We start from the raw sequence: 72,089 nt of genomic DNA, 5'->3' as shown, positions 1-72,089 counted from the left end.
TGCTGCTCACCACATGGCCATGCATTACTCTACATTAAATAATTAGTTGTCGTCATAGTACACAGTTATTTCTATAGCACCGCAAATGCATTCTCATTTACTGTCAAAGAGCCTCAAAAAATAGGCACGTCAAAAATGGCAGTTATGGTGCATACCTTATCTATATGAATACTAATTCGTACAGAACCAGTGACTTTCGGTGGCACATGACGGAGAAAGTAAAAATAATACAATTTTATATTGTGCGACTTTACTCACAGTGCATTTTTAATGATAGTGCAGCGTAATTCTCTTGAAGGTAAATGTGCACTCCTCTTCTACCAACCTGAAAAAAATTCCCACTCCTGCCTACTCCCTGGCAGCATCCAATCTGGCGAGAGAACTTCGAGCCTATTTTCGAGCTTTGCTCTTTGTGGGATAGAACAATAGAAGGAGACCTACGAAAAGGTTACGTGAACAACGACCATTGAGGGCAACTCGCGCCGCTAGTGAGGCAAGCACAGGTGGCCCCGCAGCACAACCCTATGAAAATTAATTTTTTTCTCCGCTGCTGAGTATACGTTCTCCAATTTTCTGTTTGCTCAGGAAAAGAGGTCTTCGAAGTCTTCACTTAATGTCAAATGGGAGAGGCCTGGGGCCGCTTTGATCCAAACTGGGTTCTGGGGCTTTACGCTGCCTGAATAGGCAAATGCTGTGCGTTTTGCATTAGTTGAAAAACAATCGCAAATATTTCGACTGTAACGCACAAAACATTGATGGAATAATGAGCAAAACTCGTTGAGAAGTTATGGCGACCGATGAGGTGACCCACCTCGTTAGAGTAACTACAATTTTGACACCTTTGATATTGCTTTTTGCAATGAGCAGCAAATCAAATTTTTCAAGTGCGCATATAGGTCTACTGCGTCAAGATAATTGTTGATACTATCGAAATATTAGTGTAAGCTCTCAACTCGCCATGAACATCAAGACGTGCAGCAAAGAGTACGGTCGCCTGCAAAGAATACATTTTTAAGAATCGGGATAGGCGCTAGTATTAGAGATAGGGGAGCATTTCTGAGTTCAAAGGGTGAGGATGGAATAGCGCACTGTGGAGAAATACGGGTCAGGGTAAAAGAATCGGAGAGGAAATCGACGAGACGAAATTGGCCCTCCAGTAGCGCAGAAATATGTTATATTCTGAAATTTCCACTCAGACGGTGTGGTTTTAAATACCTAATATAAAAAATGAGCGTTTCAAAGATCGTGTTAGACTAAAAACAGTCCAAAAAAGGAGATCAAAGAAGGCAGGACAAGACCTGACTATCAACTAGTTTTTATTGGAAATAACACAAAGATATACTCCAATTACAACCAAGAAGACACATGAGCAGTACTAACTGCACCGACACCTGATAACTTGAACCTTAACGATCAAGATACCGCAGTTCAGCCATGAACGAGAACAGATGGGGTGCCAACGCATGTGTCGCGGTTTTTATGAATGTAAAATGCATCGCAGTGCTTGTGCAAGATCTTAAAGAGCGGACTACATGGTTCTGCATTAGAATTAGGAAGGTTACGGCGACATTCTGCTTAGTGCAAGGCCAAATTCGATGAAGAGGCCCCATTCAAAGAAGCATTGTGCTCACGTATGCGGGTATCACGCATCTTCCCGTCTGGCATATATATCTTTTTCCACGCGAGAAGAGAACATCATACGCCGCACCCTTGGCACAAGGGACAAAAAGAGATGGGATAGGAACGTCTTTATGAATTTCAACTAACGTGAAACGTAAGCAACGACTTTCAAGTGGGTGCTTTTAACCTGTGTTATTTCGAACCACACGGCTGTAGTTCAAACGTGGTGATGAACAAATTTCGTTTGTTAGCCTTCTAATAGTGGAAATAATATTACCCTTTAAAAGAAAAACATAACCAGCTTTATTGCAAGGCTAACTCGTTTTTAGGGCTGGGTCGATGCTTGCAGGTAGGCGCTTGCAAGGTAGGCGCTGGCTCGAACAACTGGCGCTCGTGTCTCGTGCCGGCGCACTGGCACCAGGTTATCTTCTTTTCAATCACCCGCAGGAGAAGAGGGAGCCATCCTGGCGACTTAAGGGGACAACAATACGTCTGGGTCGTAAAAGGGTTTTAGCCGAGAAACGTGGATGGTCTCACGCCCACGTCATCGAAGGTCTGGCAAAGATATGACGGGCTCAACGATGTAATTGACGGGTGAGGTGCACTCAAAGACATGATAGGGTCCTTGGTATTTCGGCAGTAACTTGGAGGAGAGGCCAGGTAACGCACAAGGCACACGTAGCCAAACACGGGCTTGCAGAAGAAAGCTATCGGCGGCTTCAGCTGAGTCAAAACGATGTTTCTGTCGGCCCTGGTCGGAAGATGTGAGTAAGCGGGCGAGCTTCCTGCACTCCTCAGCGTACTTTGAGGCTTCAGACGCGGTAGTGGCTTCAGAGGAATCGCGCCGGTAAGGAAGTATTGTATCCTGTGGTGAAAATGGCTCACGTCCATATAATAGGAAAAATGGCGAGAATCCAGTAGTGGTCTACGTGGCGGTGTTGTATGCATACGTGACGAAGGGTAGCAATGCGTCCCAGTTGGAATGGTCGGTAGCTACGTACGTACATCGAAAACATGTCGCCTAGGTTGGTTGGTTGGTTTGTGGGGTTTAACGTCCCAAAGCAACTCAGGCTATGAGAGACGCCGTAGTGGAGGACTCCGGAAATTTCGACCACCTGGCGTTCTTTAACGTGCACTGACATCGCACAGCACACGGGCGCCTTTCTTTTTGCCTCCGTCGAAAAGCTGCCGCCGAGGCCGGTATTCGATCCCGCGTCCTTGGGAACAGTAGTCGAGCGCCGTAACCACTGCGCCACCCCGGCGGGGTACATGTCGCCTAGGGTTTGATTCAATCTTCCAGTCAGACAATTAGTCGGCGGGTGGTACGCAGTAGTAGTGCGATGGGTAATGTTACATTGCTGCAGGAGGAATGAAACCACTTCAGATAAGAATACACTACCACCGTCGCTCAACAGTTCCCGTGGCGCTCAGTGACGAAGTATGAAGTGGTGTAAGATGAAGGTAGCAACATCACGGGCTGTAGCAGCAGGTAGATCGCTGGTTTTGGCATAGCGGGTGAGATGATCTACCGCTGCAATGAACAAGTGGTTTCCAGTTGCAGTGTAAGGAAGCGGGCCTACTCGGTCGAAAGGTCTTGATGGGCAAGTAAGAGGATGCATGGGGCCTGTGGAAGGGCGATGGGCGACCATCCGGCAATCAAGGCAGGAGCGAACCAACTTGCAGACGTAGATGCACATTCCGCGCCAGTAGAAACGCAAGCGAAGCCGAGCATAAGTCTTGAATGCGCCAGCGTGAGCGGCTTGCGGGTCAGTGTGAAAATGAAGTACAGATTTCCGAACGCAAGTGTCGAGGAATGAGGAGCAGCCATTTGCAGCCGGAAGATAGATTATTACGGCAGTATAACAGGCAATCGTGAATTGTAGCAGCTTGGCGGCGAATTGCACGATGCGTCGAAGAGGCCGAAGAGGCCGAAACGAAGGTGAAAAGGGAGGCGATCCATAGATCTCTGGGCTGCTCCACTACCATGTTGATCAAAGACAAGGAACTGTAGTCGATGGGGGAATCGGAAACACTTTGAGTGGTTAGCGGAGAGCGAGAATGTATGTAATTATGCTTCCTTCCAGATCGATACACAACACGAATATTGTTGAAACCGTAATTCCCAGCGAGCGAGGCGGCCAGTGGGGTTCTTAAGGGAGGACAGCCAACACAGAGAATGGTGTAACGTCCTCGAAGGGTCGGCCGCACACATAAGGGCGGAATTTCACTATCACCCAAATTATGGCTCGCCTTCTGTGTAGTTTAGCTCCGGCTTGCGTAGGCGACAACATAGTCAGCACCCCCGGGTTTACGTTGCGCTAGAAAAGCACCGATACCTGTGCCGCTTGCATCAGCGTGGACAGGAGCATCAGGGTGAAATTGCCGCAATATGACCGGCTAGGTAAGCAATCATTGACAATAAAATCCGACAATTAATTCATTACAATATTATTTCATGACAACCGCAGAGATGAGAGGAAGGCAATCACCTATTCTTCCCTTGGCTTTGCTGACTATTGGCTGCTTTCAGTTGGTTATCCATAAGGGTCTCTGAGTTTCCTTCGCTCCTTCTGCGGAAGTAACAGCTAGCATATTGTGACCATCACCTTACCGGTATCGAACAAGAGGAAAATTTAAAGCAGTTGCATCTTATCGGTACTCATCTATGGGGCTGACACCTGGATGGGAAAACAATTTTAGTTTAGTTTATAGTGGTAATGTCCCCAAGCAACAGACTATGAACGGCGGCGTATCGAAAGGCTCCCGAAATTTAGTGTTTCTGGGATTTTTTAACGTGCACTGACGTCGTATAGCACATGAACGCGTTGCTTTTCGCCTCCATCAAAAAACAACCGCAGCAACCGGGAATCAATTTCGCCGCCTTGGGCACAGTAGTCGAGCACCCTAACCATTGCACCACCGCCGTGGGGCTAAACAAAAGGGTTGTGCTTAGGTTGAGGCGTTTGCGTTACCGCGGCTGGGCTAAAGAAAAGGGTTTTTCTTATGTAGAGGGCATTGCAGACAGCAATGCAACAAAAATGATGTATGCTACGTTATGAAAAACGAAACGAGCAGAGTCAGAAAAACAAGTGGGTCAGAGAAGGAACTCGAGTTGGTTCAATTCTCTCAGAAATTAGCAAGAAAAAACGGGCATATGCATGACATATAGGTTCAAAGAGAAGGCAACGTATGGTTGCTAAGGGTAACAAATTGGATTTCAATGGCAGGATTTGACGGTTCCGGAACCACAGCAGACGCTACCACTAACTTCTTCAACAGAAGGGGGACAATAGGAACTTGAAAAATTAGAGATCAAATAGCTTACTATCTTTTTTTGTATAAACTATTACTAAAGTAATCGCTAACAGAATCACGACAACCTGAAACTTCAATCAAGAAAACGATCAAGCCGGGTTTTGGAAAGGGTCCTCTACTATTGATTACGGCCATACCATCAACCAGGTGGCAGAAAAAATCTTGGAATATAAGCACCTCTTATACATAGCATTCATTGGTTACGAAGAAGCATTTGACTCAGTAGAGACCTCGGCAGTATGCAGGCATTAAGAAATTAGGGTGTAGACAAGCTATACCTGAAAGTACTGGAAGATATCTATAGTGGCTGCGCATCAACAATAGTTCTGCATGAAGAAAGTAACAAAACTCCCCTAAGAAGGTGTAAGGCAAAGTGACACAATCCTCCGGGATTATTCACAGCTTGCTTACAGCAATATTTCAGACACTTGGAATAGCAGTTTGGGAAGACATTGCCTTGCTATGTAACTCGGGGGATAAACCGCGAACTTTGAAGACCTATGGTGGAAAAGCAGAAAGCTATGCTTGAAAATCAATATGAACCGGACTAAGGTAATATTCATCGTCTCTGGAAAGAGTGGCGGTTTTACCTTAGATAGCGAAGCACTGGAAGTGATAGGCGAATGTGTCGGCCTAGGATAGGTAGGAACCGAATATACGGACCCTGTAAGGGAAATAACTAAGAGAATAGATTGGGGTGGAGCGCATTTGGCAAGTACTCTCATATTAAAACCAGTATCATGTCGGTATTTCTCAAGAGGAAAGTGTACAACTGTTGCATCTTACCTATAGTCACATATGGGGCTTAAACCTGCAGGCTAACGAAAAGCGTTCTGCTCAAGTTGAAGGCAACGCTGAGGGCCATGGAATGCAAAATGGTACGTGCAATGTTAAGAGATAGGAAGCAGGCAGAGTGGGTTAGAGAAATAACTTGAGCTGCTTAAATCCTAGTGGAAATTAGGAGAAATGGTTATGGGCAGCGTATGTATTGCAAAGAGAGGATTTTCTATGGTGGCTTAAGGGAACAAATTGTATTCCAAGGCAAGAAAATCGTAGAAGGGGCTGCAGAGAGGTAGGTGGGCGAATGAAGCTAAGACGTTCACAGGGATCAGGTAGATGCAGCTAGCACATAACTGTATTCACTGGCGGTGAATGCGAGAGGCCTTTCTCCAGCATTGGGTACAGCCCTGATGATAATAATTATTGACTTGCCTGAAGTTACACTTCTTATCTATCTCATCTTTTGCGTGGGAATCGCTGTGTAGCCCTGTTGGAGCATCTTGATAAGTCGTAGCTTTCAATCCTCTTTCCTCTGCATGCTTAGTGAACGAAGTATACAGGGAATGAGGCTAAGGATGTTTTGCGAGTAGTGTAAAAAAGTAAAGAGTAAAATAGAGGCTATTGTTTAATATGGTACATAGGCTTGGCTGGTGTGTGAATGCACGAAGGTTGAGGTTGGGTGCAATGTTAGCGTGATTGATGCACCTCAGCGTGAGTTTAGCTTGACATTATACTTTGTAACAGTTACAGTTATTAAAAGGATGCACTGGCGGCCACCACGTACAGCGTATCTACGCTTTTTATTTTTAGATTCGCTTGCTTTTGGCTATGGCGCCCATATACCTCCGCATTATACAATGGGTGCATGTTGTTTGGAATTCAGTAAGAAACATATTTTGGCTAATCATTAATCGGAGTTCACGTCTTCTGTCCATCGTTCAAATGCTTCTCTTGACACATAGGTCCCAGTGTTTTTTTGTAGTAGGGAAGAGGTTTTCTTGCCAGGTCGTCGGTATTTTCCTGATTTGACTAAACGTACTGTGCATGCCAGAGGCAAGAGGAGTGCTGTATATTTGTTTACGCAAGCCTAACTGCGTCTTGTCCTCCTGTCACGCTGCCAATGAGTTCTGCGGGTTCGGCGATCTGGGCTTTCTTGAATCAGAGGCATAGGAAAACGCCGATTTTACGGATATTTGACAAAAAGATTGCCTATAGTGGGGAATTGCATATTTCTTCCCGAACTCATCGTATCTGGTTGCAATGTGGCGTAGCATCCTAGTGATCTGAATATTGGTAGCGATGTGTAATGAAGTTGTCTCCCATTTAGGGGACAATTACAGGAGAAATCAAATACAACACTTCTACTAAACTTTATTTAGGGTTCCCAGGCTCCCGCTTTTCGCATGGCTCGGATTTGCCGGTTGGTTGACATATGCAATCCCGGCACTTGCCTACCGGGCACGTGCTCTTAGCTGATGGTTTCATTTGAAGGAAGAATTCATCTGAAATTGCCTGCAAAAAGCGATATGCGCGATTTTAGGTCCGTTTTCCTGAGCTTATCATGACTAACTGGAGCGCAATATAGAATATAAAATTATGTGATGGGTTTGCATTTTGAAAACAAATTTGGGGATCTACAATACATACACAATAAAATCTATAGCCTCTCCAGAGCAATCGTAATGTGAGTGTGCCGCCCTAGGCGCTAGACATTAGAGTACAATATGTACAAGAGCTCTATATTTATCGCCCTCCAGAAAAAAAAAGGTGCCCTGAACCTCAAATGAAAGAGGTGCTCCTGATTCGACTCGAACGGCACGAATAAACAGGGAGCCTATGAATTCATAATTGTTATATTATGCCAATGAGAGTCATAGCTAGGGTGGGAGGGTTTTTTTTTATTGTCAGAACACGCGACAAAATTATATAATCACTGCATCTACCATTTCCTTTGATATTTTACGTCCATTTTTCCAACTGGTGTATAACATCCAGCGAAAAATATTCCTGGCTGCGCTAGTGAAGCCTACCCTGTATTATCCACTGCTTTGGTAGCTAGCGAATAGCCGATTTCATTCTTCCCCATGTATCATAATCAAAATTTCAGTGTCTTTCGATTGCATTGTGGAGCCAAATAAAAGAATTTTCTTTGACCAATCTTTTGCACGAGAAAGCCTCACTGCTGCAAATGTTTCATGGGCTACCTTGTTGAAATCACAAAGTTTAAGACAGATCCGAAATAACATAGCTAGTTTAGGTAAATCCAAGCAATCAAATGCAGTGTGCTCTGAACGGCCCTTCGTATAAGGAAGCCGAATTTATCTTTGTACGAACCCTTTTTACGATCTTGGTGGGATACATAGAGAGTGCGGTTTTTGCATAAAAGCTGCGCACTTAGCTGCTTCCCTATTAGTCCATTTGAAAACAATTGTATTCCTTTCAGCTGACGTGTGCAAAGGCGAACATATTAGGCACCTTGATGGGGCAAGAGTAAACCTAGCATCAAAGGCTCCACGAAACAAGCCACTAAGCTAAAAATTTGCAGGTAGAAAATGTGATCATTTCGGGGACAGGAAAAAAAGAACGTGTTTTTAAGTACCATTAGAACCTTAGGGTGTACGGCATGTTGCAACCTCCTTTTGCACGGTGACAGTGAAGTGCCCGGCAATTATAATTGCTGGCGTACAGATTACAGACAATATGTTATGATTGACGTACGGATGAAACGCCAGAAAACAGTTCTTTATCGCAGTGTTCTAATTACAAAGAGAAAATATGCAAATATAGACGCTCCCGTTGATAGATAAAATTTTAAAGAGATTCTTACTAATTCTGCTTAGAGGAATTTTATTTTTCCATTAAAAATTTCAACTGGGAGAAGTTTTTTGATAATTTGCAACTTCTGTTATAACTTCAAAGCTATCAAAACGCAATCTGAGCTTCAGGTTACAGCCGTACGCAGTGATTATTCAAAATGTGAAAATAAATAATCTAAAATACGATCAGAGGCAGGCATGTTCTTCATTCTAATGGCGGCCGTTGTACGGTATAATTAAAAATTGTTTTCGATATCTTTGCTACGCGAAGCTAGGAAAAAGCGCTTCACTCGGACCATCCCCGCCGATTTGACTGATGTTAATGGTCTTTGCCTTCGACACTTTGACACCCTTCAATTTTTCACAACATAACTCCTTCAAATAATATATATATATATATATATATATATATATATATATATATATATATATATATATATATATCAATTAAATTACAAGTTTAAAGACGAATACGCATTTCGATAACAGGCTCTATAATGTAGGTAGAACGGCAGGAAGAAGATGGTTTGCACGGTATGAAGAAGAACTGAACAAGGGTAAATGGGGTACGCCTCAGTTCGCAAATGCCCCAACGTTTCGACAAGGGGACTTATCTTCGTCTGGGCCCAGACGAAGACAAAGTCCACTTGTCGGAACGTTCACTCATCTGCGAACTGAGGTGTACCCCATTAACCCCTGTTCAGCTTTTCATCATACGGGCCTCTATAATGTGTATGATATATACTTAGCAGCATAACCCTCTTACAAGCATAGCCACGTCATGTATCTCTTAGATTTCGGAATACCAGCTTTTAAGATATAAAATATCGGTCAGTACAATAAGAGTTATGGGCTCCTAAAAACTAAATAGAAGGCATGGGAGGTCATACGTTGCCGTATCAAGAGTAGATATAGCCTTATATTTAATCAACAAAATGCAGTAACATAAACATAAAATACTACTGTTTTCCGTTTTTGTTCACTACCTCTGTTGAGCAAAACAGGTTGCAGCATCTGAAGAATAGCGCTGAAGCGCTATTGTTGTAGTTGTAGCACTGAAGAAATAAAGACGGAAACTTCTGGCATGAGTTCCCGAGAGCACATTATTCAGCAAACATGACTGAGTAGTTCGTTGTGGTGGTGGTTAAGCACTTATTACCAATAAATGGTTACAGGGAGGTGATTCAGTTGAGGTCGTTGTGGCAGGAGAAATTGAGTATTCCATAAAATGTTTTCAAAATGTCAACCGAAACTATTTTTCTAAACATTCCTCGAAAAAAAGAGATAACTGTTTTTTCTTTGATTATTATCGTAATCGCTTGATTAGATTTTCATTTATAATACACTGCTGATTGTAGCATAAGTGTGGCGGCTCGCAATGACGGAGTATCTTTCTCTAGGGGCTGCTGAGAAGCGGGTATTGGAAGAAACCGTTTAGTCACAGTAAAGCTGATTTAAAAGTGAACATGCATCATGAAACAGAATAAAAGTTCGCACTGAAAGAGATTCCGCGCCACCTGGACATTTAATAGATTGGCCTAAGGACTGTAACCCGAGCTGTATGTTTGTCTGCAGAATGTAGGAGACTCGCGGTCGGCAATGAATGATCTAATATTTCCTCTGCGCAAAACGTGTTCAAGAAGAGAAACTCGCCCAAATAAAAGCAAAATACTTAATACGATGGGGACGTCAAAATATCAAGTCGATACGCGTGCATAGAGGAACGTGCAAAAATTATCTTACGTAGCATTTGCTCCCATTGAATAGTCTAGTGGCCTTCAGCTTGCATCTCCACCGGCAAGCAGTGGGGCTCTGTGAGGGAAAAAAATTTAGACAATAAAATCAAACAATTTATGTTTCACACCACAGAAGTGCATAAAAAAGATTACAATTTATTTTATCATAAGGAAACTGAATCGCTGCATGCTATAAAGGAAATTACTAAAGTCGTGCGCTTTTAGGTAAGCACTTGTAGCAATCATAAGAAGTAAACATGCACATGCGGTAGTGAATGACAACACTACTTCATAAGGTTTCAACTGTTCGATATGGCTTTGTGAAGAATGTCGTTAATCAACTTCTGCCACCACTATTTGTGCGCCCATGCAGAAAGCAACAGCGGCGTTTACAAATTGAATGTTTGGCATATATTGTGATTTATTTGAACGAATGGCTGAATTTTCCTACCCAGTGTGAAAACAAAATGCGGTCGGCTGAGTTTCACTTAACTGAATTGAGAAGGATCATTCATCGCATGTGTGCAATTCAGGTGTACCAACGAGCACCAGCGTTGCACGTAAAACTAAAACAAAGAAGACGTTAGAAAATGGAAATAGAAACATATCTAGGCGGAATAAATTCCGAAATTGCCACCGTAAGACAACGGAAATAGTGTTCTAAAAACAATATTATACAACAAGAGACGGAAACAGTCGCCGCAATGAATCTTTATAGGCCAATTAGACAGGGATAGCAAAGTGGCAACACGTGGTAGTGGAAGCTCCAAAGTTGCAGGGGTAGTTGTCTTAATAGCACCCTATCAAAGCATCGGCCGTTAAACCGGACTCACTGAGGGTGACCATATTAGGCTGATTTATCCATTCCGCGGTTTCGCCATTGTCGCGAAATATTGAAGCATCCAACTATGTTAACAAAATACACGTAACAGACTGATTAGTGTGCTCTGTGATCAATATTGCTTGCATTGAGCTTTCCCGGAAAGATGTAAATTAATTTTAAGGTTCCTAAGCTTACATTAATATCTAAAGAACGAACTTGAAAATGAGTTTCCTTTATTAAATTATCAATGAGTTCCTATTATTCTTCTAGATTAAATATATTATCATTTGCAACATGTGGCGATGGAGCCGCGTTGTTTTTGGTGTATGCCTTTGTCGGTGTTATCGATCGAAAGACAGCTATATGAGCCACTAGAGAGTCACAAGCCGAACAGATTTTCTGAAACGAGAAAGACGACCTACGAGCCTTGCGCCTGTTGGTCGTGGCTGTTAGTTTCTACACAGATAGAGAGATAGATGTGTATATGTATATGAACGGCAGAGAGGCTGGCCTAAATGATTAAAATCTGGCCTGCTATTTTGCACTGCGGAAGAGGAAGAGGAGAAGAAACAGGATCATGATGAATGACAATGAATGACTGTGGGAGAATGTCGCCCCTGTGTCTTCGTTCAGCGACTACTATCTCCTGAGCACCACGAGCTTATCGGCGCAACTTCTTTTTAAAGTATTTCGAGCAACCTCACCGAGTCATTGCCATTGTGGAGATATTAAAATCCACAAAGGTCTTTTGCCTTCTCCGGCTCGCCAACTAAAAGGAAAAAGATTATTCCCCAAAATCAATCATCAGTATTATATTAGCGCATTAGAAGCACGCGTGTTTATAGCAAAGTAGAGAAGAATGGCTACATACACCTTTAAGGAGCACTCGTAGATAGCCGTGTAAATACCTGAAAACTTTTTTTAGTAGGAAAATGCTCACGTAATGGCAAGATTATATCGGGTTTTATTGCGCAAGAAAATGCACACTTCACTTCACTTTATTACCTTAAAGACCCCACATTGGGGGTATTACATAAGGGGTGGGAGTACAAGCATTTATTGAATATGATCGCCTACATGATATTTATGAAGTGCATATTTAAACTGTTTACAAAACTTGATGGGCAGGTGATGGCATCAACATCGTGGGGAAGGCCATTCCAGTCTTTTGCAGTGCGAAGAAAGAATGATGAAGAAAAAGTGACGGTGCGGGCGCACTGGCATGAAACTACTAGTGGACGGCCGGTGCGATGAGATATGCGAGCTGGCGGTGTGATGTAGGGTGGTTGGCCGAGGGAGCTGTAAAAAATCTTATGGATCAGATTAAGAGAAACAATGCGACGACGATGGGCAAGAGTTGATAAACCTGATTGCCGTTTAAGTGACGATACACTGATGTCATATGAATAGGAAGAATGAATGAACCTCGTGGCGCGATTTTGGACAGATTCTAGTGAACTGATGAGATATGCTTGTTGCGGGCTCCAGATAGCAGATGCGTATTCTAGTTTAGGTCGGATGAGCGATTGGTAGGCGAGAAGTTTAATACTTTGAGGGGTGTGCCGTAAATCGCGTTTCAAAGAACCCAATGATCGGTTAGCTCATGCGACGATGTTCGTTACATGTGAGCGCCAGGAGAGATCCTGGCACAAGGTGACGCCTAAGTACTTGTATGAGCATGCAGATTCTAGTGGAGTGTTAGCAACCGACTAAGTGAAAATGTGGGGGTTACGCCAGCGATGAAAAGATACGAGTTTACATTTATTAGGATTAAGCGACATTAGCCAGTCATCGCACCAGGCATGTATTGCGTTAATGTCGTTTTGGAGCTGTGATTGGTCAGAGGTGTTGGAAATTGTGCGGTAAATAACGCAATCATCTGCAAACAGACGAACAATGCAAACCAGGTTTGAGGGTAAGTCGTTTATGTAGATTAAGAATAGGAGGGGAGCTAATACAGAACCTTGGGGTACGCCTGATGTTACTGGCAGAGGATTAGAACTGTGTCCATTAACGAGAACAAACTGGGAGCGGTTAGAAATGAATTCTTCGATCCGTAATAAGACGTTAGGATGCAGATTTAGCATGGTTAGTTTCAGCAGTAAACACCTGTGGGGAACTTTGTCAAATGCTTTAGCGAAGTCTAGAAAAATAGCGTCAGTTTGTAAGTTTAGGTCGAGGCTGGAGTGAACGTCATGAAGAAAGATGGCCATTTGAGTTTCACATGACAGACCCTTGCAAAACCCGTGCTGTGAGGGATGAAAGAAGTTGTTACTGTCAAGAAAGTTCATGATTTGAGTATAGATGACGTGTTCCATGATTTTGCAATGTATACTGGTTAATGATATGGGACGGTAATTTAAAGGAGTATCTTTCTTGCCTGATTTTAGACGGGAATGACCTTCCCCACTTTCCAGTCATCCGGAATGCATCCTGTAGAAAGCGACTGAGAAAACAATAACAATAAGTATATTGCAGAAATGCTGTTAGTATTGCGAAGTATTTTGGAGTTAATTTCGCCGGCGCCGGCCGATGATGAAGTTTTAAGGTGTTCGATTAGCGAGGAAATGCCAGCTTCAGAAAACACGACAGCAGGCATGTTGGACTGTATATTGGCGGTGGAAGGCGCAGTTGGTGGATGAATTTCATTAGTGAATACAGATGAAAAGGCATTATTAAAAATATCAGCGCATTCTTTGTCATCTGCGTCTTCGCCAGACTCTTTAGTAAGAGTGATGGTATGTGCTGGGTGCTCACTTATTACCTGCCAGAACTTTCTGGGATTGGAAGTCAACAATTTCGGGAGGTCGTTGTGAAGGAAAGAGTATTTCGCGTTGCGGATTGCGGAGAGGTACGTGCGTTCGGCTGCATAGTATTTTTCCCACGCGAAAGCGTCGTATTTCTTTAATTTTGCCGCACGGAAAAGGCGTTTCTTTTTGTTGTCGAGCCTTTTTATTGTTTTGGTATACCATGGTTTTTGGCGGTCGGAGTGAAAGCTTATTTTAGGGATGTATCTGTCTGTTAGTTCGATAATCTTGCTCTTAAAGAGGGACCAGTTATCATTTACTGAGCGATCGTGAAAAGATACTTCAAATGTTGTGAGATATTGGCTTAATTCGAGATTAAAGGCTTCCTAGTTTCCATTGTCGTATAGCCGAATAGTTTTGTTTTGATTTTGGCGTCGTGATGGGTGGAACTCAAATGTGGCGTGAATAACTTTATGGTCTCTGATTTCGCGTAGATAAGTGATAGATGAGAGGGCTTCCGGGTGGGTAGTTAGGATTAAGTCGAGGATGTTTGCACACCCTTCTGCAACTCGGGTCGGTTCGGATATCACTTGTGTTAAGTTGAAGTTTAGGCAGACCTCAATGAAGTCATTCGCTTCCCTGTTGCCGACTGCTTTCTGTGTCTGCCAGTTGATTCCTGGAAAATTGAAGTCTCCAAAAAGGATGATATGTGCTTTTGCGTATTTCCTCGATAGCTGACTGATCACGTCGTTAAGTATTCGGGAAAAATCAGAGTTGGTATTTGGCGCTCTGTAACAAGCGCCTAGCAGTATGGTTTGGGGCGCGGCGCGACAATGTAGCCATACTATCTCGAGGTCTGATGGAATATTTATAACTGTGCACGAGAACTGATTGTGAACTGCGATGAGTACACCTCCGCCTCGACCGGATGTGCGATCTTTGCGAAAAAGGTTAAAGTTCGGTAAGTCAGCAAGAATTTCAGTATCAGTGACGTCATTAGGAAGCCATGTTTCGGTAAGAATCAGCAAGTTACTAGAAGATGAACGCACAAGATTGGAGATGATTTCGCGTTTCGGAAGAAAACTGCGTATGTTAGTGAAAATCACCGAAAGGGAGAGATTAGACTGGGGGGTGGTAGATACGTGAGCGGCTGGAAGCTTGCGGCGCCGCAACCGCTATGGTATCTCTTTTACAGATTGCGATGGTTCGTCCAAAATATATCGAAGGGCACCGATGAACAGGGTCTTGTACCGCAAAGAAAAACGGTTAGTCTTGCTTTTGGCAAAGATAACTAGGTGCTTGCGCGCATTACGAACGCGACGTGAAAAATCTTCGCCGACGGAGTAGTCTGTGTCCTTGAATTTGCGGCCATTAGCTAGGATTTCTTCTTTCGTTTTGAAGAGCGCGAATTTGGCAATTAGCGGATGGCAGCGGCCAGGTTCATGGCGCCCAAGACGGTGAGTGCGGTCTATTGTTTTAGGGTCGAGGGTGATGCCTAAAAATTCGGAGCAATGGCGAATTAGTAGTTTTTCAGAATCGGCCCACGTTTCAGATGGATCAGGGTCAGGAATATTGTAGAAAATCAGGTTATTTCGGCGTGACTGGTTTTCTGCTTCGTCCATACGATCCTCGAGATCACAGAGCTGTCGAGTCGCCTGAGCGGTGTGAGTGCTTATGCCTTCTATCTCTGTGCGTAGCGTCTGTATGGTTTTGTAGTGGCCTTCAAGTGCGCTAATGCGCCTGCTTAGATCAGAAATCAGGTTTCCTGTTGTTAGTAACTGGGCTTTGAGGTCTGAAACTTCCGTGATTAGTGTCGACTGGCCACCGGACAAATTTTGAAGTTCCGCAAGTACAGTCTCGAGTTGACATCAGCACACTCAGTGGCAATCGCAAAGCAACACTGTGGGCTCGACAGCTGTAACAGGAAATAATCACTAGAATTCTTAGCATAAAGACAATATGGCTTCCTTACCTGCATGGCGAGGCAGAACGGGTTGAGTGACTGCATCGTGGCACAGTCACCGAGCCCACAGAGCGACGCCGGCGGCCGCGGCTGCTTAAAAGCTGAGGCTGAGGCTGATGCGGCCATTCCCCTTTGTATCGGGGGATCACAAAGTTCTGGATCAGGCCAGGAGAAACGGGTAGAAAAATTGAGGAGTGAGAGAAAACTCTATGCTAAATGTTCAGTCAAATAGTCCGAAGAAGTAAGAAAGAGAGAGAAAGAAGAAATTTAACAGGCTTCTCCGTTGCGCCACCAGTCCTCGAGGCGGCGCTTTGTCGTCTCCACTGCCAGTTGACAGCCGTGTGGTGCGGACGCGTGTTCCATCGCTCCTCCGATTGCACGTGGCTACCGGAAACGGACGGACTGGCGACAGCGGGAGCTTCCGAAGCGTCAAATAGATGAGTTCTTTCTTTTATTACTTTATTTCGTTTTCAGCTAGTTAGGCTAGGTGCAGCTTAAAGAATAGATTTTAGCTCTTGGTCCTAGCGGCCTGGTTTTTAGTGCCGGCAGCTAGGTTTTCTTGGCGTTCAATATTTAGCTATCTTGTTTAGATAAATAATTTTTTTCTAGGCTATTGGCATTCGCAGAATTGGTTTTTAACGCGGGTTTGCTACTCGTTTCTTGTGTCTTCTTTTGGCAATTTCTATATTCTGAGAATTCGTAATAGATATAGTTCAGTCGATGAGCGCTTAAGATGTGATATCAAAAGAAGGTAAAGTGTACTCAATGTGAGGCGCAGGTTAATCTAAAGGAAACGCGTTTTGACTCTGTAGGTGAAGCGGAAGGCAGCGACTTTTTGTGTCGGTGTTGCGTACTGAGTGTGCGTCTGGATAGATTTGATCAAGAAAGGGGCAGTTTAGTATCTCGTGTGGATGATTTAGAAAATGAAGTACGTTTGTTAAGAGCGGAAAACCAGAAACTGCTTGGACAGCTTACTCAAATTGAAAAAAAGGGGCCGACTTTATCCTTGGAACCAATGAGGACGAACATTCCAATGCGGGCCACGTGGCTGGGGCCAGCGCTGGCATGGAAGGCATAAGCAAAGTAGGTCAGGCGGATCCGAACCGTCAGAGTTATTTAGAAGCAGCTAAGACGCCGGAAAAAAAGGAAGAAGTAAGGCAGAATGAAAATCCCAGAGATAAGGACACAGATAACCGAAAGTAGGAGCTAACAGTTGGGAAAGGGAGAGAGAAGGTCCAGGTGCATATCGCCGGAGATTCTAACATGGACAGGTGCAAGCGAGATATCTTGAAACGTGTAAGGGGTGATAATAGAGTGTTGGTTGTAGCATTCCCAGGGAGAACAATGAGGACAGTGCTAACAGAGAGTAAAAAGAGGCTGTTGAAGAATTCCGCAGAGCGCAGTGTGGTAATAGTAGCCGCGGGGCTAAACGATGTCCTAAGTTATGGCGCTGCAGGAGTGGTGGAAAGTTTGGCTAAGGGAGTCGACGAGATTAGGGAGATAGCACAGTAGGCGCAGATAGTTGTATGCACAGTACCAGAGGTGCTAGGATTGAACGGAAAGATGGAAAAGGACGTGGTGACAGTTAATCAGGACATAAGAAAGTTAAGCCTGGAGAAGCGTTTCGAAGTGGTTGAGGTAAACAGGGAGGTACATAAAGCAGGTTTTGGTAGGGCTTTTCAGCGAGATGGCATTCATTTTAACAGAAGGGTGGGAGCAGAGATCGGCTGGCGCCTGGCAGGCTGGGCTGTAGCCTTTTTAGGGGGTCCGCGAGGACTCCGTGCACAGAGGTAGCTGGAAGTGAAGCAGAAGAAAGTGTAATAATGGAGGCTGAGTCCCCAAAAATGGCGAAGAGTAGGTCGAGAAAGAAAAGTATAAAAAAGAAATTTAACACTAGGATCAGCTACATAAACATGCAAGGAGGTAGAAAAAGACCGAAATGGCTAGAGATAGAACAGCAGTTGAAGGATGACAAAATAGGTGTGTACGCTCTTTGCGAGACTCATCTCAGGGATCTAGAAGATCCGTCGTTTATAGAAGGCTACGTCTGGAAAGGGTGCAACAGAACGAGAACGGAAAAAAAGGGTGGAGGGGTAGGTATGTTGATACACCAGGGAACAAATTGGCAAAGAATTAAATCATCTTGTAAAGAACATATCTGGGTTTCAGGAAAAATTGCCGGCATAAGGACATGGCTAGGGGTAGTTTATTTAGGAACAGGACATCAATGCAGGCAAGAAAACAGGGATCTTGTTGAATGTCTCAGTTACGATATAAGCCAGTTTGGAAACGGGGCCAGTATTATTCTACTGGGGGACATGAACGGCCACATCGACGATCTGGATGGATACACGGATTGTAACGGCAAGCTAATGCTAGATTTCTGTGAGCGACACGATCTAGTCATAGTAAATAGAGAAACAAAATGTGAAGGCCAAATCACGTGGGAATTCCGCAACAGGCAGACGACCATTGACTATTGTCTAATGTCACAGGAAATTTATAGCAAGGTAAAAAAAATGGAAATAGACGAAGAAGGGGAGTGTAGTCTGGGAAGTGATCATAAAAGTATTAGTCTGCAGATGGGGCCCTTGATGAAAAGAGAAATGGAACTTAGACAAAACGTAAACACAAAATTAAACGACGATCAAATAGCGCAGATAGCAGCAGACATAGAGGAAGCAATAGAGAAAAGCCCCATGGAAGACTGGAATTATGAACAGGTAGAACTACTCATAAGAAGGAAAATTCAGGAGGTTAAAGTAGCAAACCGCTGGAATGGAAAGAGGAAGCCACAGAGCTGGTGGAATAAGGAAATTAGGGAAGCTATTGAACAACGACGGGCTGTTTCAAGGGAACACCGAATGGCAAAGAAGGCACAGGTATCTCAGGAGGAAATCGACCAAAAATGGGAATCATATCGACAAAAGAAATTTCAAGTGCAGGCCCTCGTCCAAAGTAAAATAAGACAGTCCACCGATCGCTGGATGGCTGATATACACGATGCCTCTAGAGGCGGAGCAAGAAAATTCTGGAATCATATAAGCTGGCTAGGGAAGAAGAATCAAAGAAAGCAGGATCGGATTCAAGATAACGAGGGAAATTGTTTAAAGGAAGATAACGCAGTGAACTACATTACATCAGTTATAGCCGAGTCATTTAAGAGCGATGATAGGGTAATCTCCGCAAATCAGGAAGCAACACAAGGTAGCAGAATACAAAGCAGCTTAGAACTGACCAATCTAAACTGGAAAATGGGCGAAAAAAATATTCCTAAAAACACATCTACAGGAATAGATGAAATTTCGATCAAGCTGATTAATGAACTCGGTCCAAAAAGTAAGGAAACGTTGTTAAAAGCTCTGGAAACAGTCATCACGAATAAGCAAATTCCGGACAGCTGGCGGCAGAGTAAAATGAATTTGATTTATAAAGGGAAAGGAGACAGGATGCACATAAAATCCTACAGGTCGATTACCACAACATCTGTTATGTACAGGTTAGCCATGCAGGCGGTGAAATTAAAGGTGCAAGCATGGGTAGAAAGTAACAAGATACTCGGAGAACTTTAGAACGGCTTTATAAATGGTAGGCGCTTAGATGATAGCCTGTTCGTGCTTACCCAATGCATCGAAATATCTAGAGTGGAAAATAGACCTTTGTATTTGGCCTTCCTGGACATAAACGGGGCGTACGACAACGTAAGCAGGGAACTCCTGTGGAACATATTAAAAGAAGAAGGTATCGGTTATGAGATAATAGAGTTCCTACAGGAAATATACCGGGATAACAAAGTAGAAATTACGTGGGAAGGGATAAGAAGTACGGAGGATGTCAAAGTATGCAAAGGATTAAGACAAGGCTGTCCTTTATCACCGGTGCTGTTCATGCTTTATACGATAAACCTACAAGACAGTAACCTAGGTTTTAACCTGTCATATAGATTAGGTGGAAAGGCGGTAGAGCAGCGCCTCCCCGGTTTGATGTATGCAGACGATATTGTGCTGCTAGCTGAGAGTCTGGAAGAATTGCAAACTCTCGTTAAGTATTGCGGAGACGAATGGGACGCTCTAGGCTTCAGTTTCAGCCCAGTTAAGTCGGGTCTGATGATTTTCAACGGCTCAACTGATCAGGGTCCCAAAATACAAGGCCTTGAAATACCTAGAGTAGCAGAATATAAATATCTGGGGATATGGGTAAACGAAGGATTGGCATACATTGGAAAGCATGAGCAATCACTTAAGGCCAAAGGGCGGAGGAATGCCGGGATAATGAAGCATAAGGCATTGTGGGGATAGAATAGGTATGAGGTTTTGAGGGGTATTTGGAAAGGAATTATGGTGCCCGGACTCACTTTCGGAAATGCTGTTTTGTGCCTAAAATCAGAGGTACAGTCTACATTAGAAACAAATCAGAGATCCGTTGGACGATTAGCACTAGGTGCCCACGGCAAAACTACAAATGAGGCGGTACAGTGAGATATGGTCCGGGCATCTTTCGAAGTACGGGAAGCTCAGAGTATAATATTATATAAGGAACGCCTGAGGAAATTGGACAGTAACAGATGGGCAGATAAAGTATTTAAATACATGTACCTAAAAAGCGTTGACTCACAATGGAGGGAAAGAACTAGGAAACTAACTAGTAAGTATGCTAGTAACAAGGACGGAGAAATAAAGAGCATTAAGCAACAGGTTAAAAACACAGAAGGTAAAAATTGGATAAATTCGATGGAAAAGAAACAGTGTGGAATTATACCGAAAGTGGAAAATGCAGATCAGGAAGGAAGATTTCTTTGATAACTCAAGAGGCAGTGCCCTACTTTTTGAAGCTAGATCAGGGTGCCTTAGAACACGCAGCTACAAAAAGAAATTTAACAATGGAGATGACGCATGTGCTGTATGTGGAGACTCCAGTGAAACAATTGAACATATAATACTCGAATGTAATGGTATCCATCCGGAAGTTGGTGCAGGCGTAATCACTGTTCCTGAAGCTCTAGGCTTTAGAGATAACAGTGGCCGGGTGAATAAACCGGCGGTGGAAACTAGCAAAAAACGACTACGAGATTGGTGGCTTAAAAGCAGAGAAGTGACATAATGTTAGTAATCTAGGAACAAAATTTAATAAATAGAATGGTGGTTTAGTTAACCATTCTAAATCAATAATTAAGATATAGGGAGAAAAATGAGCATGATAGCTACTGCTACCACCCCGTTTCAAAGGGGACGCTCCTATATTCCATCCATCCATCCATCCATGCCCTCATGATCACCCTAGTCTGTTCGGGTAGTGACGTCGACTGTAGACCGAGTGCTGTCAAAAGCGCCTCCGTTGGTGTTGTCGCTGTTGTAGTGGGGGCGGGTCGCAGTTCTGGGCACTCGATCACTAGATGTTGGATGGTCTCGTGTTGTAGCTGGGGCGGGAGACGATGTCGATGGCGATGGTGTTTCCAGTTGACTGTCGAGGGTCCAGTGCACTGGTGAGGTCAGCGCACGATAGGCGGAAGCGGTGACGAGGCAAGGATGGTTGTAAACGGGCGTCCTTTCCAGCCAGATGTCCGGTGGACAGGCAGCCAGAGAGGCGGGGGAAAGCACGGTGAACCAAAGGGGAGCAACCACCTGCATGGCGAGGCACAACGGGTTGAGTGACTCCATCGTGGCACAGCCACCGAGCCCACACAATCTTAAAGAGAAATAGTAGCTCATGAAATGTGGGGAGAACATTTCAATGTTTCTCAATTAGTGGTGGGACAAAAAACTTGAAACTTCGCCATATACTTTTCTATAAGCTGGCGTTAAGCCCACCGAGATTTATTAGGGACAATTGAGCAGATTTCAAGTAAGAATAAATATTGTAAAGCGACTCATTGTGAAATGTGCCTTAACAAAAGGAGTTGTTGCCCCCAAAACAGTAAGAATTCACAGAAATCTTCTATACTATTCTTATTATTCACTAGACTGAAATAATTCCGCAAGCTCGGCTCTTTCATGACAACATAAAATGCAATGTATATATATATATATATATATATATATATATATATATATATATATATATATATATATATTGTGAGCACTGTGTGGCGCTTCATCTTCCACACGGCTGAACGTGCTGCTTCATCTTCATCCTGCTCCCTCTTGTAGATACCCATCGTCATCGCGGAGTATGTTTGGCTGCAGTGTGCGACCAAGGCTTCAGGTCTACAATAAAGCCTGATCCCCCAAGTCCGACCTTCGCGTTACCTTAAAAAAATATATATATACATATATATATATATATATATATATATATATAAGGTAGAACGAAAGGAAGAAGGTGGTTTGCACGGTATAAAAAATTATATATATGTATATAATTTATATATACATATATACACATAAATATATATATATATATATATATATATATATTTATTCTCCATAACGTTCGATACAGTAGGTGCTCCGGTTGACGATATACCAATTATCCTTCGCGTCCGCCTTTTACAATCGACTTAAGACGTTCAAATTCAGTAAATTTCTTTCCGCATTATTATGCAATTAGGGTTAAAAAAAAGCTTTGGTAACATTGATATTTCTGACATAGTTGTAACTTTATAACCGCACAACACATCCTGTGCCATCGTAATAACTTGAACGTGACTAAAATTGGAGCTATTTGCGTGACATTCTAAGTTTTATCGGGAAAGAAATGCTACGCACATGTACGGCATTTCGCGTAGCGGCGGCCGGTAGCCACGTTTGACCTTTAGAATGACCTCTGACGTCATACCAAAAGTGAGAGATGGGCTACCAAGTCGAGTCGTCGCTTAGCGGCGGCCGGTAGCCACGTGTGAAGACGGCGTATTGCGTTCCTTCTGTTGGAGGCGCTGCGCTCGTTTTGATATCACAATAGAAAGGTAGGTGGCGGAGTCGGGGGTATATACTCGCGTTCACCATCTGCCATTGCTTTCACAACTTGCCGGACCTAACTAAAGCTAAGCCCCGGCCAATTTTCTTGATGAATTAACTTCATTAGGAGTGGCGAAAACAATTGAGGACCTTTCGCTTCCATATCTGACAAATATATCTGATCGGCAAAATTTTATTTTTATATTTTTAACGCATATATTTTTCATTAAGTATTAGACGCACTGAAATGTGTATAGCACAATTTACACTTTTACATTACTCTTCCTAATATGGTTGTTTTTCTGTTCGTATAGATTAATATGAATGTTCGGCTTGTTTGCTGGCTATATTCGCTATAATATGACACAAGATTGCGGTGCAAATTCTCTAAACAATTGCAAGCAATGCTTCCTGCTCGCTTACATTTTCCTTTATTTCAATTTTGGCATTGGATGATGGCATTTTGAAAATTACACATTTAAGCTCGCTGCAGTTTCATCTCTTTATCTTTCTCTCTTCCCATCTTACCAAAAGTGGCCTGAGGGGAATCATACACTAGAGAGCTTCTTACTGCGATGCGTTTACGCTTCCATGCCATATAGCGCAAGTATATAAAATCAGATCGGAATAAAACGAATTCGCCGCCAGATATCTGCGAGGAATTTTCCATTGTATATTCTGCACAGATTTCCAAAGTGTAGTTAAGGGCTCTTTAGGGACATTTCTCGCAGAAAATGATTACCAGGACGAATTCTGAAGAAAGTCAGTGTTTAACTCAGCAAAAATTTATCACTTAATGCTTATATTTGGCGGAGAAGCCAGTGTCAAGATATTATGGCAAATAAGCACTAGAAAAGGATTCGTTTATATGCTCAGTGCGCATGATGGACTTTCATACTGCGTATTTAACAACCAATACAAGGGGGCTTCTCACTACTTACGCTCTAAATTGAGGTCGAATGTAGGTACTGAAAAAAGAAAATGACGATACGATAAAGACATTGGAATATACGAATTTAGAAAAACGCTCGAGTTACTTTGCAGCAAATGTGTGCTCAATATTCCAGGTTAAAACCGCGTTTGAAGCAAGTAAGATTGCTTCCCTCGTTTTCATAATTGTAAATGCCCCGTAATTCTCCTCAGCAGAACAAGACTCAAGAGCTCCTTAACGTACACCTTTATAAACAAGTAATAAGGGCAGGAGCATTGCATATGACAGTAATTCAGTGTCCATTCAAAATGTGTCCTTGCTGAGGGGCCCAATATATACCGTTGGTTCAGCAAGGAAGCGGCAATATTCAGGCACAATATTAGAACACATTATCTCTTACAAATCTAAAACGTTATGGCCACAATTAATGGTACGAACATGTTGTGTTCATCTTGAAATACCGATGAAACATGATATCCCAAAGAGGTTATTGTAGGCATTGATCTCTCTTAAGTGAGGTAAGACGAAAGCCTTTCCTGCAACTCTGCACTAATTTGCCGCTTTTTCGCTCCTTTTTCTCTTGTTTTGTCCTTTTTGTTTCTTGTCTACGCTTTGTACATTTTTCTCTTTTAGATATTTTTCTCTACCATTTAATGTCTGTACTCTGTTTTCTTTTACTTCTCTCTTCCTCCTTTGCTCTTGACTGATTGGTTTCGATATTTTGTAAAGAAATGACGAGGCCTGTCAAAAGCTTTGCAAGGTTTAGCAAGAATTTGGCCAGTTTCCAAGTCCTAGGGTGTTTTTTGAAATCTGCGCGTTATATCGACGTCCTTCGCTTTTGACCTGGAATTGACTTTTCTGGCTCTGGTTAAGAAACTGAATAACGCACGACAAAAAATTTTGCAAGCAAACACATTTATTCATGTCTACCTTATATAATCACTTTTTTTGCGCATAAATCAACTGATTCCTAGACAATAATGTTAGCAGCCTTCGGTCAAATGCAAAATCCTGTCCACACTCGTGACATCATAAAGGCTTTCACATTAATACCGCTTGGTGCTTGTCGACGTTAAAACTTATTCATATAATTTTGTTAAGAAAGTAATCCGAGGCAGTACGAAGCTTTTTGGATGAAAAAGAAATATGAAAGAAGCAAAACTCTTTACAGGTGGAAGGAATCGGGGTACTTGAGATACTTTCGTATAGTTTTGGCAGTGGAATCGTGGGAGATGGCTTTTTAGTATAAAATATTCAGGTTTCTCATACATCGAAAATTCGCCGTGCTGTCCTTGTAAAGAATAAATCCCGGTCTCGGCGGCCGCCTTTTACTGTATGGCTGCAAAAAGGCAACCGTGCACTCTCCCACCTTAGGTCAAGTAAGAAGACTTCAGCTGGTCGAAATTGCCGAAGCTGTTCTTTACGGTGCCTCTCTCAGCCTGATAGGCTTTGGGACGTCATTTTAAAAATACATTCCCATGCTTACAAATGATTGCTCTTTAATGGAAAACCCTTTCAAAAAAACTACAAATGAATATTTGTTTTAATTGTACATAGATGTATAACTTATAAGCTGTCATCAAATCAGTACACATATAAAAAGAGGGCAAAATTGCATCAATAATTAGACTTACAAGTAGTCTTGGCGTTGATTACCGTGCAAGTCAGGAAAAGGTACATAACCCATCGCATAGCCACGGAAAGCTACGAGAAATATGTTCCCACAAGATACACTGCTAAACACCATCAATTTTAACGCTAAACAAAATGAGTCCTTAATTTATTATCAAACTAGGATCTAGCTCTGCAAAGCGGTCTTCTCCAACGCCTATTTAAACAGCACTCAAACAATGCTGACACACGGCAAGCTGCAGGCCATGTCTTCTGCATCTGTACAGTATGTTTCTGTGCGTTTAAAAAACTACAGATTTATTCTGGAGTGTCATGCACGCAGACTGGAATTGCCGAGATAGCTCTAGGCGCTTAAGTCGGAAATGAAAAACGTTTTCAATGAAACAAATTGATATTATATATGAATTTAAAATAAATGCTTGTCTTCAGATTTTGTTTTCGCTTGTAAAAAGCAAACTAATAAGGGAAGGATTATATAAAGAGCAGCTGGCACGCTCGAGGACGAAGATAACCACACTACACTATGTTCTATGAAAGAAGGTAAAGCAAAAATATTTGTACAGCTTGTGTTTCAGTGAAGTAAGAAGCTTATCTAATACTATTTCAGGGACTCTCAAAACTGAGTCTAAGCGTTTTGCAAAAAAAAAAAATATTATTTTGTGGCCTAGCTTCGCGCCATGGGCACAAATACTATTTATAAATTTGATCCAATTGATACCTTCTATTGTTACGAAAGAAAGTAAATTATCTGCACACGTAAATATTCCGCAAAGTAAAACAAACTAAACACAGGAATACAGCGTAAAAACAAGGCAATGTGCTCAGGAGATTCACACTGATGAAGAAACTGTTTACCTTTGTGGTCTTTCTCTAAAGAATATGCTGCAGTCTGCGGGAGGTTTTTCTAATATAGAATGTCTATATTACGAATTATTGCTCCTTTAAGACGGCGTATGTATATATTAGGTTTCAATGGAAGTTTCTTTGAAAACATAACAAGCATTTTTATCCAACAGAATAATTTGCGTCACTAGGACTGCGACTACTCTAACGCAATCACACCTGGGCCGGCTTGCACGATAAAGTTGGAGCTAAGTCCAGACTTAAACGGTCCAGACTTAAACGAGCCGAAAGCTTCGGTTCGGCTCGTGTTTACCAGAGTGACTTCCCTGGACGCCCTCAGCAACCACTTGGGGCATTTTTGCTAGTAACACAATCTTAAGCCGCAAAACGCAATGGCACGGATTTTGCACAGTGCAAGATTGACCGAATGTTTACATCTTACCGCGAGGACAGGTCCAGCGCATCCCTGTATTTTCCTAATTTCTCGACTTAGATACCGGGCGTCCTTGCGTTTTAACTAAGCCGGCCTACAGTCGTAATCGTACAAGCGACTTATTCAAGTCAGGACTGAAGCCCAGTCTTGACTTCAGTCTTAAGCGGTCATGCTAGCGGCCTATCCTTTAGACTCCAGTTAAGTCTGGACTTAGCTAAGACAGTCTTAAGATCGTTTCGTGCAAGCGGGCCCTGGTCTCCTCGAGAACCGGTCCAACTGGAGCGTTTCTCGACAAGTCCTTTCTGTAACAGCACGCGTCTGTGTAAAATTCGGGGATATATATTGCAGGCAGTTCGAACATAAGTCCTCTGTAAAAACTGCGCCACACCTCAAGACAGCGTGTACGTATAAAAATATTTCGGGTTTGGGAGTACGTACATTCATTCTCATCCTTTCAAAGCACGGGCGCTAGAATTCTATGACGGCTTGCTTTTATGCATAAGCATGGCTTCAAGAAAGAACAGCATCTTTTTTGCAGAAGAACTGTCTTCTCAATGGAAAGCACATTCAAAATTGTTTATTACCCAAGCTTTATGTAAGTCCTCTCTGTGCATCAAGCCTTTATTTATTGCTCGATTTATAGTGTTCGCTGCTACTATCATTGTCCAAAGTGAGAATAACGTGTGCTATTTGTGCAATTAAAAAAATGCTATTCGAGCAGTCCAACCTCTTGTGTCCCCGCAGTAAATACTTGAATGTTAATTTCTAGTTAGCTTCCTGGTATTTAAACCGTGTGAAAAAGCCACGACATCCTCAGTTTTGTTTTATTCCCAGCCTGTTTTCAGCTGCACATTCTTAAACGCAGTTGCGCTGATTCAGCTGTCTGTTATCGGCCTCCTGTACGTGACACTCAGGTCGCAGTGCGCTACTGCTTCACATAATAATTATGTTTCCGTTTTTCCATATTAGAACGTTGGACAGGCATATTCTTGAAACAATAATAAAATTTTGATTGGCGTAAACAAAACAGCGACACGTCCGCGACAGTTGTCATCATACGCTGTGGCATACCGCCCCTTAGCGTCTGGACGTTAACAGTTGTAGTCAAGAGGAGCTGTTTTCCTAAAGTGAAATGCTATATATGCATTTAGCCCCCCCCCCCCCCCCCCTGCCAGTGGGCTGCAGGCCATAACATACCACCGGAGGGGAGAAGAACTAGTAGGCGAACCGAACAAACAACAAGACCGTGAAACAATTTTTCACGAGCCACCCTTCGTATTCAGATGATGCGATAAATCTTCAACAAAGCATTTGACAAAAAGCACCTCCTTTCCAACCATGCCATTTTCGTGGCCCTAAGCCATATTTTATGTGGCAGTATACCTTAATCGGTTCTGGTTCCTACCCTGCAGCAAGGCATGCGCCAACAAATCATACCCTACAATCAGCACAGTTTATGCTGCGCAAAACTAAAGAAGAGCTACAATATCTCACTTGTAAAAGCGTCGAAAGCACCTTCTGTTGATAAACGGGCCGAATTAGAAATGGGTGGACCTTATGTGCGGTGCCTTTTTCCTACATTTCATTGCATGCTAGCATCTGATTTCGACATCGAGTTTGAGTGTTTATTGTGCAGCGCCTCTACATATTCCATACTAATGTTATGTTTTTAATAGGGATTAGAGCATTTTCTAAATATTTAAACATTCATTATTCGAAGGCTGGGTAGAAGTGACATGTTTACAAATATACTTTTTTCTTAATTTTTGTTGACCACAGTGAAAGGAAGATTCCTTAATTCCTCTTAATTTATTCTCCTAAAAAGGTTTCCTTCTGGGTGAAACCCTTTGGGTACCCTGTAGTGTATCCTTGAACTATTACAATTGACGAAAAATAAGAAGCAAGATGTTTTGTATTACCCCGAAAGAAAGGGTGACCAGACATTTATAGTCAAAATTATGTTTTCGTTTTTCTTCAATTGCTGACTGTTCTGAACGTTTCTTACTAATAAAATATGAAATCTATGTACTAGATAATTTCCTAGATAATGTAATTGTAAAACTCGCTGAAAAACAAGAAATAGCTGAGACGCAAGCCACCAGAATACTGAATTACGAAAGAACTATGATTGCGAAATCTTTCGCGAATTTTATTTTTTCTCTTTTTTTTATTAATGATCACAAGGCCCCCTGAATGTCTTCGCAGTGTTTTTTTACAAGAAATATTGGGGCGTAATGTTGCAAAGATTACAGAAGTTTGGATGCAAAATAAAAGGTTTAGGCAGATATTCTGAGACGCTCCATACTCCAACATCTGCCTTGGCACTTTTACACTTTATTTAATATGAGGGACACAAACTTCAATCAATAAAGTCAGTTCATTCACAGAAGTTTAGACATACACGCAAACCATCTGGGCTCTTAGCCTTCTCGGCTAGACACGGGTCATGCAGGGGGTGCAAGAAACAATGGCAGAAAAAGATTACTTTTGTAAATCAATTTCGTTTTTTGTGAAATTATAAACCTAACAATAATTAGCCTTACACAATCCACGGGTTATATTCCGGCTTCATTTTAATCTAGCCACCAAATTTGCTTGCGGAGAAATAAAAATTACATTCCATTAACAAGGTTCGCATTCCTCATAATTCAGAAAACTTGAAGCTGAATTTAAAACAGCTCTTAGAGTGCTCCAAAAATACTGGGTACGACCGGTTAAAAGAAAGTTCTGAAAGCGTTTTGCATCCCTAGGATTTTGTTTCATTCTTGTGAGTTGAGCAGATTAGAAATAATCGCTAGTAGGATTAGCTGGGGTTCACCATAAACAATATCATAATTTTCCAGGTAGGTAGCCCTCTCTTGCTAGAACGATTCCATTCCCGAATCCTACTGAAAACAACAGAGGCTACCCACTGCACGAATAAAGCTCAAAATTTACAAATACGACAAAGAAAGGTAGTATTCCTAATGATTTCTGGCAGATATTGGTGAACCGATTACTGTGGTTAAAAAATTGTAAGCTGCTCAACTGAGGTGTAAGAGAGGTTGGTATCAACCTCTGTCACAGGGCTCCAACTTTTACACACAAAGACCCGAACATAATGGTTCGGTTTGTTCATAGGTCCAAGATTGATTGATTAATTTACAGGAAGGGAAAGGCGCGGTAATTGCCTCACTTGTTTAGTGTGGACACCTCAACCGCGCCGTAAGGGAAGGGAGGAAGGTCCAAGAGGAATGCCTTATTCTGCAAAGTAAGAAATGTTAGAATGCTAAAGAGCTAGGCTATCGTAAATCAGATGACATATACGTTTGTGAACATCTGAGTAGACATGCAAAACAGCTGCTGATTGCAGCGAAAGCAAAGAAACGGGAAGTACAGTGGAAATTTGTATAGACAAATGGTGACAAGGTCTTCGCAAGGATAGACGCGCAGTCGACTGTCCTCAAGATCACTTGCAAAGATGATCTAAACGAAATGGCTGCCGAAGGAGCCTAATATTTCAGGTAACCAGTGATCGAAATCCAGATAACAGAACATTAAATATGTTTGAGCACAATGTATGTGATGATCGTGACTCTTCCGGTTTTAGTAAGTTATCTGATGATGCACACAAGGAATCAGACGTTTTCCTCCTTATCACTCGAATATATAAAACAAACATGATATCTTTCGTGACTAATTTTAATCGTTAATAGCTCGCTGCAACATTTTATTATATTAAGAAACATGGCTTACATTAGCTGATGTCAATTCTTAATTCGAGAACTGTGCTTTCAACGAGTTAGTGCGGTCTAGCGGAAGAAGACGCGGTGAAGCTAACTACGCTGTACACCTGGCAAAGCACAAAGTAGATTCCAGATTTTTCTCTAATAGCCATCAAGAATGCATAATGGTGCTCCTAGGAGCATCTACCGTTGTATTATATTAAGGCGAAAGCCGCTAATGCCTCCTCGTTGTCAGCAGGAGCTGTCGGCAGAGGCTGCCGCGCGTTTGAAGGAGATAGAGAAACGAAACAAACCTTGCCTCCTCCAGGAATCGAACCTCCATCCCTTGCATCCCCAGCCGAGCGCTTTACCAACTGCACCACGCCCCTGTTTTCTTTATCATCTCTTAAAATTAGAATTACAGTGCGGCAAAGTCCAAGAATAATAACACAAATAGCTCAAGCAAAAAGTAAGGCTTCACAAAGTTTCAAAAACGACTTAGGTTAGCCAGCTCGCTCAAAACTGGCTTCACGCTCCGGATTATGAAACGTTCATTATAATTCGGGATTCCGCGAGTGGCAGAAACGAATTATTGAACGCCATTGAACTTTGATGCGTTCAGTGCAATGCTGGTTGTGTTGTTGTTGCGACTGTAGGAAGAAGGAAATGAAATGAATGGGCTACTGGCTCTGTTGCTGAGTCACATTCACTGCCTCGGCAAAGAGCAAGCATTCACCACATTAAATTTAGTGTTTTAGCTTCATTCAGATTAGCGAATGCATTAATATTTTAAAGCAGCAACATTGCAGATCAGACTGAATTTGTGACGTCGGCAGCCTATAACGATTGTGGCATCATTGTAACTCGTTACCAATGTTGCCACAATCGTTACCAACTAGCCCGACAGATCGTGTTATTCATTGTAACTTCTCGTTTGAGTGCAGCAAGCAAAAGTTGAATTGCGTTAAATAATATATTGCTTCAATCGGTGTATGTCCTGCCGCTAAAACAAGCGTTAACACAATTTGAAAGTTTCTCCATCGTGTGCATTTAGTGCTGCTCCCAATCATTGAGGAATAGGACATGGGAAACGCTCTAAACAGTAGGGGGACACTGCTGCTTGGGCGAAGCACTGGATGTACGAGAACAAAAAAACGATAAAAGGGATGTGATGTCTAGACTGCAATGAGGCATTTCGACGTTCATCCGGGTGTGGGTAATGCAATACAATCTTGATTATGACCTTGATAATTTCAGTAAACATGAACATCGTACTTGATCATTCGTAGGCACATCCTACCGTGGTAGTGCTGTTGTTAGTGTCCTCTACTGCTGTTCCCATGGATGAGGAATTGATCCCCGACCGCGTTAACAGCTTTTCGATTGAGGCGAAGATCAAAGCGGCCTTGTGTGTTACGATGTCAATGCATATTAAAGAACCATAGGCAATCGAAATTTGCGAAGCCGTGAACTACGGCGTATCTGATAGCCTGAGTCGCACGCTTCTTACCAATTTAGTGCCGTTACCTTCATAGGTGCTTAAATCGAGCTATTGAGCCCAATGAAAGATATAAGCCTCTTGCGGAGAGCGATTGGTTTACTAGTTTCACTCCAGAGCACAACTACACGAAATTCGTGTCGATAGTTCACGATTACAACTGCTCTCATTACGAGATCTTAGGAATTTGTTTCCTCCTACCCCTGCTGCACCTATATGTCCCAGGGCTCCACCGATGCGGGTCTTCCTCCGCAGCATCTCAACCTGCATTACTATTTCTACACTTGTCGGATTTTCAACAAAATGTAATGAGCCGATCTGTCATCGATTACTTTGAAGCCGGTGACAAAGCACCACTTGGGCGCCGCTTCTATCATTCGTGCTGTGCTCATTTTCTTCATGGCCCGTGCAATTACACACGTCTTTTTTAAACCGTGCATGATAGCTGACTGCACTTTGTGTAGGTTGAGTGTAATGTGTGACAAATATAATGTTCAAAAAGAATATAAAAGAAAATGATAAAGTTAAATATCTTACCTTCGACGTTAGGCTTATAGTTAAGCCTGCCAAAGAGGAGACCTCAGTTTTACAAGTACGTAAATGGATACGGTGGTTCCTGTTATCGAGTTCCAAGACACGCCTTTGAAACCTTTTAAATGCTCATATTCCTACCATCCACGCTACACCATTATTAAAGGATACCAGGTCAATAACATGTGCTATTTTTGCTGTCCTTATGAGCGTGAAAGCATGCTCACTACCGCAGAGAACTTGGTGACAAGGTCAATGCCATGTAGTGGGCCACGTCATGACTAAAGAATGTGTCGTTACAGCCTCATGTACTGTATGCTCGGATCGACGTCGAGTCACGTGCTCCTCGCTTGATACTTTGCTCACACCTACGCTCGCAGCAGCAGTTCCGAGCCCTGCATCACGCACCCTTACAGTCGTGACGTTCGGTGCTGGGTTAAAGATTACGCACCGGCATTCGCGCAGGCATCTGTCGCAGAGGCGTGACTCAGTTTTGGCTTGCAGAGGCCCCCACAGTCTTATATGAGCTCTGTGTCTGATATCCTCTATATAAAGTGTGAGAAACCCAGCGGGAACCAGGCACACTCAATTAGCGCGGAGACAGCACCAATGGAATCGACAGGAAAATAATGATTTTTATTATGCAGCTAGTTCTTTTCACCGCTGGTGACACCGTGCTACGACTGCTCGTCCGCGCAATTGGAAGGCCAGCCACGCTCCTGAAGTGTGATAAGCTCCTGCAACATCTTGAGCTCATCTGGAGGAAGGTCTCGTTCATGAACGAACCTCTGTCTCAGGCGCGTTTCCACCCTCCTCAGCATAAATGCAGCCGCGTGTTGTATGCTCTTTCCCGCTGCAAGCAGTGTCTTAAAAACACACTCGACCTGCAAAGAAGAGTACGCGATAAGATATTACGAGTCACTACTTATGTTGGGAGTGCCTATGTTACTGGTCGGAATAATAAAGCACGAAACCAGAATACATTTTTATTCTACATGTTTGATGCAAAGCCTACCACAGCATACAGATAGCATTATTTAGCGACCATGGAAGAACAAAATGCAGAGAAGGAAGAAAATGTTAAGGATCACATGAATTCAAAATCGCATGAAACGAAAAAAAAACACGAAAGGGGAAAACAACAACCAGCGATCAGCAACCAGCGTTCAACCATCCAGCGCTCAAGAACTCATTTCTCGCAGAAAAGTTTATGGCATGTAGTGCGTAGATAAGTTTTCGACAAGCAGTAGGTGTCCAAAGGAAACAAGAAAAACATTGCTTTTATTTCTTTGTAGTAATGTAGTCAGCTAAGAATTTTTTCTTCGTCGAGGTTCCTAAAGCCTGTTCCCACAGTGGAAGAGGATACTGCGCAAGCGTCAGCGCTCGAATCATACTAATTTGGGATCGTTGTGTAAGGTTAAGAAATGGACTCAAGGAGAATATATAACAAGTGATAAAATTCGGATACTGTGGTTATCAGCTTGTATATTTCAGTGGCCCGGACTGTTCAATCAGGAAGGGATGGAACAAACAGCTGTTTTTCAGCCGCTACCGGAAGCTGAGCCCTGATTATCGCATAAGAAAGCAAACATTTATCCCTAATGTGATCCGAAACCCTGAGATTATTTTCATCGTCTAGACGTTTGCAGCGAAAATGGGCTTAATAATTTGTATCGGGCAAACACCTAACATTTGCATCTATTTTTGAAGAAGTTAAAATGTTATCCACTTCTCAAAATCAAGACCTCAGTAGAGCTTTAGATAGCTGTAAATTTTTCTGTAATTACTATCAACATCCGGTTTCATTGCTTTAGTTAGGACTATGACTCCAGTGTCTGCAGCAAGCATTACGCATATTTATTATTAAAAGCTAGAGAGAAATGTCGGCATCAATTTTTCCCCTAACTGAGAAGCAATAGAGGAGTGCTTCCTTTTTATTTTTACTGCATAATTCCTATTGAACTACCGGACCGATGGTGTGAAATTTTCATATAAAGGATAAACCTCAGGAGCCCGGACGCCTCTGGCAATAAACCTCGCCAAATCGCTTTCAGTATTTATATGAAAAAAGAATAGATAAAACTAAATAGTTAATTTTGCTGATGATTGTCATTCTTAACCAGTGCTTATTTTTTGTATTTGTGTACTGTCTTTTTGCTTTTATTTTTTTTTGCCACCATTTAGGTTTAGTTCTGCCCTGTATTAGTACTGTGGCACTACTGTCTGCTCCATGCAACCCACGTAGAAAGATGAGGTTTATTTCCTCCCTTTAAAGGTGAGATGTTTTAAAAGTGGATAAGCATAAACATACAATATGTAGCATTCGTCCTGCGTAAGTTCTCAGAAACTTTTCCAGTCAAATTGCCACCAAGATGTGATGAGCTGCTTTGGACAGCAGAGTTGTCCCGGACATATTGACACTCAACCAACGTGACCAAAAAGAAAAGTTTGGCAGATATGTTGTTGTAATACTACGCCATCTTTCGTTATCTCTCGCTGATTTGAAGATTAATACTCGTGACCGCAAAACTCTTCTGCACGCACTAACCATGGCGTAGCGGTCTGCTCCCGATGAGGGCAGCATCCTCAAGCAGCAGCTGCACAAAAGCACCGCGACTGCCTGTGGAAACCGCAGGAACTCTATCTCGGGGGTCATGCCCCTTGTGGTCATCGCTACGAGACATTTGGCAATGAAGACAAGGCAATGTTCCTCAATGCGTGATACCCTTCGTTCGCATCCGATGGTGGTGCACTGGTAAAGAGCTCTCTCAAGGTCCTGGAACTCACGCCACAGGTAAGCCAGAAACCATCCTTCTCTCTCTTTCTGTGAAAGAAAAGGCTCAAAATTAAAGAAAATGTAAAAGAGCACTTTTTGTCATCGAGAAAAAACTACTATTTAATAGTGTCTGCATATCAAATGGCAATCGTGGTAGGGTATATAGCAGGGTTGACCAGAAGCGAACTTCTGGGTATAAACAGGAGTCTATAAACACACTGACGGTGCTGTATTTTAAGCAATCGCCTCACACAAGCGACCAATCAAAATAATTTTTTTTGTGAATTCATCACAGATGCTGCTTGAGTTCTTCGTTATCACCAGGAACCTCGTCACTATGTGGTAACGAATTCGGACGCCACCATACTGTAGCGTGTGCAACAGCAGCCGCTGGGCGGCTGCTCATCGAGAGTCTCGTGCGCGGACTTAAACAAGTGGCCCCGTGGCGTTCGATTAGAAGAGGCTGAAGTTGGCAGCTATCTCTCGGCGCTCTGGACCTGCTCTCCTGTGCCTGCTAGATCAACCCCCCATTAAAACCCAACCTTCTGGTTACGGGCCTAAACGGCTACGTGACAATATAATGGTTCATCGCCAATCCAAAACCAAAACTCGCTAATAAGTCGGCTAGCTATCAACGATCGATGCATCGAAACGCACGCAAATAAAACCCGGTTTTGACGGTGCAATAAATGTAGACCATTGACACTGGGGGGTATCAAACATGCTTCTATCCTACCATGGCTTAAAGAGGTTTCTAGTCACTGACCTCGCTCAACACAAATGACGTCTCTGGAGCGCTTTGGCTTCCTTGTTCACCATGAGCAACCGCCTGAACGTCCCCGACTTTCTGTAGCGGTTAGCATCGATCCCAGATATTTCGCATAGATAGGGCGTAATGCGGCATCATTCTTCTTTATTGCGTTTAGATTATTCTCGGTGATTAGTGATTCGAGATTTTCGAGGGCTGATACAATCTTTGCCATTGAAACTATATCGCCTTCGCCCCAGTTAATTTCGTGGCCAGTCGCCTGCATACGCTCGGCGACTGCGTTCGTTGTAACTTTTCCTTTTTGTACATCGTACTGATCATCTTTCAGTGACCAGTGAACTTAAGCCATGACTTCTGACTATACTGTGTGTCATCGAACCCTCGACTACATATGTCCTAGCATATTCTGCTCAACGTACTAATACGCTTTTCGATGGAGGCGAAAAGCAAGGCGCCCGTGTGCTGTGCGATGTCAGTGAACGTTAAAGAACCCCAGGTGGTTAAATTTTCCGGCGTCCTTCACTACGGCGTCTCTCATAGCCTGAGCCGCTTTGGGACGTTAAACCCCACAAACCAAACCAAGCCTAGTACTCCATGTCTTAAAAATTATAGATGCACAAACTCCTAATTTCTTCCAGTGAAGCCGCGACGACATATTGTTAAATTTGGTATTCACTATTCACTGTTTTTCTTTTCTTAATTTTAATTTTTCTATTTATTTTTTGTTAGCTACGACTGACTATCCCATCAGCCGAGTGAATCGCGCACTAGCTAGGGATGTGAAGGCAGAAAAAAAGAATTCACTGAAAATTCGTATATAGTGCTACTATCCTCATATTCAGAAAGAAAAACAAATAACATTTTTCTCATGCGACAGTTTCACTTTTGTGATTGTTTTCTGTTTAGGTTTATTGCTTTTTTTTATGCTCGACATGCTGTGGCTCAAGGTAAAAGCAGAGAGTAATTGTCATTCCCGATTTTTACATTCTGATGAGGTTTTACAGCACAAAAAAACACTACAGGGCACTTTGGATCACTGAAGTGCGATGACGTGAAAGACGTTATAGTGTGGTGGATCGTAGAACTCTACAACAGCACCTCTATCTTCCTCTCTTCTTTCCTCTCATATTCCTCCCTTCCTTTACATTAAAGATCCCCAGGTGGTCGAAATTACTCCGTAGCCCTCCACTACGGCTCCTCTTTCTCTTTCCACTTTCATTCCTTCCTTCTTCCCTTCCCTTACGGCGCGGTTGCGGTGTCCACAGAAAACAAAGTAGACAGTTACCGCGCCTTTCCCTTCCTATAAATAAATCGGTTTTTTTACATGGCGATACATGTGTCCGCGTAAATTTGTGACAAATACTGCGCTTTTCTTCCATTTAAATTCATTTGATACGCCGCTGATGCCTTCTGTAATAACGCCTAATCCTAGACATCTGCTTCTGTTTGTGCTGCGGCGTTTGAGTAAGCGCCAAATGAAAGGACGCATGGATAAGATGCCCGGTGGGATCAGCTTCGGATATGCAAGAGCCTGGCGACGATCATTGTCCCCAAAGTCTGGTTGCGCGTGAAACGCCCAGACCGGGTTGATGAACGTATTAGTTTGTAGCCGCCTCCGCGCGACAGCTTCTCTTTTATTTAGTCTAACATCTCGCGGGGGTACCAGTCTACGTCCCAATTTTTAATGGTCGATGATTTCCCCGTAATTTTGCAGACGCTCGTCGTATGCCCAGTGTTCGGGGGCTCCACGGCTACCCGGAAGTAGAGAGCTCGGGCTAACTCGTGAGCCGCCTCGTTACCAGGGACGGCAGCGTGAGCGGGTGTCCAAATTAACTGAATTTTCCTATTTATCGTTCTTTGGGTGAGGATTTTGGCCGCCTCCGGCGATATCCTCCCCTTCCCAAAATTTTGAATGGCAGTTTTGCTGTCGCTAATTATGAACTTGGCTTCTGTTTCTACGCAAGCTAGCGCTATCGCTACCTCCTCCGCAGTCTCTATGCTGCGGCCTCTGATGGCTGCCGCGGATACCGGTGCCCCTCGGCCATCGACTACCGAAGCTACCGCCGCACCTGTTCTGCCACTTGCCGCATCAACATAGACTACTTCCTTTGCTCCCATGTTCTTGAACCGTCGCTCTAGAGCTTCAGCTCGTTTGGCCCTTCTTTTGACATTAAATTCTGGATGCATATTCCTAGGGAAGGTGGGGACTACCAAGGCATTCCTGATTTCACTATTAATTGTGACTTTTTTTTTAACTCCTCTGTCTGGGTTGAGGCTTACTTTTGCAAGGATTACCCTGCTCGGTCGTGCTTAGTCTCTCTAATTGGGAGACTCGCACTGCCTACGCCAATTCTGCCCACGTGTTATGCACTCCGAGTTCGAGCAGTCGTTCGCTCGAGGTACCCATGGGCAGTCCTAGCGCCTTCTTAACGCATCTTCGAATCAGGCAGTCTAACTAACCAGGGCATGACGCAGTTTTCTCGGTGGAGACACGATTTGTTTATTTTAAGTTCACGTCCGATCATGGTCGATGACTTCACCAGATCATTACGTCCCGTTCTCTGTGGAACTTCGCGTAGAAGGGTGACGCTTCTCGCAAACGGACGACTGTATGAGCCAATAAAGCCTTTCGCCCTAATATATCTCAGGCTATGACGGACATCGTACAGAGGATTTAATTACATGGGGTTACTAACTTGCACTGAGATCCGATAGCGCAAACGCTACTTGCGGCCCGCCTTCATCGAAACATGGCTGCCCGGCTGGGTCAAACCGTTTTCAGCGCCCCACTGCAGAGCCGCTAAAGCATCACCTGATTAGGCAGTGTCTCTCACACTTTCTTCCTGTGAAAACGTGTGCGGTAGGCACGTAACGTTGAAGCGACAGATTCGATATTGGACCTTACACCTTAAGTTAAAGAGGAATGGCTGAGTCTACTGCCGCGCGAGGCACAAGACACAATACCACAACTGCATTCAGAGCGAAACTTACTATTCTAAATTCACGCCAACTGTGGCAAGACCCTGCCTGTTTTGTAGTTTCTCTTCAGGAATGCTGTACAATTATTATACACACTAAGGGGAACACAATAACGGCTATGGAAAAACTTCACCTTACATGAACTTAGTTTTTTATTCATTGTGCTTTAAAAGAACAACAAATGGAGCAATTACAGTTTATGAAATCAATTATTCGTGTAAAGTCCTCCCGCGGTTGAACGTTTCGAGGCTCTTCCTCTGTTAATATGGCCACTTGTGGGAAATATTGAATGCTATTCTAATACTCCGACATTGCGCACCGGCTTTCTTATGCGACGCTTCTGACAAGGCATATGTTGTGTAAGACAACCGGGCTTTAAAACAACAACATTTGCGCCAGGAAAACAAAGGCCAAGCATCCGGGTTGTTTTGCCGCACATTCATAAACTAAAACGAGGCGGTACTTAGCAGAGAACACCACTAACGATTAAAAAGAAAAATCAAAGGAGCTCCAGAGCTCCAAATTGTAACACCATAGTTGCAAATACAAACTGGCGTTGGATTAGTTCAAGCTACTGGACAACTTCTGAAACTGGAGTTTTGCTCGACTCGAAATAAACAGCATTGAAACATCATTCAGAGACATTACATTTTCATATCTGGTTATTTTGGTAGAATGAGTGATTTATTGCTCGTGACGAGGCATTCGTGAATTTATCCTGGCTGTACCAAAGTCATTATTAGTTCGAAGGACACCTGTAGTCATTCTAGCGCCATTATGAAAACTCCGCAACGAAAGTGCTGCTCGATCTCACTAAAAACACTTTCTCTGAAGTGCGCACTGCTATAAGTTACCCACCGGATGAAATGTAATTGGATCTAAGAATTTGCGTTGGGAAGTGAGCTGGGAACGGCCTAGCTATCCCTTCTGTCGATTATGCCGCCACTACAACTGTAACATAGCTCGAGCTGTCATCTACGCGCCGTCATCTCCATCACCTTCCACCAGTGCGCAAATGCTTTCAAACGTCCTGCTCGGTATAACTCGGTCAAAACCTTGTCAGTTTTTTTACTCATCAGCCAAATGATGAAACCTTTGTCACACAGGGATTAATCTAGCTGACGAAATGCGCAAATTGACTGATGCGACCTGAAGCGATAAGGTGGGGATGTTAACCAAGGACATAAAAGCAGGCTGTGGTACAGTTGCAAACGACTTACCCATATTATAGATTCGATATGCGACTCATGGGCTAAGCTTGCTAATGAATGATCTGAAAATTAAAGCTAAAGACATTAATGGCGGTTCTCTTTCTCTACGAGTGGATTAACACGTTCTCTTGATCTAAGTTGATGTTTTTATATATTCAGGTTTTGATAAGGAACTTGTAGTAAAAGCGCAAATTTTTATCCCTACAATTTAAGCTGTAAATTTGCATGTATTATTTAAAAAGTGCGCTTTTTGTTTTCATTAGGGCTGTGGTACATTTAGTGTACGGTGAGCCGTGAGGCGGCCTCGTGATCTGAAAAACATGCTTCATTCCTATCCCGTCCAAATGATCTCCCGAACAATATCAGCTGAATTTTCTAGCGAGCTCAAATCCTTTCCTTCCGTCACGGGAAAGGTAGTGACGAACTTGGCATAAGTTTGAATGTTTTGCCCTCTGGTAGGATAAAACCACAGCTTAAATTGCCCAACACAACCACGAGTCTTGTGTGAAGCGTTTGCGAACCCGGGGAAAAAGATGCCGCCGCCTCAGTGGAGTGGACTGAAACCGGAGAATTATATTTGGGAAGCGAATAAGTATCCTCAGAGCTACCTATGCAGCCGATCATCCGGCGTGTTAAATTTCCACACGCTCTCACGCTGCCGATTCAGGTCGTAATCTCCATCTATTCCGAATGACGTTAAGTGGAGTAAAATATGCGAAAGCTTTCGGGGAAAACATTGGCACTTCTTAATTGGTCTGCTAAATTAAATCTCAAATGTTGCTTATGTTCAATGGCCAGGAAAAACTTTAGATTATAGCATCGGTTTGTGACTGCTTTTCTGTTGATGCAATGAGACTCCTTCTTTATCAGTCTCTGATTCTCCAACACATATTTACTTGAATAACACTAAGCCAGCTATGTATTTACTAGCATGATTTTATTTTTGTACGAAATAATTTGTTGTCGCCTTTCTACTAGAACGCAGTTTTCTTGAAACCTTACGATATTAAAAAGCGATCGGTTTCCTTATACTTTCGTTCTTTGCACACATCTGTCGTGCATCAAAAACAGACGCCGCCTCTCACGGCGGTGAGGTCCAGGTGGAGCCTAATGGCAAAGCCTGCGTCTAGTGCGGGACATGCTAACGAACAAGAATTCGAACAAATTATTCTGCAACCCTCCGCTACGTTGTTTCTCACTGCCAATATGAATTCGGCGATTCAACTAAATATATCCATTGGAAATACAAATAAGCGTGATTATTTTTAGTAAACGATTTTGCACTGTTCGTTTATCCAAAGCATCGGACGAATGTGCACCTTGTTAAAGCCCTTCCGCGTGTCTTACATACACTAATGCGCGTAGAACAGATGCTGTGCGCTTCGTTTAATAATCGTGAATTTCCAGTGCAGCTACATCAACCCCTACACAAAGTGGCTGCATTCACTCTAAGTCAAAGAGTCCTCTTATGAGATATGTGTTTTTGTTTTGACGAAGAAAACTGTCCCTGCGGATAACAGCAAGTACAGAACTGTCGGCGTTCTCGTGTTAAATGAGTAAGATTAGTCACAAGCGCTCGGCATCCATGGCTCCTTACCCAGATGACAGAGCATACGAAACTGATGGCTTTCTGGTGGGTCCTGGGGTCGGCCTTGATCTTCGTCCACAGAACGCGTACCAGTAGCTCTGTCTCATGTTCCGTCAATAAATTTGGGTCTGCGGAAAGCAATGAACGTGCTGTGATAATGGAATGTGCTTGAATTTTCGTCTGCGAAGAAACTGACTACGTTCAAAGTTCTGGGCAGTGAACCTTGTTCTACTAGAACCTCTTCTGCCAACTGTGGTCATTACTTATCTCCTCTTGGGGATTAGTAAACCAGATAATGCTCGACTAACTAGCTAACAAGTTAAACGCATAAGGATACATGACGACAATGACAGATTTCAGTGCAGCACACTGTTACGAACCAGTGTAGGTGGCAATATTTAAAAAAAATTGTATATTTGATGCTCCCAAACGTTTGCGAATGTACTGCTTGTTGTGAGTTTTCTGGTAAGAGAAGCCGAAAAATCGACGTTTCCACAATTTCTCTCCCGAATTTTCATAACTAGAGCCCAAGAGCGTAGACAAGACTAAATATACATGACACGTACTGCGTTGTTTTGTGTCATTACAGCCATCTATGCTTTGTCAAGTTGGAGCTAGGTAACACATCATCAAATTGGCCAAAACTTTGTACTGATTTGAAAGTCAAGCAAATAAACATTTAATTGTGCGACAAGTAAATACAAAGTCCAAGTAGACACAGTTCATGAACCCAATCACTGACATAAAAGCGGTCAAATATCCCCACTTCGAGATGCCTAATAACAAATTAGTAAAACCTTGGCTCCCCTAAACAGCTGCTTTGACAAAAACATCTTTGTACTTTGTGTCTGCGGTATCTTTAAAAAGATCATATGGCTAGAGGAGCAAATAGCCACGAGCAACTGTCCGACAGGTTCGCTTGTGTTAGATATGATTATATACTTCGCTCTTTCAATAGAAGCGTGCAACACATTGTAATGAATATTTTATTAACCAGGGCGTATTCCACTACGTCGGTGCTCTGGGTGTATGTGTGTGGAGGGAAGAGGACCTAGATTTCATGCCACGTTTTCTTTTTTAGCAGCAGGGTGCTGTTAAGGGCGTGTATCCCGCAGTGGCTGCTGACTGAAGACTACTACTTCACTTCAACTCGTATAATTTCCGCTGTGCTGTACACGATAGCCATGTCCCTTCGCGTTTTATAGAGCCCTGTGCCAATGGTGTTTATATCCGGACAAACAATACGTACGGACGCCCAGAAGAGTGCGGCAAGTACAGAAAAAGGTAAAGCAGAGCAAACAGGCCTCTGCAGGTCTTGTATAGCAATTACAATAGGCGATTGAATAAACGCCGCGTTTTAGGTGGGGGGACATTGAATAACACCGCAAACCTAAAGGTATAAAAGCAATTTGCGGCAGAAGAGAGTCAATGAATTATAGTGCACTCAAGTGGTGCAAATAATAAATACAAAATTATTCAAATTACAAATATCAGGTGTAAAAAACCGCAGTTCGCAGAAAGAATTGAGGGCAACATTCATGTAATAGGGCTAAGCAAAATGAATGAAACATTAAAGCATTATCCTCACGAGCGTTCTCTGGCTATTATATAGCCATTCTATAGATAATTGTTCGGAACTTCGACAGCTATGATGCGTCATTTGCTCACAGCATCACTAACGGACCTTCATTTTTCGTCCGGTTTCTCTTTTGTATCAAACGTTTGACACAACAATTCCGTGTGCAAAGGTTGCGGGTGTGTCATACCCCTGTACGTCCTAGCTGGCATGCATCTGCTAGTCCTGCTTCTTATTGGGATTCGAACCGTCGACATTTGTACCTCCAACTGAACGCCTCAATCATTTTACTATACCACGTGACCCAGCGCCGCAGCCATTGTCAGAGAAATAGGAGTAAACGGTGCCCTCAAACGAGGACGACGAGGATGGAGAGGGAACTGTCAGAGAAGTAAAAATAGCACACCGGCACATCGCGTTACCGGTCGCGTGGCGGCGCGCCACCGTCACAAGCGCGGAAAACGTGTGTCCAGCGCATTGCGGCAGAGAACTTGCTTCGTGCGCTTATGTGTTTCCAATGTCTAAGCGTATTTCATTTGATTTAATTTATATCACATAACCTACAAGGCAAGGGGCGTGGAAAAAGCTGTACAGTGCAGCTTTTGGCAAACAGGCGTACAATAAATAAGCAGAATCTAACCAGCAATGGAAGTCATTTGCAGAACGTATTCGTAAAAGGTTTTCTACTCAATAGAGAAACAAATAAAGAAAGAGAGCCGTGAAAAATTTACTAAATTACATATAAGGTATTATACAATGCAAGCAAGTAAAAGTCACCTACAAGATGTATAATAGAATCAATGAAACAGAAGTTTGAAAACATCTATATGCACTACAAGCAGACAGAAGGTATCTGCAAGAAAATTATTTTTTGTGCGTCTCAACGGTAACCGGGATATGTCAAATTCTTTTACGTAAAGCGTGTTCAGAATTCATGGTAATGTGTTTTTCATGTCTTGGAAACCAATCATTGATTCTGCTAGTCGAGGTGTACCATAGTTCAGGCTTGCGACATTCTCTGCATGTTTTGTGTGTGATTAGCAAGTTTACTAAAGTTAGCAAGATTTTTAAGGATTCTTCTACGCACCATTCCATTAGTTTTACCTCATATAACTCAAATATTTGAGCCATATTATATGTTTCGTACAAGTAACCTGTGCGAGCTCCAAACTCCATATTGTAAATTGTCTGCAATGCACTTTTCTGCACACAAAAATAATTTGTTTATTAATTACAGTGGTTGTTTCTGACACCAAATGGGCATAGTTTAAATGTAACAAAAAAGATGTGTACAACAATGATTTTATTCAAGTAGGGACAAATTAACGACGTCCACTTATGATCATTAGGTTTTTAAATGAATTGTTGATTACAGCATTTATATCACTATACCAACTGAGGAAAAAATTAAAGGGATCCCCTAATATCTACATAGTTTGGACTATCTCTTATTTCTCGCTGCCCTGCTGAATGTGTGGTGCGAACACCACGTCTTTGATCTGCGCTTTAAATAAAATGGCCTTGGATTTCATTGTATATATATATATATATATATATATATATATATATATATATATATATATATATAAATGAGTAATAATAGAGCAGGACAGCAGAGCATTCAGTGACGCATCTACTTGCTGTGCTACCTTCTCCGTAGTGATGAGAACAGCAGAGGCGCATCATCAGCATATAGTATAAAGTGGCCATCGTTGGAAGAATCCAGAGTGTTATTAATATAAAAATTAAAAGAAATGGTCCCAAGATGCTTCCCTATGGAAAGCATATATCTATCAGGATTATCTCTTCAAGTTAAGATCTAAGGTGTGTTAACTAAGATACTGTGTGCGGTATGCAAGGTAAGAATGAACGGGTTCCGGAAACCGTACTTCTCCAGCTTAGTTAGAAGCCCGCCGTGATTTATGCAGTCAAAAGCCTATGTAAAGTCGATACATACACCCAGAAAACTTCTCTCTTTTCAAAACTCTTCAAAATATGTTTTTAGTTGTAGTTTAGGCAGACTCTGTAGATTTAATCTTTCTGAAACCGAATTAGGTTATGTGCATCGCCAGAAGAAGACATTATTTCATGAATTACTTTTCAAAGCACCTTTGAAAATACTGGTAAAAAGGACACTGGTCTGCAATAAGATAAAAATTTCATGTCAATGTTTTTAAAAAGACCAATGACTACCTCTTTGCATATATATATATATATATATATATATATATATATATATTTGTTTTTTTTTACTTAATACAAGGGCTAAAATATCAATCACCAGCTTTACAGGCGTTGTCTGTACATCATCGGCATCACACCATCTGCTATTTTTCACAGTCATAAAAAATTGAGACTGCTTCATATCATGTAGTTGGGCTCATGTGCATTGACAGTCAATTATGAGAAAGGTCGTACATTCCTGAGCAAATGAATTACATAGCGCATTTCGCTCTACAGAAGAGGCATTGAAGGCCTCGCACATAATAGTTTCTACTGCGCTTCTACTACCAAAAACTATCTCACTGGGCGAATTATGGCTTTTGCGCAATATTAGCGCATTCAGTTTTTCCCATGTCTTGCTCGAGCCCCACAGCGAGATTCAAACGCTGAATAATAATAACGATTCCCGACTTCTGATGATTTCTTATTCAATTTGTTTCTATAAATTTTAAATCTCGAGAGTAAGAAGGGAAAATGTTTAAGCGTGATGGTTCATCGTTAACAAAGTAAAGCGCAAAAAACGACAAGAGCTTGTCCCGTCCTCTTCTCCTTTTTTTTGCCGTTGTTTGTACTTTGCTTTGTTCTCGAGAATAAGTCTAGCGCACGTGTTTCAATAAAGGACTTGAACATTTTATTCTTTGTTTTGAACTTGCGCAGTTGTTGTGGCGTGATTCACTCTTTTCGAGCTTCTTTGCTTTGGCTTCCTTGAATGGCTTCCTTGAATGACGCAAGACTTTGGCGATGTTTTGAAACATACATGGGCATTGCGGTACATTAACACTTGCTTTGACCGTGAATAAAATTGGCAGGTGGTCACTAATCTCGTAGCAGAAAACTGCCGAAAGGATTCGGTCACTGTCAATATTTGTAGTTAATAGATCAATTAGAGATTGGGAACTGTGTGTGTCTCTAGTAAGCTTGTCAATTACATTTCTGCATTCGTTAGCAGAAATGACAGAAAGAAAAGTTTTGAATGCTACGTCATCCACCAGCAGGTTTATGTTGAAATCACTGTCTAAACCGAAATCATACTTATTTTGTAACCCATCTACGAGAACCAGTCGAAGAAAGCAACAAATTGGTCGAGATAGCCATCAGGGTGACACTAAAAGGCAGCAAGCATAGAACTACCAGATATCAGACACACCATTCACAGTCCGGAGTTACTAAAGAAAATATGGTGTAAAGGTCAAACTACAGATTTTGGCTCATTCAAAATTAGTTATGGTTTAGCTCTGCTTAATCCTAGTTGAATTGCTAAAGCAACGGCGGGAGCTTCTTTTGCTTGCCACATTATTCCCCTATCATGCCTTGTCTGTGTAAGGAGCTACATTATTGGGGACACTTAAGCTTGCCCTTTAAGGGTATCACGCGAGAGCATACGCTACCAGCCCACATATAAAGTCACGCTTCAACCAAGCCGTATAGACTTGCCTGCGTGTCGTAGGGGTAACGAGAATGCAAACGGTTCTGGCAGGCTGATTCTGACATCACCTTCTTATATAAATGGAGCCACCCGGGGTGGCAGCTCCTGCCCGTGGCATAGAGGTAACGTGAATTGAAATGCCATGACAGGCTGATTCCACCGAGGCGAAGCGCGCTATCACCTCCTCTCCTCTGCCTGCGGAGCACACTTCTGGCTGGAGCGAGCTGCAGCGGCGCCGACGACGTCGACACCCACCTGGCGGAGCTCGTCTGAAACGGTTGCTAGGCAACGGCGGTTAAAGGCCATTCGTACCGACCGGCTACCGGCGACGCGACGAGGCGAAAGCTGACGTAATGTTGCTTTCGCAAAAACGCAAACACCACCGCCACGCTACTAAGCGAGGTTTACAAAGTAAGTGTTTAAATTTGTATCTGAACCAAACCTTGGTCATATGCATACCATATTTCTGTGAGTACAAACACTTTCATCATTTTAGCTGTGCAAACATTTGGTCTAGAGCAGCAGCTTTATTCATAGCAGATCTAACATTGGGTGAACAAAACCAAGATAGCTTCCAGTAAAAGCAGGATGATTTTCGATCTCGCCGACTGTTAGGTATCTTCCTGTGGCCATAGAGCCTGGGCTGTTACTGAAACATTGTCACGCCCAGGCATCACCTGATAAGGGCGTGCCACTCGCTCCTCCTCTCGTTTGATAACATGCAGCTATTCCCGATCTTGACGCCTCCCGTATACTCGACCATCTCTGTACCACGCGTACTGGTAATCATGCTCAGTTGCCACATTTTGGCTGCTGACAGCAGCTCCTCATTGTACCTCCCCTTATTCTCGACCACAAATAGCTTCAATTCCGCACCATTCAGAAAGGGCCAATGCTTTTCAAAAAGTAGAACATCAGCTAGCCCACATTCTTGTTTTATTACGCCGGAAAAAACTAATTACCAGCAGGTATGTGCTTCGTATGTGCTTCGGCTGCGCCGCCTGTCTTTACGGAGGCTCTGTAAGCAACGCGCAAGATGTGCGGAAAGTCATGGATCTGTGTTTAAGAACATGCTGCCAATCACCGTGCTGCCAATGCCCCATAAATGGCGCTTTACTCGATGCCGAATGGTTTATTTGTGGGGTTTAACGTCGCAAAGCGACCCAGGTAATGCGAGACGCCGTAGTGGACTCCTGACATTTCGACCGCTTGGGATTCTTTAACATGCATTGACATCCCGCAGTATACGGGCTTCTTGCTTTTCGCCCCATCGAAAAGCGGCCGCTAAGGCCAGGATTCTGTCCCGCATTCTTGGGCATGGTAGTCTAGCGCCGTGACCGGTACTCAATGCCAGGTTTTGAAAATGATTATTGCAGTGTTTAAAGAAAATAGTGTTCGCCACATGTATTTGACTTAATAAAAAAATGATGAATAAAGAAGTATCAGGCGTACACAAAGTCACGGTTCAAATATGCTGTAATCTCAAATACCCTAATCACATAAAAACCCACGGGCTAACGCTCTTGCAGCTCAATAACTGTGAGACGGTGGTGACAACTCTTTTTATATGCGTCCTCTTCGATCTCTTCAATTCCATGTGTGAAGGTGTATTGTGTAGCAATCCGCTTTTGATCGACAGCATGAATCCTAAGCTCTTAGGGAAAGCACTGCAAATGATGCAAATGAGCGTGAGCCAATGCGGCGCGTTTTTAGTGCGCTAGACATCACGAAAAGAACCATCTTGCAAGAGAAGTATCTGTAAAGAAACTGTAAAGAAACTATGTTGCTCATATTGTTACGAGGCGGCAAGCGATGAGAACAGGAGAACAGAAGACAGAGAAGATGCTAGATGGTCGTCAGATGACGTTTAATGAATCTGTGTGCGGGCGTAGCGTGCTCGCTACTGCCCGCGCCACTGCCCTCTTCTTCCTCCTACGTCCGTAACATGACCCGGGGCCACCGAGCGATCGTACCGATCGTAGACGAGGAAGTTTACCGATGATGATTCCTTGACGTGATGATGGGCGTGTCTGGATGCATGAAGCAGAGGAAGAAGAAAGAATAGAACGGCTTGCCGGTACGATGTCTGATGCGTGGATGATCCGCCTCTCCTGGAGCTGTCAACCATTCGTCACCAGAGTCCATGGGACCGATGGTTCGAGGTCACGTCGGGCAGCTTCGGCGGGGGTTGCGCGTTCGAGTCCATCGGTTCCTTCGGGTCATTCGGGTCCTTCGTCTTGGTTCTGATTGGTCTGTCTGTTCTCCTTGTCTTCAGGCCCGGGCTGGGGGCTGGGCGGTGGTACTTGGTCAGGTCTGGGCTTGAAGGCCTGGGGCAAAGCTGCTCGGCGATGTCTCTGGGCCCTCGGGCAATGGTCCCGGCTTACAGATGACGTCAATGCTCCAAGGCGAGGATGGGGATGACGTACGCCGCACCTCCAACCATATGTTACGTGGCGGCAAGCGATTAAAATAGGAGAACAGAGGGCAGAGAGAAGATGCTCGATGGTCGTGAGATCACTTTTAATGAATCTGTGTGCGGGCCTAGCGCGCACGCTCCTGCCAGCACCACTTCCCTCTTCTCCCTCTTTCGTCCGTAACATATTTTGAAAAGTAAACACTCGTAACTGCCATTCTCGATTTTTTGTTTTTATTTTTGAAAATTACACAGAAGTTCGGTCTAATGCACACGCTAAGGCCAAAACAGACGGTGTGTTGTGAAAACGGTTACACTAGTACAACCTGCGTGCCAACACCAATAATGTCTCAAATAGCCAAAATTTAGCGAGCTTATATATTCCTTTGCGATAACTTATCTGACTTAGCCGAAAGCTCTGCTCTCGCGCAGGCACTGCTTAACGCTTTGCCAAAAAGCTCGTGTAAAAACTGCAGGTAGTTAGTAGGCTTGTAGGCAGTAGCAATATCATGGACTTTAATAAAGCAGCAGCTGTTGAGGACAGAATTAAGCAGATCGAATGGGTCAGGTGACTAATGATGTAAATGTGCACCGGACAGAATCTCTTCTGCTAATCTACCCATCCAAATCAGCCATTGCTGATAGAACGCGCCACACCCTCGGTCCACTCTCCCCTAAAGATCAGTCGTTGTCTTCAAACCTGTATTTGTCCTCAGTCATAAATTCTCTTTCTCTGCCCTGTAAAGGGAGAAAACATGGCCCTCTCCGTTTTGGCACCAGCTAACCGAAGCTTCAGGTGGACATGCGGATGGATTTTTTAACTGAAGCGATCTATTGCAGCACTAGCATATCGCAGTCTGAAAAATATCCACCATTCTCGCGTAAGGAGGGAAGTTATGTGGCTTGTACTTTATATTATCCAAAGCTACTCGAGCGGCTAGAATGCGGCGTAATGACGGATCAGCAATAATACTGCCGCAAAACCTTCAAAAGGAGAAAGTAATCGCGTACGATAGCAGGTCCCTCACAAAAGCCGAAGTCAATTACTCGACGAACGAGAAGGAGCGCCTTGCGATCATCTGAGCCACTTCTAAGTTTCGTCCATACCTATACGACTGACCATTCAAGGTGGTAAGCGACTATCACGTGCTCTGCTGGCTGGGTAATTTGAAAGGTCCCTCCGGCCGCCTTGCCAGATGGAGCCTACGCCTTCAAGAATTTGACTTGACTGTAGTCTATAAGTCGTGCCGGAAGCATTATCCCGCGCTCCCGTCGACGCTCCGCCGAAGGACGATGACGACGAAGGACGATGACAACAGCGATCAGACCCTGAGCTGAAAGCGCTAGCCAATTACTTAGAAGGAAAGACCGCTTCCTCTCCTGGTGCATTCAGGCGACATTTATCATCGTTCGCGTTAAGCAACGGCCTCCTCGTGAAGAACTTCGCACCCAACAGGACCGCATAGCTTCTTGTAGTGCCTAAAAATCACCGGCAAGAAATTCTGCAGGCGTTGCATTGCACGATGAGCCCACAGCATACCATCTCGGATTTGCGCGCACGTTGCGTCGAATCCAGGAGAAGTACTACTGGTTGAGACTGCCTGCTGAAGTTGCCCACTACGTGAAGACGTGTCGTGAGTGCCAACGACGCAAGACGCCGCCGATCAGACCAGCAGGACTACTAAACCAGATTCCGCCCCCAATCCGGCCCTTTCAACAAATTGGGATGGATCTCCTCGGCCTCTTTCCCCTTCGCCTATGGGTAAAAAGTGGATCATCGTGGCCGCTGACTACCTTACCCGTTACGCCGAAGCAAGAGCACTACCAAATGGTACCGCGGCAGAAGTCGCCAAATTTTTTGTCGAACAAATTAACTTGCGACATGGTGCCCCAGAAGTGCTCATCACGGACAGGGGAACGGCGTTTACGCCAGAGTTGACGCAAGCCATCCTGGAATACAGTCATACAAGCCATCGACGAATAACTGCGTACCATCCCCAGACCAATGGCATTACAGATCGCCTGAATAAAACAATCACGGACATGATCGCCATGTACGTCGACGCAGAACACAAGACATGGGACGCCATCTTGCCGTACGTGATCTTCGCGTATAACACGGCAGTCCAAGAGACGACCAGAGCGACCCCGTTCAAGCTTGTGTACAGCAGGGAGCTCACGATGACGCTCGACGCAATGCTGCCGCACGTAACCAATGAGGACAACCTTGACATCGCCGCCTACCTGCAGCGTTCAGAGGAAGCCCGACGACTCGCACGGCTGCGTATTAAAGACCAACAGCACACCGACAGCCGACGATACAACTTACGACGACGAAACGCAGAGTACAATCCACGAGACCAAGTGTGGGTTTGGACTCCAATTCGCCGCCGTGAACTAAGTGAAAAGCTGCTGCGTCGATACTTTGAGCCATACAAAATCCTTCGCCGCATCGGACAACTGGACTAAGAAGTTATTTCCGAAGGTACGATAGCATCACAACGGCGACGCGCGCGCCCAGAAATCGCACATGCTGTTCGTCTGAAGGCTTATTACGCGCGTTAAAAAATCCGCGGTGTTTAAACTTTGTAATGCGTCTATTTATCTACGTTTTTATTTTAGAACATTGAGGCGATGTTTTTTTAAGGGGCAAGTAATGCCGCGAAACCTTCAAACTGTATTTGTTGTTTTTTACTAGCCGCCGCATGCGGCCTTATCACTGTGATTCTGGCACGCGTATCAATCCTCTATCCCGCGTTTGTTCATGCTCGTCGCGATACGACGCGTTATAATTTCTTTGTCGCGAACGATGCGCCGAGATCTGTCTCGAAGTTTCCGACCACTTGCGTATGTTTCTACAATGTTCCAGGTTGTGATAGTAGCAGTTTGCGACGTTATCTAGGTTGTTCTGAGAAGCTTTTAAAGCCTTTAAATTCAGCGTTGACGAGTGTGACGGGCTTTCTTTGTTCGACGAGCGACGAGCACGTTTGTTGCTATCGCCTCCGCCGAGTTGCTCAGTTTTTTTGCGGGCGCACGTCAGCCCAATAAAGAGTTTCTTCAGTGCAATGACCGACTCTTCATTTGTGTCATCAACCCTGGTCACCATCAAGTGACCATATCGGCCTGTGGGCGTGCCATACGACGCACTAAGACAACGCAATCCAAAAGCGACTTTACCTTTAGCCTGCATCGAAACGTGGCCGCTGCTGTCATTATTTCGACCCACCGTTTTTCGTTTCGAGCCGAAAGCAATAATGCCGCAAAGTTTCCGATAGGTGGGGAGAGAATATAGAAGCTCGGAGAACATTGAAGTATTATAGTGGATCTTAGTATACCCCAGTGAGCGGGGCGTTTTCCGGGGCGAAGCAAGGGTGATTGGATTGACTACCACGGTAAGACCTGGCGTCAATACGTATGACAAAAAAACACTAATAAAAATTGGCTCTTTTGTCTCTAATTCTAACTTTCTTCTCAGTTAGCAACCACTGCTGGTTTGAGCGAATAAATTTTATCAGTTCATAAAATCTGTGGGCACGAGCGTAATATTTTCTAGCCCTTATCGCCACTTCTACAAGCCTACCTCCTGTCTTCCAAGAAAAAATGCGAATAAATTCAGAAGTTCTCAGCATAAGAGCTACACTTCTTTTCCAAAGGCCTCACCTCGAATGGCTTTTCCTACGACGCTGTCAGAATTTATGCCGTAATCCAGCTGGATGCCGTGGTTCCCCTCTTGACATTTTGCAAGGCTTGCGCTTGGGGAAGGCCTCTCTTGAATGGGGACCTCTGTGGGCGAGACCGGCCGATAGTCTTCGCAAGGTGTAAACTTTACAGCACCCCATGTCGATGACTGTAGCACATTCTGCGCATAAGAATCAGTGCGCAATGATTAAGTTGCTAAACCTCACTTTGATATTCGTAATCAATAATAAAATGCAGTTGAACGTCGTCAAACCGGTCAATGATAACTTACTGTAGCTCAGTTTGCCCAGCATTCGACATTTACACTTGCGTAAAAAAATGCTTACCAGAGCTGTGAAATTTATTGATTGAATTCAATAAATGCACGGAAGCTTGGTTGCTAATTACTAGAAAAGCAAGACGGAGGAGCAGATTTTTTCCACAGTGTAAGCTGACACCGGAAGGCGCGAGACGAAGTTTCACGTGCTTAAAAAACAGAAGCATCAATTTTTATATTTTGCCTCCCCAAGCAGCTGTTCTGGTGTAATAATCAAAATGGCATATCTATGTCGCCAGTTAACCACTTCAAGAAAAAAACAATTTTGGAACAAAACGGTCACCAGTCCATTAATTTCTTTAGAATTGACCGACCATATCCCCTCTGCCTGTAAACGTTTTAAACCAGTGTGATATTGATTGAAAAGACGCAAAGTCTCTCCTGTTCATTAAGTATCAATCCAAACTTTTCTGATTACGCAGTTTTGTCTTCTATGCCACTCCTTTTTGTACGCCACAGATTGTGCGTAGTGGGGGTTTGAAACCGAGCTGAGCTATTAAATGTATCTACTTTGCTACTGCTAAGATTGCCAGCTTATCTGTCACACAGACACAGGATGACTAGCAGAGCAGGGTATCCTTTGAGAGCATATTTGCCGACTCTTATGTGACACGTGCTAGTGATTTCTCTTCACGCATCATGTGAAAGAATCATTTCTAATCTCTAATCTCATTTATTCCCTTGCCAAAGGTACGTCGTAATTACGATTTTAAAACAGTACTCGCCATTTGGAGACTATTGCAAAACAAGTTTTCTTGATGCCTACAGGTTTAGTTCCCGCCAGTACTCCAGTCCCCTTGTTGTTCTTGGTCATGACAGAGTGCATACTTTGCAGCAGACCGCAAAACGTTTCGGTCTAACTCTGGACAGGAGAAGCATGTGATAGGCATGATGAGCATTTTATTAGATACGTCTAGTGTAGCTCTGAGGAAGCTCCTAATTTTGTTTTATATACGCCCCCAGGGCCAGCTGTGGAGGCCTAGTCCCCACTTTCTAACCTCTGCCACTGAACCATTACAGTAGTCTGGCCGTTCGCATTTCCGCATGATTTAATCTCCAGTGAATGACCTCGCATGACTAATTTTAGGTTTAGTACTTAGCAGCAAGTGATTTAAGGTTACAAAGTCTCGTGCCAATGTACCGGTAAAAGAAAGAAGTGATCCAGCAGTTCGGATATAGGGTTCTTACGATGCTTACAGGCGGAAAAGGGGTGGCGTATAAATTTAGTGGTTTTCACTCTCAAGCGCGACTCGCCACGAGAGAAGTCATACTGAAAGCCTTGGGAAATTTCAACCCCTGAAGTTCTTTGTTATCAGTCCACATTGCACGATACACGGCAACCATGTTTCTCGCTTTCGTTCAAAAGCATCAAGGCAGTTATGATGGAGCTCGCGCTTTTTGGGTACTTCAGTCCGGCTCCGTATCCCCTGAAACGCCGCCCCAAGTGGTGAAAAAATATTTTATTCATCTCGTATTTAACAGTGCATATTTGATGATATTGCAAAGCTAGGAATATTATCGTGTTGGGAGAGCGGATAGGCTAAATGATAAAGAAGATAAATTTTATTACGATCAACGCGATAAAAGACAACACGCCCAAACAAAGGGTTTGAACATAACATACCGACTCTTGTACCTTAGGCCTGGAGTTAAAAGTCAATACCTGGCTCTGGTTATTTGTCGCATCGGGGCAAAAATGGTGCGGTTAACAATAGCAAGATTAGAAACGGGCAGCAGACCTGATAATAAAAATAATTGTATGAAGATTTGCTTGCGAAAGCTGGCAAATCAAGCCGCTTCTCAACAGGGAAGTGATGATTAGGGGCACCTGTTTTGCTGTCACATTCAGGGAAACTTGTCCGTCGACCAGCATCTGCTCCACGAGGATCGGTTGTAGTGAAGCCACTCCTAAGGTAGGCGCACCAGGGCTTGGGTTCCGGCCGCGTCCTCGGCCTAGTGTTCGTCTGGCTGTAGCGAAAAGACCCGTAGAATCGCCATCACCTGCGAGTTCCATGAAGAGACATTTTCTACCCCGTAGCTTCCAGAGACTCATGAAAAAATTTCATCTTTCATACTTCTGACTTTCGCTTGGTAGTTCTATTTTCTACTGCCAATTAATTGCTTGTAGACTTTGAGGCAGCAGTTCATTTTTTACGCCTGAATGACTCGACTCAAAAGTGGTCATTCGTAAATCACTGTTTTCTCCAACAGTTTGAGGTCAGGAGTGAGAATCCTCTGTACCAGTGGCTTTAAAGCGATTCTCGCTGGGAGCCTTTTGGTTACGATTCCTTTTTTAGAATTATCGCGCAAACTGCCATTTGGATCAATATCTCAAAGCCCATAAACCACCACAACCATTAACCTTACGGTGCTTACGTATGCCCGCCTATTTTGTCGGTCATTAGGCCGATTCAGATGGTTTCCACTGTGTTCGATGACATGAGAAGTCCTGTGACAGTGCTTTTCTCTGATGTACCCCGAGTCGCATTGCAGCGCCGATTACCCTGGCTCCTGGCAGCATAGTAAATATTTCGGTTTAGTATAAAACCGTTACCTAGTTTTTATACCTATCACGTTGCTGACGGCACCTCTCATCGCGCCGCATGAGGTGAAAGTGCCGAAGAGGTACTGCATCAATTGCGAATTGTCATCTCCCAGTCACCCATCAAGAGATAAAAACGCGCAAATGATAAAAAGCCCATATATTAGGTTGAAAGAAAGTATGACAGAAAGCAGAAAAAGCGAAATCTAAGCAAGCATGAAGCAGTTGCGCAACAGCGACTACAAGAAGCATATACAAGAACTCTACACGATCAATATAGATGGGGTCAAGTAGATATTAGCAATATGTGTTAGTCAAGTGGAGAAGCCGCAGACGGGCCAAGATTTGACTAGTGGGTATTATGTCGCAGTACATTGATTATAGTCTGACAAGATGCCGTCCGCTCTATTTTACCGATCTAAAGCGGATATGGCTGAAATATTGCTCAGCCGCCCTGTCCAATCTCCTAACCATCAACCGTCGCCTTCCACCCTGCTTTCGTTTTATTTCTCCGAAATTCTTTCTGATCCCCTTGAATGCAGAGCAGATTATTTCTTTCTTCGCTTTGCCACACGCCTACCAAGGACTCAGGTGTAACTAACAGATAGGGGGATCAACTTGAAGCTTCTATTGATCCACTAGCGCATCAAAATACCAAAATAACTATAGAGGTAGCTGAAGGAGGGCAATGCTATTTCATATCATTTGTGGTTTAACGTCCCACACCTGCCCACGGGGCGACGACATTGTGAATTGAAGGCTGGACAGTAGTTTTGGCCGCAAAAGCTTCTTTCATTATCATCAGCCGGACTATACCCACAGCAGGGCGAAGGCCTTTCCCAGTTACCTCCAATATCCCGACCCTGTGCTAGCTGCATCCACTTGTCCCCGGCTAACTTCTTAACCTCATCCACACACCTAATTTTCTACCACCCCCTGCTATGCTTACCTTCCCTTAGAATTCGTTTGATTACTTCAGGCCTTCGATTGTCCTCTTTTCCAACTACTTGTTCTGAAAATGCCAATTTCACCTTACTTTCGACTAGAATTCCAGTAATCTGTGGCATTTCTTTAAGCAACTCTGCACACTTCCTATTTCTTAACGTTACACCTGCCACTTTGTTCCGTAGCCATCTGCATTGTCCTCAACTCAAGTAGAAGCCTTCTCATTACCCTCCATGTTTAAGATGGAAAGGACAGTATGGGTAGGATGTAACTGCTATACTTTCCTCGTGAGTGATACCAACACGAAGCTAATCATAATGTTTCAGTTCTTTCAAAATGCACCCCATTCCATTTTTATTCTCCTAGTTATTTCCCTTTTATTGCCTGGATCCGCGGTTACTACCTGTCCTAAGTAAAAAATTAGAAGAGTTCAACGCTGCTTAACTGAATATTGAGCGAAACCAACAGCTGCGGGTGACCGAGCATTCTTCTAATTCTTTTTCTTCCCCAGCCCACCACAACACGCCCCGCTTTAACCAAGCCGTATGAATGTGCCTTAGTGGCCTAGAGGGGTAACGAAATGCCAAGGTCCTGGCAGACTGATTCTAACATAAGCGTCACACGTGTGAGAGAGAGAGAGAGAAAAACTTTATATAATGAAAAAAGAAAAATAATCTAGAGCTCCCATGGTTGGGTCCTCAGTCCAGGACTCCAGCGGCCTTTGCTGCCCTGCTGGCCCGTTCAATCAGCCAAAGCTGGTCATTCGACTCCGAACTGGACAGCGCAGCCTCCGACTGCTCCGGCGTGGCGTTGTGAATTATCGGCACTGCATCTATGTTCTGGCAGGCCCATGTGATGTGATCAATTGTCGGTTTCTGTCCACACCAGGGACACTTGTCCCTGTATACGGTCGGATGTATCTTGCTGTAAAAAGACAGGCATGGATAAGAATTTGTAGCTGCCGCCAAAACACTCATTGCTCCCTGTTTAACAACTTGTGGGGCGGAGGATACCATCTTCTGGTCCCCCGGTAGTGCACCAAAATGTCTGCGTAGGTACGAGTCACTGCCCCGGTCTCTTCGGCCTCTGGCCTCCCTGGGTTTGCATAACCTCGAGCTATGAGATCGGCCTGGATGGATGTTCCCGGGAATGTCGCCGTGCCCCGAAGCCCAAAGTACGAATTGTTTTGTGTCGCTTATCCCGCCGGCCTTTGAGATGGCGGCCGCCTTTTTGCCAATCCCTCCGTTGCTGAATCCTTGGCAAGCGGCTTGCGAATCGGTCATTACTACCAGCGAACGCCCGGACCTATTGCCCTCTGCGACCGCTAGAGCAATAGCGGGCTCCTCGGAGTCAGACACGGTGCAGTTCCGTAGCGAGGTGCTCATTTTCTCCTTTAGCTGGAAGTCTACAACCGTCATCACCACATCTCTTTCGTTAGAATACATCGCCGCGTCTACATAGACGGCGTTCTTGTTCTGATAGATCTTGGCTAAGGCTTCCGTCCTGGCCCTACGCCTACCCTGATGAACGACAGGATGCATGTTCTTGGGAATTGGCGCTACTAAAAACGTAATCCAGATCGCGTCCGGTATGTCTATTGTCCGTTCAATTTCTAGCATGTGATCACGATAGCCTAGTCTTTGGAGGAGAGCTCGTCCCCCCGTAGTGCTTTGTAGCCTCATCTTCTGAAAGACAAGCTGTGCTTCCTTGTGCTCTTCGTATGTGTTTGTTAAGCCAAGAGCCTATAAATTCGCGTTTGCCGTTCTTATTGGCAGCCCCAGCGCTGTCTTGTATGCCTTCCTGAGGATCGATTTCACTTTCTCTCTCTTCGTTTGGCTCAGGAGTTGATAGCGAAGACTGTACGTGGCTGTGCTTGCCACAAGCGCCCGCACTAACTTGAGCGTGTCTTTCTCCTTCATCCCCTTTCCTCTATAAGTCATTTGCCTAATCATTCTCTTATCTGAGCCGAAGATCCAGATAGCAATCTGATCGTGTGGACCGACCTCTGATTGGATTGAATCCACATTCCCATCACTCTCAGCAGGTGCACTGCTGGCTAGCATAACGGGGAGGTCAATATTACTGTCGTATCGGCGCCTATATACTCTGAGAAGTTCAAATTTTTCGGGCGAACACGAAAGTCCCCTAGCCCTTGCGTAGCTGTCGACACAGTCCGCCTTGAGACCTAGCGAGCTCTCCGTCGCTCAAATTGTTTTGTCATCGGCGTATATTGCGTGCCGAATGCCATCTATGGCATTCAACTTCTCCGCCAAGCCAACCATAGCGATGTTGAAGAGAAGGGGCGAAATTACAGATCCTTGAGGCGTACCCTTGTTAGGCATCTTGATCTTGTCCGATCGTAAGTCGCCGATCCCTGTAGTCGCGGTCCTATCCATAAGAAAGACCTTGACCTAACCATGAATCTTTCGTCGGCATGTAGATTGCTCAGACCCGATAGTATGGCTTCATGACTAACATTGTCGAACGCCCCCTTGAGGTCGAGAGCCATGATCACATGCTATCCATACTTTGGGACATTGCTAAGAACCTCTTCTTTGAGGAGAAGGACATCTTGCTTCGATAGCTTTGGCCGGAAACCAAACATTGCGTGTGGCAGGAGATCGTCATCTTATAGTTTTGAAGTCTGGTCATCACGATCCTTTCATACAGTTTCCCTAGACATGAGGTCAGTGAGATAGGCCGCAGATTCTCCAAAAATGGCGCCTTGCCTGGATTGGGGATGGTGATAATTTCTGCGTGCCGCTCCTCCTCCGGCAGTCTCCGCCTCCCAGTGGTCATTCAAAAATTTTGTGATGCTCGCAATCTGTTCCGCCCTTAGATTCCTTATAATGGCGCTGCCGATCGTGTCTGCTCCCACCGCTGTGTTCTTGACAGCCATTCTGGCCGCCGCATACACCTCATCCTTCGTGATTAGACGGTCGAGTTTCTCGTTTTCAATTCCCCCGATACACTTCTGTGCAGCCCGGGATGTCCATCTCCCCCACGTACCGTTTTCGGATCTTGTCTAGCAACTCTTCATCGTCTCTCAGGTACTTGTAGGCGATTCGGTGAAGCGTCTTGCTGGTTCCGGCCTCAGACTTGGCTGGGTTGATGAGATTCCTTAGCAACGCCCAAGCCTTGGCCGTCCCTAGTGTTCCTTTCAGTAAGATGCCCAATTGTTCCCAGTTTTGTCTAGAGAGCTCTTGCGCATACTGCTCTGCCTCAGCGGTGACCTGGGCAATCTTCAGTTTGAGCTTCCTGTTGCCCTTCTGTCTCCTCCACCTCTTAGTCATACTTGTACGAGCTTCCCATAACCGCTGTAGATAGTTATCAATTTCAAGAACTGCGCTCGTCCTTTTCACGGTCTTTGTGGCTCTTTCGTAATCTTCGCGGAGTCCCTTGCTCCACGCCTCAATAGCTTGAATTGGTTCCTTGTCGCAATGTACTCTAAACGCATTCCAGACAGTTATTTTCACTTCTAACTTTCGTCTGACCATCGCAGTGGCCAAAGATATCACAAGGATAAAGTGATCACTTCCAAGGCTCTAGTTCATGTTTTCCCAAGTAACGTCATTATCTTTGGCTACCTTTCTTGCATCTTTGAATAGTAGCGCAAAGTCAGCATTCCTTTGCCTGGGCGGGCTCTACACATTCAGGACGAATATGCTGTTCTTACCTCTCTTGTGCGGTATGATCTCGATTAGCACACGCTCGATATGTGTTGAACGCCGGGTGTTGAATCGCCGTCACCGTTTTGGCTACCAGGGTTCCCGCTTTCCCCTCTGTCTGACTGGAATACGCAACGTACCCAGAAAGGCTTGGAGAGCAGCCAGTTTCCTGCAGCGCTATAACATCTGGCTTGACGAGAACCCTTTTCATGTAACATTTTAAATTGACCTGCTTCCTGTGGAAGCCGCGGCAGTTCCATTGCCAGATTTCTAGTGTTTCTTTATCTCCCCTAGCATGTCTGGCCATTACGCTGGGACCTGACTATCTTGGGTCAATTTGCTGCAGCTCACTGTAATCGAAGGCCCACTGTACGCCTTCTCCTTGACTTTCTTTCTCCAAATGGTCAACTTCTTCATGAAGTCGGTCGACTGCTGTTCGACCCTCAGTTCTTTCGGCAGTGGCGAAGGTGTACCCTTTCGGCTGCTCTTTTTATCCCCGGTGTCCATGATTTCCTAGCACACGGCAGTAGCTGCCATACCTCTAAAAACTTTCATTAACTCATCGACCTTGCGAGTGAGCTCGTTACACTTATCTCGCATAACTTCAAACTCCCGAATGAGACCTGCACACTCATTACACTTATAATGCAACGTCTCCATTTTTTGTGTGTGCCGGAGTAGAAGCCTTGACCGCTATTTCTGGCCAGCTCATATTGCCAGTCTTCGTTATGTTATTTGTCTTTTCCAGGCTCGGGTTCATGTCATTCGGCTGGCGTCTGGATGCCGACACCGGCAAGGAACGACTACGGCTCACCGAGGTCGCCCCTCGGAGCTGAACAACCGTCTCCTGGCTCCTTCCACGCTATTGTCCTTGTTGTTCTCTTGGTTTCTTTGGGCCTGCCGGTTGTGCATTGACTTTGAGGACAATATGGAAGGCTTGATGCCGCCTCCCTGCAGCTGAAGCTGGAGGTGTTCCGTATCCCTCATTGGGGGGAGGGGTGAGAAGGACTGCGACCGGTGCCGCAAGAAGCTCCGCGATGTCTCTCCCTCGAAGTTAAGCCACTTGATATGCCGGCCTTGGCGCGGTCCGCGTTGGGCGCTGCTGCTCCTTCCTCGCCCTCCAGTAGAGGATCCGGCATTGCTTCGTGCTGGCTGTTGGCGAAGCTTCTTGAGGCGATTTTGGCCCTCCTTTGCAACAGTAAGGTGTGCCTCACCACATAGAACGCACGTAAGCGAGCAGGTGTGTTTTGAGGTGGGTCCAGGGTCCCGTACTGCCGGCACACCCGGACATTCGGCATGGGCATATACATCCGATTGATGTCCTAGTTGTAGGCAGACGTGGTAAACCTGCCTGGTCGGTCGGTAGGGGTAGCAGGCTACCTCACCGCCATAGTAGAGAACGTATCTCGGAACGACAGGCCCCTCGAAGAGGATGACAGCAGTCTTAGATTTTCCCAGCATTCTAGACTGCAGAATAGTGACCCCTTGGGTTCGTACGCGCATGTTGGCAGCTCCTGCTAGCCCACATATAAAGCCCCTCTTTAACCAAGCCGTATAAACGTGCCTTATTGGGCTCTAGGAGTAACGTGAATGCCAAGGTCCTGGCAGGCTGATTCTGACATAACCGTCCCGTAATTAACGAAAGACTCAAGTTGGCCGCTCCAGCCAGCTTGGGGTTTTGTACGGTGGTCGTCTAAAGCTCCAATGTCAATGGTGGTCACCGCGCCGTTCCACGCTGAAGAGCCTGCTCAAATGTCTCCACATTATACTTCCTTATGCTAGCCACCTTGCGTTTATTGATTATTTTTGACATCTCTGCCAGTTCTATTTGGTGTGATGGGTTGGAGGCTTTCATATTGTGGCGTTTCTTAATCAATGCTTTCGTCTCCTTAGACAACTTACCAGTATCATCTCAAACAGTTCTACAGCCTACTTCTACCGCGCATTCTGTAATAATATTTCTGAAATTATTGTTCATTACGTCTAGGTAAAGTCAGTTTTCTCGGTTAGCAATGAATATCTATTATGCAGGGAGAGCCTGAAATATTCTATTTTCTTTTTACCGCTGATTTGTTGATGGACTTCTTTCTCACTAATCTGTTCCGTTCCTTCTTCAAATTCAGATTAATTCCATACGTTAACATCCTGCACTCACTTCATCGAACCTTTCCGCTTATCTCTACATCCTGTACAATTCCAGGATTAGAACACAGTATGGAGCAAATTTTATTCTGTCTCCCTGTTAGGGCTTTTCCATGCAGAGCCTCTTTGCGATGATGCAAAATAACACATAAAATTGTGTGTTCTCAATCAGGTTCGAAACGCAACATATACGGCCATGACTCGAACTATCATTCCTGGAACGAGAAATGAATGTCGTAAGGATAAAGAGCTGTAGGTATATTGGGAGCACGTATAAACATTAGCCGGGTTTCAACTAAGGTAAACGGAGGTAGACGTGCGAAAGCATGGTTGAATTCGGTTTAGCTGTGACTCGGTGCTTGCATTTTTTTTTGCTTTACGTTTAGACTCGGTTACCTCTGCTCACTACCAGTTCATCTGCTCACTACCACTTCGGCGATGCGAGTCCTTGGTGTCGATTTGGACAGTTCTGGTTCAGCAGCGCCATGGGTTCGATCTGCATGACAGAAAGCTGCTAGTACACTACACCTATTTCGGCGCATAGCCCAGAAAACAGGCGGCGCTTGCAGCAACATGGCTCGGACGTTAGTGCATTCTGTGTTACAGCCTCGGCTTGTCTATCAAGCCCAATTTCAAAGTCTCACATCAAGAGACTGGGATCGCTTGGAAGCAGTCAATAGAGAGGCAATGCGAGCCATCACTGGCCTCCCTGGCCTGACATCCATTCACACTCACCAAGCGGAGGCCCAGCTGAACCCCATTGATAGCTCATTGAGCAGCGTCGTGCAGCGCGCCACCTGAAGCGTGAAGCTATTCCTGCAGCGTCTGCATTAGCGCATTATTTTGATTCGTCTTGTACACTGCTTGAAGCAACGCCTTCCGAACCTCCATGGAAACGGCCAACGATGACAAACAACCGTCAGCTACGAGAAAAGGGCCGAGTTCAACATTCGGTGCAAGAAGCTGAGCCAGATCATTACACAGACACTACAGGGGCACTTCAAGCTTATGTAAACGCAAGCACTGGCTACGAGGTTTTACATACTACCCTCATTTGTCCATTGCTTCCTGAAATACGCCACACATGTTCATATAGAACAGAAGCAACGCACCTTCCTTCTCTAATAGCAGAGCTCATTGCCATTCGCGACCGTTTGTCTACATTAGCAGACAGCCTATATGCTGCACCCCCGACCATTCTGATCTTGCATACAGAATCAAGCCAAGCAGTCCAAGCATTACGGAGTATAGCTAATACCTTCGACATCATCAACGATATCTGCAGAATTGTGCAAACATATTCATGCCCTGTACGTGTGGTGTGGGCTCCCCACATTATGCTCCGTCTCACAGAAACTGATAATGTATCCTGTTCCCAGAAAGTGACATATCCTCTACCTATGTTAAAGTTTTCCGCTGGAGATGCCGTAGTTCCTGCAGAAGAATTTCTTCGCCGCTCCACGCGTGCTTTAATTCCACCGTGTGGATCAAACCTTCCCGGCGGAGGAGGTGGCGCTGAGGAGAATCCGCGTGGGTGCTGTGTTAACGCCTTCTGTAAAATCTTCCTGGACCACCCAGACTGCTCCCACGAACTGCCCTTTCTGCCCAGTCCCTGCTATGGAAGCCACACTAGACCACTTCCTAACAACTTGTCCTGGTCTTCGCGCGGCCCGAAAAACACACCTTAAAAGCCACTCTTACCACCCTACCAGACCGCCCGACACAGGGGTATGGACACATGGCCCACACCATCAAGAGCTGTTGGCATTCATTGCTGCCACAGGCCTGTATCAAAATATTTAAACCCTTATGCCGAAGGGCGAACTTGCGCAATAAAAAAAGTTTAGATTGGTTACGCTCTACGATACACATACGTTAGGCAACGTGGCCACGTACAGGCCTCTTTTCTCCGTTCCAACTCAGCTAGCCAGACATGGCGCGCGTCTTCGGGCGGGGGAGTAGCAGGATCCGGCTCACTTGCCATCATGGCGTGGTCTGACGTACCGTAGCAGTTGCGTGGTGCGCCTATGCAGGCAATTATGGCGCACATCATCATCATCATCATCATCATCATCAGCCTGATTATACCCACTGCAGGGTGAAGGCCTCTCCCATATTTCTCCACTTAACCCGGTACTGTGCTAACTGCATCCACTAGACCCCTGCGAACTTCTTAATCTCATCCGCCCACCTAACTTTCTGCCGCCCCCTGCTACGCTTTCCTTCCCTTGGAATCCACTTTGTTACCCTCAGCGACCATCGGTCATCCTCTCTTCGCACTACATGTCCTGCCCATGTCCATTTCTTCTTCTTAATTTCCACTAGAATGTCGGTAACTTGAGTTATTTCTCTGACCCACTCTGCACGCTTTCTATCTCTTAATGTTACCCCTACCATTTTTCGTTCCATAGCTCTCTGGCTTGTCCTCAACTTAAGCAGAACTCTCTTGGTTAGCCTCCACGTTTCAGCCCCATATGTGAGTACAGGCAAGATGCAACTGTTGTGTACTTTCCTCTTGAGCGATACCGGTAAGCTGCTAGTCATAATCTGCGAGTGCTTGCCAAATGCGCTCCATCCCAATCTTATTCTTCTTGTTATTTCCTTTTCATGGTCCGGATCTGCGGTTACTACCTGTCCTAAGTAGACATATTCGCCTACTACTTCCAGTATTTCGCTACCTAATGTAAACTGCTGTTCCTTCCCGAGGCTGTTGAACATTACCTTAGTCTTCTGCATATTGATTTTCAAGCCTACCTTTCTACTTTTTCTGTCTAGGTCATCAATCATTATTTGCAGTTCATCCCCCGCGTTGCTTAGCAAGGCAATGTCATCAGCAAATCGCAGATTACTGAGATATTCTCCATCTACCCTTATCCCTAACTGCTCCCATTCCAAGTCTCTGAATACTTCCTCTAAACAAGCTGTGAATAGTACTGGGGAGATTGTGTCTCCTTGCCTAACACCTTTCTTTATGGGAATTTTGTTACTTTCTTTATGCAGAACTATGGTTGCTGTGCAGCCACAATATATATCTTCCAGCACTTTCACGTACGGCTCGTCTACCCCCTGATTTCGCAATGCCTGCATCACCGCCGAGGTTTCAACTGAGTCAAATGCTTTTTCGTAATCAATGAATGCTATGTATAAGGGCTGGTTATATTCCGAGCATTTTTCTATCACCTGATTGATGGTATGGATATGATCGATAGTAGAGTACCGTTTCAGAAACCCTGCTTGATCCTTTGCTTGATTGCAGTCTAAGGTTGTCCTGATTCTAAGGCGCACAGAAAGATGCTATTTTAGTTACTTTTGGTTTTGTTTTTATTTTTTATTTCGTTCCATTATTATCATAAATTATCATTTTATTTATTTGATACTGATTGCCATAATCAATGCTTATCCCATTATATGCCGTACTAATGCTTTTATTAGTAATTGGTATAAATGAAAGGAAAGACTCAGTAGTTGCGAGCATCTTTGTGGACACTTGGTAATGTAGTAATAATTCTTTTACAGGTAGGCAAAGGTTCAGTTATCTTTTGCGCACATCCTCAAAGCCCGGATAGACCTTGTGATATAGCCCATTCGTATTAAAAGTACCGAGAGCATTGCATGCTCTTACCGTTGCCTTTGACCCTTCGGTAGCGGCTTAATCTCCTGGCAGAATGAAACTGATTAGTTGAAGTATCCGCGCCCTATGAATAATCATTTAGCCGGCTTTATTCTGAAGAAAAAAGAAACGAACGTCTTCGCCTCTAACTCAAACTATTTTTTCAGTGAGAACACATTAATGGTGTAAGGTATAAAATGTTAGCTTTTCAGGTACTGTATGGTCACAAGCCAATCAACTATCATTTCATCTGAGAGCGCAAAAGAAAAACATGTATACAAGCCTTAAACGTCCACATCATTCATATAATAACTCAAAGCCCCTACCCGGGATGGCCATCGCAACGTTGAGGTTGGGATTATTCCCATCAGGCAACTTGACGCCATCGTCTTGGACTTGCTGCTTCGCTGGTTTCGCGCTGGTTGGAGTCCTATCTTGGACTGTTACTGGCCGACCAGTCTCTTGTGGTGCAAAATGTCCGGTGTTGCCGCTGTATGAACATAGACCATCCTGCGCGAAAGCGTCGGTACGGCATAAACGAAGTCACCTCACGCGTCAAGAATGAGCAGTTCAGTGCAGTTAACATCTTTAAAGTGATCGATTCAGAAATCTTGTTTTAGGCCAGTACATTATAATATCTGGGGTTTGTAAACAAGGGTTGGAACAAAAAAGTATTTAAATAGGTTCACTCTAACGAATAGGCGGCAAACCAGGTGCTCAATTTTGATGGAGCGAGCGGCAATATATAGGGCTACAAAAAGAGCGCATATTGAGATATATTTTTTTCCGCTGCCAGCATGGAACGGTCGCCAGTAAGTACTATTTATAGTAGCGCCTTATTTTGGCCTGTATCACTTCAAAACAAATTGATCTGGCAGAAGAAATGCGATCATTTCATGTCTTCCCCGACAGCCGGCATAAGCGCATGCCGGTTACTGCGAGGGTACAATCTGTTGCATCTCTACTTTTTGCGAGTTGTAGTATGCTCACAGCCCTCTCCTCTCCAACCTGTCTTTCCGGTCTTTCCAGTTACCAATCCTTGCGCCAAGATAACTTCTGCGGTGATGTTGGTGATTGCGAGACACACAAAACTAGTACGAATGAACAGTCCAGAACACTGCAAAGAGCACTGGATGCATAGCATCACTTGTGTACAGTGGCGAAGCTGCCTTCTGTCTTGTGAGACCAATATTTATATATAATATATATAACAATAATAGCGGCCATGGTGAAGCCTAAATTACTACATTCAGCTTGCGTCTTGTACCGCAAAGCTGATGATTTGGCAACTGTATATACGAGAGTACATTTGGAAGTGCGCAGAAAGTAAACGGTCTCCGGGTTCGATTATATCACGATGAACGCGACATAAGACAACGGCACGGAGTTTCAGCGTCAGAGTTCCGGCATTCGGAACGTGGATCCGAGGTTCACAAAATATATCTGCCTGTGGTAATCTACGGTGTAAAGGCACAGGTGCCGTTCCAAAACAACACAAACAGGCTTAGCATGCAGTAAGCTTGACGCTACAGGATTTTGATACTAATGCTTCTGACCATCAAAACTACAATTCATAGCTCACAATTCTGATTTCCATAAATCGCAGGAATGACAGATCATTGGGGTACCTGTTTTGCTGCCACACTCGTGGAATAGTGTTTGTCGACCAGCATCAACCTCTTGAGCAACGGCTGTTGTGTACTCACTTCGAACACCGGCGCTGCCGCACACGAGGTCCTGCCACATCCTCGACCTCTACCTAGTGTTCGTTTGCCAACAGTGACCGGAGATGCAGCATCGCCGTCACCTGCGAGTTCCATGGATGAATATTTTCTGCCCCGTCGCCGCTTCGAGAAATTTCAGGCTAGGGCTGCTCTGTTTATCCAACATTTCTTAATGGATTTGAAGGCACCAGCTTTTTTTGTGTATGTCTGAGTGGCTGCAGTAAAAAACTATGGTAAGTAAATTGATATCAGTTTCAATTCAATCACACATTAACTACTTCCACCTCGTTTGGGGTACAACATTCAAAATAAATCTGAACACCATACTGGGTCTCCAAAAGAAGGTTATTAGATTGTTGGTGCATGCTGCACTGCCCACACGCAAACATTATTTCCGCAATATAGGTTTCATCGTGTGCATACAATGTTTGAGTATCGTTTACTTCACTGCCTTATATATTCACCTCAATGTTTAACCGTCTTCTTGAAGGATATTGCTATACTGAAGCCTTACGTAAACCTTTCTTACAGAAGAAGTAAACAAATAAGGGACGTTTCTCGAACGAGGACGTTATACGGTAACCAGAGCCTTCGTTTCACTTTACCGTGCATACTAAATCAATAGAGCATAAAGAACCTAAGCATCTTTACCGCCTCAATTAAGTACTTTTTTCATCAGTTCCGCACTGTCTTTCTGTACTTTCCGTTCCTTGCCTTGAACATTAACACAAGAACAGTAACTTCATTTTCATTACGTTTTGCCATGTTGCGTGCATTCTGTTAGTTAATTGTTGGCCGTTAACCCACTGTGGTAAGTTTTAATTTGCTGTTTCATTTGTATAATTGTGCTCTTCCAGTGCTTTGTAATTTTCATTTTATATATGTATATGTTCGCCTTGATTTCACACGTCTTGTTGCCCTGCCTTTACTGGGCCTCGGGCATCTCTCAAGCTATCGTTGTAGTGTTTTGCTCGAGCGAGGCCCATTTCCTGTGTATTACAGGAAAAAAATTTTCTTTCAACTATAAACGATTTGGGCATAGAGGCTATACATGGTGTATAGTGTATACAGGTAACGTTGCAAAGGACTTTCAACGTCGCTGAAAGCAATTCAGTTTTGAAAAGCGCTTAATATGGTTTACGTGTCTTATAGGTTCCACAAGCTGCCAGCATATAAAAATATCTAAATCTAATCTACATTAATAGCGACATTCAGGTGCCATCGTTTGCTCTGCTCTACCTCTGTCATCTCTGTCATTGTGCCCATTAGACTGCTTCTAATATGCAGCCTATTCGGATATATCTGAAGGTATAGTGGCTGGGTTCCCGTAGGAAAGAGATTGTTCCTTTGTAATCTCATGCCGAGGACAATCCAGGCGAACAGACACAGACGCAACCGTAAGCCTAGAAAGACACTCGCCTTAAAAAAAGCGCTGATGAGTGCATTCTGACAACTATGTTGTGTGCGTTTTGGTAGTGGCGCAATCTCTTTGCGTTATGAGATTGATGTGTTGCAGCACTCACGTGAAAAGAACTAGCCTTTATCTGGGTGATATCGAAGCAGTAATAACAACCAGACGTCTTCTTCTATATTTAAAAGGAATTCTCAACTACCACACAATGATGAGTTATACATAAAATGTTAGGTTTTCACACATTGGTTGCTAAGAAGCGCCGCAAATATTCCCCTGTATCAAGTGTCAATCAAGTGTCAATCATTTAATCTACGAACCGCACCTACACCATGTTTCAAAGCACGCACTATGTTCTTGCAGCCTTGTTGGTGTCGCTCTGATTAAGGGTCCTCCTTGGGCGGGGCGCGCTGTGATGGTGACCGGCAGACCACCCTCGTGGTGTGTAACGTGTCCATTTCTGCTGCTGAAAGAGAGTGGCCCATCCTGCACGGAGACATTGGTACGTCAGAGATGGGACTTATAAAGCCTCCTGCGGCGTACAGTAGTTATAAATACAACAAGTAGAGTGTGTGCATATATATATATGAAGGGCACAAAAAGAGAACTGCACAATCTGCATTGCAGTAATACGAAAGCATGGATGCTGCTTTTGGGCTTTTGGTCGCTTCTGGTTGCTTGAAGTTGCTTAAGTCCATTCTTGTTTATCCATTTTAGTCTTTGCTAATTTCAAATTGCGCGTACATCTTTTCCTATGCCATCTTTCAGATCTACATCCGGTTGCGTGACGTTACATCCTCTACGTGACAATAATTCACTTTTTGTTTCCAATTTCGCGCCAATGCCTTTCTATGCCATTTAAGGCTCTACTTTGGGTTGCATGACGTCACATTCCTGACGCCATTCTAAATGACTGACCTAACTATTTTAGTTTTTGGTACTTTCAAATTGCACGCCGATCCCTTCCTATGCATGTTTTTTGCATCGACTTCAGGTTGCATGACGTCAAATCCTTGGCATCGGCTTAATTGATTGATTAATCAGTTACGTATCTAGTATTTGATACATCTTGACGTCACGCTAATTTACTGAAGTAATTAACTTTTTTTAGCAATTGCTACATTCAAATGTGGCGCCAAGCCATTGGCTAATGGACCAGTTTCGCCTTTACTATAAAATTTTTGGCCTGTAAATATATACCTAATTAACTGACTAGCTTAAATATTTTTCCGGACACATCAGTAAGTCAACTTTTATCGATTGACACAACTGAATAACCTGCACCACATCACAATTACTCACTGCCGAGGAATGGAGACACGCGGAGATCATAATGATCCCCAAACCAGGCAAACCACCTAATCTGGATGGACCCGCATCCATTTCGCTGACCTCGTGAGCGGGAAGCTTAATGAAAGACAATGACCTGTTTCCGCACACGACGTTCGGCTGCAGGCCCTGGTTCTCTAGACAGGACGTCCTATTGCAGCTAAAGAAGGCTGTCATAAACAGAATAACGGCAAGAAATGAGACCATCATACTGACCATAGATTTGAAGGGCGCATTTGAAAACAATAGCCACGAGCGATACCCGGGGAACTCTCGGCAACAAAGTGTGGAAGATATACCTTTATGTATATCAAAGCGTTCCGAATGTACCGAGCAGCCATCATTGGGACTAATAACGTACGGTCAGGAAGGAGAAAAACCCCCAAGGGCACACCAGAAGGATCAGTTATATCTCCAATACTGTTCAACATTGCCATGACAGGGATAGCGAGACGACGCAGGAACATATAACGCATACAACATGCAATCTGCGCAAACGATGTAACAGTATGCACCCAGAAAGGGTCCAGTGGGGAAAAAAAGAACGGCTACAACTGGCTGCGCAAGAACTTGAGGATTTCGCTCGTTCTAGTGCAATCCAGTGCTTACCAAAGAAATCACAATACAAAAGATCACACTCTGGCAGGTACAAACCACTGGACATCGACATAATCATGAACGGACACCCGACTTGTCAACACACAACAAAATGAAATTAGTAGGGCTGTGGTTACAAGAAGGAGGCGAGCGTGATCAGACGATCAAATAGGTTACCACTGTGACCAACCAAATCTCTAGAATGATAAGCAGAATAACAAACTAAAGAAGGGGGATCAGTGAGCAAGACGCAATACGGATAGTGACAGACCTCGTCATCCCACGGCTCATCTACGGAAGCACATATCTTAAAACAAACAGGACGGAAAGAAACAAGATAAACGTGCTAATCAAAAAGCCATACAAACTGGCTCTACGATTGCCACCACATGCCTCTAAAAGCACCTTTGACAATCTGGGCATGCAGTATACCTTCGAAGAACATAGCGAAGCTATGCTCGACTCCCTGATCAGAAGATTTAAACAGACCAAGACATGCTGTGCGCTCCCTACGAAACTCGGATACACCCTGAAGACGACAATAGCGCGATACTACAAATATCGCATCAGACATCAGGGACACTTTCACGGTCAGACCACTGCCCAGAAATATGGACCCTGTCAATCATAACGGCAGAAGGAATGCCAGAGCCAAAACCCTTGACAAACACCTGAACACAAAACATTTTGTGATGTAGTACGTCGACGCAGCGAGGTACAAAGGAAGAAAGGCGACTGCAGCCGCGGTCACAGACTCACAAGGCGAGCTCATATACGAAACAAGTATACGAGCCAAACGCATCCGCGCAGCGGAAGAGGTGGCAATAGCCTTAGCACCCTCAGAAGCAAACAGAAGACAACACAGTTACTGGATAGTCGC

At 44.0% G+C, this 72,089-nt stretch overlaps 1 protein-coding gene across 1 annotated transcript; it reads right to left on the bottom strand.

Annotated features, from left to right (window-relative positions):
- Positions 1 to 32,880: 32,880 nt before the first annotated feature.
- LOC146182793 (uncharacterized) lies at positions 32,881 to 68,245 on the bottom strand. Its single transcript, XM_084608266.1, has 7 exons — positions 67,855 to 68,245; positions 66,475 to 66,658; positions 55,070 to 55,242; positions 52,887 to 53,085; positions 41,598 to 41,716; positions 34,814 to 35,089; positions 32,881 to 33,149 (listed from the first exon to the last, which is right to left on the bottom strand). The coding sequence occupies exons 1-7, from the start codon at positions 67,966 to 67,968 to the stop codon at positions 32,943 to 32,945; spliced, it is 1,272 nt and encodes a 423-aa protein (XP_084464392.1). The 5' UTR covers positions 67,969 to 68,245; the 3' UTR covers positions 32,881 to 32,942.
- Positions 68,246 to 72,089: the final 3,844 nt, after the last annotated feature.

Source organism: Amblyomma maculatum, chromosome 7 (assembly GCF_055883805.1).
Source record: "Amblyomma maculatum isolate TAMU_Amacu chromosome 7, ASM5588380v1, whole genome shotgun sequence".
In the NCBI taxonomy this organism is placed as follows: domain Eukaryota; kingdom Metazoa; phylum Arthropoda; class Arachnida; order Ixodida; family Ixodidae; genus Amblyomma; species Amblyomma maculatum.
The sequence above is the reverse complement of the archived record's forward strand: the minus strand, read 5'-3'. Positions and strand labels throughout refer to the sequence as shown.

What these genes read in the sequence shown, in the direction of transcription:
- LOC146182793 (XM_084608266.1), bottom strand. Translation starts at nt 67,968, where the DNA reads ATGGAACTCGCAGGTGACGGCGATGCTGCATCTCCGGTCACTGTTGGC. An exon ending in CGTTGCGATGGCCATCCCGG is followed by an intron (nt 55,243 to 66,474) that starts GTAGGGGCTTTG and finishes TGGAACTCGCAG; the next exon opens with GTGATGGCGATTCTACGGGT. An exon ending in TCGTATGCTCTGTCATCTGG is followed by an intron (nt 35,090 to 41,597) that starts GTAAGGAGCCAT and finishes TTTCTTTCACAG; the next exon opens with AAAGAGAGAGAAGGATGGTT.